At 43.0% G+C, this 71131-nt stretch overlaps 4 protein-coding genes and 1 pseudogene across 4 annotated transcripts in view; 3 read left to right on the top strand and 2 right to left on the bottom strand.

The window, feature by feature from the left end:
- Positions 1-4209, bottom strand: part of LOC132998955 (photoreceptor-specific nuclear receptor-like) — a 5746-nt gene extending 1537 nt beyond the window's left edge. Inside the window, exons 1-6 of the mRNA XM_061068708.1 lie at positions 4116-4209; positions 3318-3468; positions 2511-2614; positions 2125-2415; positions 1119-1297; positions 1-205 (exon numbers count right to left, since the gene is read on the bottom strand). The exon at positions 1-205 is cut by the window's left edge and continues 36 nt beyond it. Of these exons, the coding sequence (XP_060924691.1) occupies positions 1-205; positions 1119-1297; positions 2125-2415; positions 2511-2614; positions 3318-3468; positions 4116-4209 (1024 nt within the window). The remainder of the gene's footprint in view (positions 206-1118; positions 1298-2124; positions 2416-2510; positions 2615-3317; positions 3469-4115) is intronic.
- A 30230-nt stretch (positions 4210-34439) lies between these two features.
- On the bottom strand, positions 34440-45242 carry slc22a18 (solute carrier family 22 member 18). Its single transcript, XM_061068347.1, has 10 exons — positions 44981-45242; positions 44108-44205; positions 43824-43969; positions 42475-42607; positions 42116-42228; positions 36516-36626; positions 36144-36244; positions 35970-36071; positions 35709-35829; positions 34440-34987 (listed from the first exon to the last, which is right to left on the bottom strand). The coding sequence occupies exons 1-10, from the start codon at positions 45113-45115 to the stop codon at positions 34800-34802; spliced, it is 1248 nt and encodes a 415-aa protein (XP_060924330.1). The 5' UTR covers positions 45116-45242; the 3' UTR covers positions 34440-34799.
- Positions 45243-49062: 3820 nt separating this feature from the next.
- On the top strand, positions 49063-59409 carry LOC132998619 (NLR family CARD domain-containing protein 3-like). Its single transcript, XM_061068346.1, has 7 exons — positions 49063-49257; positions 49477-51274; positions 54147-54320; positions 54858-55028; positions 56052-56225; positions 56594-56767; positions 58232-59409. The coding sequence occupies exons 2-7, from the start codon at positions 49674-49676 to the stop codon at positions 58263-58265; spliced, it is 2328 nt and encodes a 775-aa protein (XP_060924329.1). The 5' UTR covers positions 49063-49257; positions 49477-49673; the 3' UTR covers positions 58266-59409.
- A 2701-nt stretch (positions 59410-62110) lies between these two features.
- Positions 62111-69497, top strand: LOC132998383 (very-long-chain (3R)-3-hydroxyacyl-CoA dehydratase-like). The gene is made up of 11 exons (XM_061067994.1): positions 62111-62368; positions 63652-63697; positions 63789-63862; positions 64516-64680; positions 65135-65186; positions 65308-65418; positions 66854-66981; positions 67068-67180; positions 67279-67385; positions 67495-67626; positions 68399-69497. Exons 1-11 carry the CDS (start codon positions 62288-62290, stop codon positions 68473-68475), a joined length of 1086 nt encoding a protein of 361 aa, XP_060923977.1. The 5' UTR covers positions 62111-62287; the 3' UTR covers positions 68476-69497.
- Positions 69498-71100: 1603 nt separating this feature from the next.
- Positions 71101-71131, top strand: part of LOC132998382 (sodium/potassium/calcium exchanger 1-like) — a 13392-nt pseudogene continuing 13361 nt past the window's right edge.

Here is a 71131-nt window from a genome sequence, read left to right as displayed (position 1 = left end):
ACTCCGTGGGGTCCACGGCCAGGGCCTTGAAGCGGCTGAACACCTCCTGCAGGAGGCGCAGGTCCAGGCTGGTGTAGCTGGTCTTCCCCTGCATGCCGGGGCAAAGGTCGGGCAGGGAGAGGAGCGGGCAGCTGTCCAGAGGTAGAGACCACTGGATGGCACAGAGCAGGAAGAGCTCGCTCCACGCCTCCTCCAGCAGGATCACCTGGAGGAGGAGGAGGAGGAGGAGGAGGAGGAGGAGGAGGAGGAGGAGGAGGAGGAGGAGGAGGAGGAGGAGGAGGAGGAGGAGGAGGAGGAGGAGGAGGAGGAGGAGGAGGAGCAGGAGGAGGAAGAGGAGGAGGAGATGAAGAGATGAAGACTTGTTTTTAGAAAATGTGGAAGTTCAATCACACCAGAAAAACCTACATCTCTGACTTTGCAGATTGGAATAAGATCATTGTTTTTATTGTGAAAACTATAATGTATGTATGTTTTGAATCAAACTTTTTACAGACAGAATTGAGATCATAATCTTCTTTCTTAATTATGTCTTTATTTTTCTAAGAACTTTCCTTCACCTTTTTCTTTTCCTGCAACTTTGTGTGACTTATTCTGACATTTTTAATTTTTTTAGTTTAATTTGTGAAAGACAAGAAGTGATTTCTTCATTTCCCAGAAAATAAATATTGAACAATCTTTTACCTTTAAACATATTTTACAGCTTCTCCAAACCAGCCCTATTCCGCCTATAGTGTATTCATATTTATATATATTTATATTTTGATCCTGCTCATAGTGTATTCATCGTTCTTATATCATACAATTCCTCTTAAAACTGTAATATTCCATATATTTTTCTAACTGTACAGATCTTATTTATTTACATTTTCACTTTAATATGCACAATACTCTGCACTTTTACTGCCTTTTTTGCACTTCTGGTTAGATCTTAAACTGCATTTCGTTGTATAAGTACTTGTTCTGTGCAATGACAATAAAGTTGAATCTAATCCAATCTAATCTATTGAGGATCTAATTCTTTTGTGACAACCCTGACCCGCAAGAGAAGGGATCCACTAAAACAGTTGGTGCATCGACTCTGAGCAGAGAACACCACGAGCAGAAACCTCTCTCTCTACCTGGTCTCTGAACGGCAGGTTGGAAAACACCGGCAGGTTTTTGGCCCATTTCACGGACATGAAGAGAAGCCGGGCCGAGGTCTCGTACACGTTCTCCGAGCTGGACGGGTACAGAGCCATGTGATACTCGGAGGACGCTCTCTCCGGCTCGTTGCTCGTCACGTCGATGTTCTCGTCAACTGAAACGGAAAAAGACGAGTTTAGAAACAAAGCTGAAGGGGAAATAAATGAGTTAATAGGCCCAACGCAGCTGGTTCGATGAAGTTCAGATTGGATTAACAGTTTTAATAAATGATTAGAAACCCTAAGAAATTAGAAATGTCTTTTTTTATGCCACATTTCTCCGTCTATACACAACAAAAAAATATTTTCAATGAGAAAAACGGAAAGAAAGAGAACTTTAACAGTTAATTAGCATCCAGGCTTGTGATGGATGACATAAAGGAAAAGTATAAATCAAATAATGAAGAATGGAAAAATTAAACATATATAGTAAAGTTGACTTTGAAGTGCACCTCATCGCACACAGTTGAAATCCTAACAGAGATATTTGTTTCCTAATCATTTCCAGTCATCTTTCTGCTAATAACTGTAAAAAAAAAGGCGTTAAAATACTTTACAAAATACTAAAACCAACAGATTCTGGTCTCCAAAAAAAAAACCCAGAGTTCAGTCAGATGTAAAGAACTCATGGTCCAGAGGATCTGGTCCTGGTTCTGGGTTTGATCAGAGAAACAGATTCTTCTGGAGCCACCTGCAGTTTCGTGGCCTCCTCCCGTTAGATACAGTTTTTCTTTTAACTTTCAAATTTGTACAAAACAGCCAATTTTAAATGAGGTTGATTAAATTTCCTCTAAGTGCTGCGACCTCGAAAGTGTCAACATCAAATCCAGGTTTGATGAAGTGGCACATTGAATCTACAGCATTTGTTTTTGAGTTTAATCTGGACTGAGTGGATCCTCCAGCCCCGGTGTCGGGTAACAACCCCCCCCCCGCCCCCCCTCACCGTCCTCGGGCTCCAGCTTGGCGCAGGTCTCGGCCGTCATGAGGCTGGCCATGAAGCGGTGGTTGTTCTGGGGACTGATGCAGCGCTGGGGGGCCACGGAGGAGGTGATGGACATGGAGGAGGTGATGTGGGGCCACGTGATGACACTGGAGGAGGAGGAAGAGGTGGAGGAGGAGGAGGAGGAGGAGGTGGGCTCCCGGGTTGTGGTCAGGTGATCCTTGTCCGGGTCTACGTCGATGGAGTCCAGTCGGACCTGAGCGGTGCTGCGCGGCTGACGCTCGTTCTGAACGGCTGCAGAGAGAGAGAAGAGATGTTCAGACCTCACACACTTTCATATCTCTGGTTCCAGCTGCAGATCTTCATGGAGAACATCTCCACACACTCACCGTCTTTGTTCATGCCGGCCTGCAGGCACTTCTTCAGCCGACAGGCCTGGCACTGGTTCCGATGAGCTTTGTCCACGGCACACATGCCGGTGCCGGCCTGGCACCTGTTCACACACAGAGAGAGATGTTAAAGGCTGAGGACAAGGTGGATCTATTCATATTTAATATTGGAAACTGACATTTAGGCTAAAAACGATGTAATTTACACCTATTTATTGTCTATGAGAAAGTTACATGGAAAATCCAGGTGTAGGAAGGTAAACGTCAATGAATATTTATGAATATTGGACAAATCGAATACTTGCAAACGTACAGGCGTATTGACAAATTATTAAAAATGTAAAAGTGACCTATGCTTTGATTTAAATCATACAAAATGTGATGTTGAAGAATCAATTTGTGATTTTTGACCATAAAGATTTCACACATATGTTAATATATATCATTATATTTACTATAATATAAACAATAAACATGATTTAAACTTAAATAAAATCTGTTTTTTATGACACCTGTCAATTAATTTGATGAATTGACAGGTTTCATTTGAGTTTTTCTTTGCTTAAATTTGAATTTTGTTCACATGTGGAGCATGAATTGTTTCTTTAAATGAAAGTTTGTTCATAAAGGGTTCATGGTTCTAATTTCCTGCACAATATTACACTAAGTTGTGGATTTTGTAACTGAAGTCAATGGCCGAGACTATTTCTTAGATAATAAAACCTGTATTTTGTCTCTTTTCTTCCAACAATTTCCCACAATGCACCAGTAAACATGGTCGTCCCGGCAGCACAGTTCCTCTCTTGCCTGTAGATGAGCCTCCTCCTCACGCTGCGTTTGAAGAAGCCGCTGCAGCCGTTGCAGGCGTAGATGCCGTAGTGTTTCCCGCTGCTGGTGTCGCCGCACACTCTGCAGACCAGCGCCGGGCTGAGAGCTTTCCCCGGGGCCGGGCTCTTGGCTGCGAGTCAAACACACGGACACAGGGGCCACAGGGCGGTTAGGGCCTGGTATTGTTTCATACGTGTGCCTACCATCTGCACCGCGGCTCAGTGTGCAGGAGGCGCAGCAGCCTGGCAGCAGCACACGGGTCCATGTTGCAGCAGCAGCTCATAATCCCTCAATTGTTGCGTGATTATGAATTTACAAAAAAAACAATGGCTGGAGGCAGATTAACAACTTAACACAAACGATGCAACGATCCTGAAATTAATCCAAATAAACCCATTAATTAAAGATTAAATTGTTCACAGTTACTGGACAAATGTTCATTTTGAAATTTTTTGGCTTTAATTAAGCATATTTATATTTATGGAATGTAGTTGTGTGTGGTTGAGGCTATGCTTAGATTTAACTTGATAAAAAACTGGATTCAAGTGCATATTTATCATTATTTTAATATTTGAGTTAAATATTAAAGCCTTAAACCATTTTGTGATCTAATATCAAAATAGCAAAATTAAGACATTGGACATAAAAAGCTTCATAAGTCATTTTCTCTTGCATCGTTTTCCCGAAGTCCTGTGAGGCGTCACCTGTGGCTGTGTGTAGACGTGTGTAGACGTGTGTAGATGTGTGTAGATGTGTGTAGATGTGTGCAGCTCTTACCTCCTCGGCTGTCGTCGCTCCCGCCGCTGGCACACGACTCGGAGGGAGAACAGGACGGCATCATGGGGATCTTCACCAGGTGATCCTCCATCATCTCTCAGGGAAAAGGTCTCCTCAAAAAACCGACCACGAGCGAAGATGAGAAAACTCCTCTTGTTCAGAACAAACGAGCAGGACCCAAAGTTCAAGTTCCCCTTTTTGACAGACGCACAAAAAGTTGTGTGTCTGCAGGTTTGTGTCCCCAGTGGCCAGATGGCAGGTTGTGAGGCTCTACTGTGTGTCGGGCTGGGCTGTGGGGGTGCAGATGGGCCGGGGTCCTGCCATGAGCTCAGGGCTGGACTCACTTGTTGCACGTCAACAGGTTGCGTGTCGTCCCTCTGGCCCCGGGGTCGCTCGCTGTCTGTGTGCGCCTCCTCGGTGGCAGCTCCTCAAAAGGGAGTCCGGGGTGTGGGGGGGGTGTGGGGGGTGCAGGATTAGCCCCGAGCGCTGTGTAAGCAGCACGCTTATTTGTCATCCTCTTTAATCTTTACTGTTCATCTACTGGATCAATCAGTCACATTTGCCAGAACCTCGGTGCAGCTCGGAACCGGTAAAACAAAGAGTGGGTGGAAAAAGAGAACAAGAGAAAAAGAGTGGCAGCGGGCGATGACTCCTGAGGTTCTGTAACTTTAGACCCGTCCCCGTCCGGCGTGTCCTCTGTCCACCGGGCGTCCGTCCCTCAGCACGCCTCTTCGGTGTCTGCGTTTAAAGGAACGATTACACCAGGAGCATATTATCATATTTACCCTCCTCTTCAATTTGTCTTTCCCCTCCTCTTGCTCTCTTTTGCCTCCGTCCCCCCCCCCCCCAGTCTGTATATTTGATCTGTATGATTGCCTCCCATTCATAATGACTCCCAGTGTTTGCTGAGGAGCTGCCCATTAACTCCTCTTTAGCTCTTTTTTTCTCTTGGACAAACTAGAAATCATCTGCTTCCTTCTTCTCACGGAGGGAAGAGCAGAGTTCCGAGCGGCTGATGTTCTGTCGGCCGTCAATTTCGAGCGTTCACGACATGTTTAACGTTTATTATAAAGAAGCTGGAGTCACACACATGTGATATTTACTGTAGAGACGGAGCAGGTTCAGCAAACAGGAGCTGCACAAACCTGTCGGGGGAACATGCAGGTAATCACATTTAAATGACATTTTACTTTTTCACTCAGACCTCAGACGATTTGGGGCCAAATGAAAAACATCATCAGAACATCATTGCTGCGATTAAAACAAACAAGCCACTAAAGATAATCTCTCCTGTCAGAGAGGGGAAAAGAGTGAAACCAGGAAAAAGCTCTCGTTCTGTTTCTGATCGTCTCCGATGGTCCGATGTCCTCGTGCTGCTTCTCATCGTCTGTCTCTCGTCTCTCGGGACAGTCGAGTGGTTTTTTTGAGTGAATGAAGAGTTGTTGTGGGACAATCTGTGCGCCGGCATCTGCACCGACTCTTTGTGTGTTTCACAGTTTGTTGTGTGTTTGTCAGTAACTGCACTGATCACTGATCTAAGACACAGATGAACACTGAGAGATGAAACCACAACATGTGACGTGTTACGGCCTCACAAAGGAGACAGACCCAGCTGTGGAGCAGGAAACAAAGAGCCAACAGACAGAAGAGGTCAGTAGATCTGCACAGTTGGTGATTACAGGAACACGGCCGAGGACCCGTCCTTTGTTTCAACAGTATTTGGTATTTGTGTTTTTTTTAACGACCAGACGACAACTGTTCATACAGTTTCAGGCTCGTTTAAAAGTATTTAGACTCTGATTTCGCATTCAATATAGACAAGTTTAATGCATTTTTATATTGACTACAGCTCTTTTGGTTTAGGGGGGGGCTGTAGGGGATATTGAGCAACATCAGTATTTCTTAAATCAACAATAAGTTTGTGTCATTTGTGGACAATGAAACAAATTGTGATATTGCTTTTATTTGATTTTAAACGATATGATACAATGTGAAACAATATGATGTGATGAGAGAAACTTTATTTATGCCTCAAGAGGAAAAGCTGATTGTCACCTTCAGTATGAGATGGACGACAAGCAAGAGAAAAGCAAAATGTCTCCAGAGGTGGAAGTTGTCTTCTTTCCAGCGCCATCTTGGTTCAACCATATTTGGCAGAGCCTGGGGGGGGCGGGGCTCTAGGTAACTGCACGATCATCTTCACCTGCGAGCTGCACCCATTGGACGGTTCCAGCTGTCAATCACATTGGATCATAACTCACTAAATGAACTTCAGCTGCAGTGAAGAAGACTTGAAACTAAAGACTGAGACATGAAGTCCTCAAGAAGATGTTTACTGACGTTATGAAGTGAGGAAGTAGAAACATCTTCTTATAGAAACAACCAGTGGAGTTGCCCCCTGCTGGTCATTCAAGAGTAAACGGTTTATAGGAGCTTCTCACTTCCTTGACTCGGAGTCTACATCAGTTTTTTAGTTACAGTTCGAGGTGATGACAGCAGCTTTAAATCCTGGCTTCAACTTCAATGACAGTTAAACACGTTGTCGTTGGATCCAATGGAAAATATCACACCTTTAAATAAACACATGTTTTCATCCAGAGTGTAACTCAGGGTTAACTTGACTCTTCAAAGTGAAACGATTATTTTGTATTAATCTACATCTGTACAATCGAGAAGAAATGAAAACATCTGTCCTGAGTGTTCATCTGGCTCCAGCTGTTTCATCTGCGTGAAGCTCGGAGTAGAAAATGCTAAATTAACGTCGACGTCAGCGAGTTTCAGATCCTCAATAACAAGACCCGACCATATTCGGAAAAAACAAAGTGTAAAGCGGTTAAGTAGATTAGAGTTTGAGCACATTTTGTGGCGAACGGGAGGCTGATGGGGGGGGGGGGTACGACACAATTAGCTCAAAAGATTAAAAGAGCAGTGAAGACACACTTCTTGGGGCATCTTCAGACATATGGTGGCTCCTCTCTTCATCCTCTGCCCTCACACTGTTGACCTCTATGAGATTTACCCGTTAATTAGTCGTCTCCAGTCGGAGTTTCTGCTCGACTTCACCCAATCACACGCTGATTAGAGTCACACAGGGTTTCTGCCTCTGTTACGTGTGTGGTTGTTTTCCTGTGTCTCCCCTCTCATTCTCTGCAGGTCTCACACCATTGGCTGTTCCTCCACCATCGTCCAACCCCCTGTCCAATCTGGGAGCTGTCTGTTGGCCAATTAGTGTCGTCAGGCCTTGATAACTTGCACCTGTTTTGTCTCCATGGAGAGAGGCCATTGTCTGCCTGTGTGTGGGCTGTGTGGAGCTGTTGCTTTTTGTTTGTGAGATGCCACCGGGGTTTAGGTGAATAGGTAAGACACCCTTGGGTTTACACTGCCCTCACGTAGACCATACTCTGTTATCACATCAGGTTAGGAGCGGGGCCACCCTCTGTATGTATTAGCTAGGTTGTATGTGTGCACTAGTTAGTTGTCACTTTATCTTGTTTTCTTTGCTTTGGCTCCGCTTATAGTTCCCTATTCCCCTTGGCGGATCGCTGGCTAAATAAAACACACTTACTGATCCAGTTTGCTGTTGTGCCCTGTTTTGTTGTTCTCCGAGTCAGCCTAACAGTAACATGTGTTATGGTTCCCCTACTTCCCCCCTAGACGTAGCAAGCTAACATCCTGGAGCCGTAACATATTTGGGGGCTCGTCCGGGATCCTCATTGTAGGACTCCACGTCGGGCTGGCTTAGAGGTGTTCGATGCAGGTGTGCACATAGTGTAGCTGGTTTGTGTGTATAAGATAGGCAGTAGTTGTTTTTGTAGGGCTCGTTATGGAGGCTTTTGATTTGGGTGTCTTTTTGGCTGATCCGTCTATGGATCGAATTGACAGATGCCGGAAGGCTGATTTATATGCCATAGCGGCTCATTTTGAGTTTCCAGTTCAGGGGACCCTGCTCAAAGCGAGACTTAAGGAGTGTGTCGTGGATATGCTGGTGGGCAAGGAGGTGCTTGGTGTGAATGCGGCTTCTCCTTGTAGTGATGATAGGGAGGACATGCAGGCTGGGGCAGAGGCTAAGCCACCCGCTACCTTACCACGCTTTAATCCGTTGTCACCTACTTTATTAATGTCGTCTCAGGACGCCCGTCTGAAAGTAAGGTTGGCCCGCTTGCAAATGGAGGCTGAGCGTGGAGAGAGGCAAGCTGAGCGTGAGCACCATCTGGAGATCCGACGGATTGAGGCAGAGAAGGAGGTGAAACTACGGAGGTTGGAATTGGAGGCTGCAAGTGCAGCACGTTCACCCCAAACCACCCTCTCTTCTCCACTAGCTAGCTCATTTTGCACATTGGATGTGACTAAACAAATGGCGTTGGTTCCGCAGTTCCGGGAATCGGAAATCGATTCTTATTTTGGTGTGTTTGAACGCATCGCAGTTTCTATGCAGTGGCCTAAAGAGGTGTGGCCCCTCTTGCTTCAGTGTAAACTAACTGGTAAAGCTCAGGAGGTGTTGGCGTCCATTTCGTTGGCGGACAGTCTAGATTACGAAATTGTTAAAACCACTGTTCTTCGTGCATATGAGTTAGTACCTGAGGCATATAGACAAAAATTTAGGAGTTGCAAAAAGTCTCCTGATCGTACTTTCATGGAGTTTGCTCGAGAGAAGGCCACCTTGTTTGATCGGTGGTGCACCGCCACTAAAACTACAGATTTTTCCTCTCTTCGAGAATTAGTCCTGCTGGAGGAATTCAAGAATAGTGTATCAGAACGTATAGTAACATACTTGAATGAGCAAAAAGTGGTGTCAATGTCCCAGGCAGCTGTATTAGCGGACGAGTTTGTACTCACCCACAAGCCCGCTCATTCGTTCTCTACCTCTCCAACCACTCAGTTTCGCAGGTCAGTTTCGCTACCTTTACGTTCTAGGGAGGAACGGGAGTGTTATTATTGTCATGAATTTGGCCATTTAATTGCTGACTGTCAGCTTCGTATGAGAAATCATCCACCGCCCGTTCAACAACAAAAGGGGGTTGGGTTGATAAGTACAGTTTCTCGCTCTGTGGCAGTTATGCCGAATGTGTGCATTTCTGACCTTCCTGACCCCAGCTACAAACCATTCATTTTGAGTGGTCTTGTGTCACTGACCGGTGATCCAAAGGAACAGCAAAAGGTTCAGATTCTCCGTGACACTGGGGCGGCCCAGTCGTTTATCCTCTCTGATGCAGTGCCATTGTCAGGTGATTCATTCTGTGGTTCCAGTGTTTTGGTTCAGGGCATAGAGATGGGATTTGTGCCAGTCCCCTTGCACCTGATACATTTAAAATGTGATTTAGTCAGTGGAATTTTCAAAGTCGGGGTATGTCATAACCTGCCGGTAAAAGGCGTTCAGTTTATCATGGGCAATGATATTGCTGGAGGCAGAGTGCTGCCTATGTTGGAGGTATTGGACTGTCCCGAAGCTAACGCTGAGGATGAGTTAGCCGAGAGATTCCCTGGGATTTTTCCGGTGGGGGCTGTTACACGGGCGCAGTCCCGACCATTGAGTAATGTGGTTGACCTGTCTGACTCCTTTCTTGTCCCAGTGGGGGACGTAAATGAGGTTACTGGTTCTACCTCTGTGCCCCCTCCACAGCCTGATAAGAACAGTGCCGTTGAGAGTGCTGGCCTTAGTCTCGACCCATTGCCTCTACCGATAACTCGTGATAAGCTGGTTGCTATGCAAAAGATAGATTCTACACTGGAGCAGTGTTATGGGAAGGCTGTTACTCCGGGTGGGGATATCGACGGTAAGGTGGGTTACTTCCTAGATAATGCTCTTCTCATGCGTAAGTGGACTTCATCTCTTGATTCAGAACGTGACTGGAGTGTGATCTATCAGATTGTAGTGCCTGTTGCATATCGACAGGATATTCTATCACTTGCTCATAGTCACGTATGGTCTGGTCATTTAGGTATCACGAAAACCTATGACAGGATTCTAAGGCACTTCTTTTGGCCTGGACTGAAACGTGATGTAGCTGCATTCTGTCGTACTTGTCATACCTGTCAGGTCACAGGAAAACCAAACCAGGTTATTCCACCCGCTCCTCTCTGTCCGATACCCGCGTTAGGTGAACCTTTTGAGCACGTGTTAGTTGATTGTGTTGGCCCATTGCCTAAGTCTAAGACTGGTAACCAGTTTTTATTGACGATTATGTGTGTTGCTACACGGTATCCTGAGGCTATTCCCCTTCGGAAAATCACTGCTCAGGCAGTGGTCAAGGCTTTGGTTAAGTTTTTCTCGACGTTTGGGCTCCCGAAAGTGGTGCAAACTGATCAAGGAAGTAATTTCCTTTCTAACCTTTTTGAGCAGGTGCTGACATCTTTGTCTATTACACACAGAGTTTCCAGTGCCTACCACCCTGAGTCTCAGGGTGCTCTCGAACGTTGGCACCAAACGCTTAAATCCATACTGCGAAAGTACTGTCTCGAGACCGGGAGAGACTGGGATGAGGGTGTTCCTTTTGCCTTGTTTGCGGTTCGTGAGATCGTTCAGGAGTCCTTAGGGTTTAGTCCGGCTGACCTTGTTTTTGGACATACGGTACGCGGCCCTCTCAGAGTTCTGAAAGACCAGCTTATCTCGGGTAGTGCTTCTTCTCAAAATGTGTTAACTTATGTGAGCCGGTTCCGTGAACGGTTGCACAGTGCCTGTGCCCTCGCTAGGGAAGCTCTGTCCGCCTCACAGAAGCGGATGAAGCGTCACTTTGATGAGAAGGCTGTCCCACGTTCACTGCAGACGGGTGACCAGGTTCTAGTTCTGCTTCCCATTCCCGGATCCTCCCTCTCTGCCCGTTTCTCCGGTCCTTATTGTGTGGGACGGAAGTTGAGTGACACAGATTATGTGATACAGACCCCAGATCGGAGGCGCAAGACAAGAGTTTGCCATGTTAACATGCTTAAGTTGTATCATGCAAAAGTTACTCCTCCTGAGGACTCCGTAGAAGGGTCTACGGGTCCCACAGTCAAGTCTGCCGTTCCAGCTGTATTGGTTCCAGGCTCCTACCAGGTTCCTGAGGGTGACGAGGATGGATTGGAGTTGCGGAGTGCTCCTCAGCAGACCCCTCGGTTGTTGAACTCTCGGATGCTGTCATCTCTGGACTCGCATCTGGCCTATCTGGATGAGGAACGTAGGGCTGACATGGTAGCCCTAATACGTGGGTTCCCTTGTCTGTTCGGTGATGTTCCTTCCCTGACCAACGTTTTGAAGCATGATATAGATGTGGGAGGTGCAGCACCTATCAAGCAGCATCCATACCGCATTAACGCTACGAAAAGGTTGATCATGTCGCAGGAGGTGTCTTATTTAGTAGAGAATAGTCTGGCGTCTTCGAGCTCTAGTCTTTGGAGTTCACCATGCCTCTTGGTACCCAAGCCTGATGGCACGTTCCGTTTCTGTACGGATTATAGGAAGGTGAACGCAGTCACGGTTCCTGACTCGTACCCGTTGCCGCGTATTGATGATTGTGTGGACACCATTGGGTCTGCCCGGTATGTGACAAAGCTGGATCTGTTAAAGGGATATTGGCAAGTCCCACTTACTGCTCGTGCTTCGGAGATCTCCGCATTTGTCACTCCAGACAAGTTTCAGCAGTACTCAGTGATGGCGTTTGGGATGCGGAATGCACCTGCCACTTTCCAGCGCTTAGTGAATATTGTTTTAGCTGACGTCCCACACTGTGCTGCTTACCTCGATGATGTAGTTGTGTATTCGTCTGATTGGGCTGCTCATGTAGATACCTTGACAACAGTGTTCCAGCGTTTGGCGAGGGCTTCCTTGACGCTGAATTTGGCAAAATGTGAGTTTGGTAGGGCTACCGTTACTTACCTTGGTAAACAGGTTGGGGGTGGTGAGGTGCGCCCCGTGGAGGCTAAGGTGACTGCTATCACTGCCTTCCCAGTGCCCATCACCCGGCGTGAGCTGCGCCGCTTCTTGGGTATGGCTGGGTATTATCGTGGGTTCTGTAGGAATTTTTCCTCTGTTGTCGCCCCTCTGACTAGTCTGCTGAGCCCCTTGGTCCCGTTTGCGTGGTCTCCAGATTGCCAACACGCTTTTGTTTCTGTTAAGACTCTGCTATGTAGTACCCCTGTTCTGGTGGCTCCTGACTTTGAGAAGCCATTCAAGATGGAGGTAGACGCATGCAATGTAGGTGCCGGTGCCGTTCTTATCCAGGAGGATTCCAACGGGCTGGACCATCCGGTCTGCTACTTCTCACGGAAGTTCAATGAGTGCCAGACACGGTACTCTACTATTGAGCAGGAAGCTCTGGCTTTGCTGATGGCACTCCAGTTTTTTTGAAGTTTATTTGGGATCGAGTTCTAGGCCAATTGTGGTCTACACGGATCACAATCCGCTGGTTTTTCTCCACCGGATGTATAATCAGAACCAGCGCCTCATGCGGTGGGCGCTGATTGTGCAGGGGTACAACCTGGTGATTCGTCACAAGAAGGGCTCCGAGAATATGTGTGCGGATGCCCTTTCTCGTGTGTGATGTTTGCTCTTATGGGTGGGGGTGTTACGTGTGTGGTTGTTTTCCTGTGTCTCCCCTCTCATTCTCTGCAGGTCTCACACCATTGGCTGTTCCTCCACCATCGTCCAACCCCCTGTCCAATCTGGGAGCTGTCTGTTGGCCAATTAGTGTCGTCAGGCCTTGATAACTTGCACCTGTTTTGTCTCCATGGAGAGAGGCCATTGTCTGCCTGTGTGTGGGCTGTGTGGAGCTGTTGCTTTTTGTTTGTGAGATGCCACCGGGGTTTAGGTGAATAGGTAAGACACCCTTGGGTTTACACTGCCCTCACGTAGACCATACTCTGTTATCACATCAGGTTAGGAGCGGGGCCACCCTCTGTATGTATTAGCTAGGTTGTATGTGTGCACTAGTTAGTTGTCACTTTATCTTGTTTTCTTTGCTTTGGCTCCGCTTATAGTTCCCTATTCCCCTTGGCGGATCGCTGGCTAAATAAAACACACTTACTGATCCAGTTTGCTGTTGTGCCCTGTTTTGTTGTTCTCCGAGTCAGCCTAACAGTAACATGTGTTATGGTTCCCCTACTTCCCCCCTAGACGTAGCAAGCTAACATCCTGGAGCCGTAACAGCCTCCTACTGGGAGAGGACGAAAACCATTCTCACCGGTTTCCACTGGAGACCAAGAACGAATATCCTGCTTCTGCTCAGTGTTAAAATAAAACTACAACATAAATAATAAAAAGTTATGGACCTTTTCCACTCAGGTCACATGGGAAAAGTTATCATTTTATTGACGTGTCAGGAAGTAGAGCGGGTCGTCCACTTTGCTTCCACTAATTGGACGGTAGACGGTTCGATCCCAGCCCCCCCCCCCCCCCCCGTTCCCTGTGCCCCAAATTGGGGGCGCGGTATGAGTGATGTGTAAAAGTGTGGCACTGTGTGAATGTGTGTTAAAGTAATTTAAAGTGCTTTGAGTGTCAAGACTAGAAAATAAACCATGTACTGATTTCAGCTGGGATTGGTTCCTCGTCAGTTTCTCACATCGTGGCTCTGCAGTTCCAAGTAGCATATTTTAATCATAGGTATAAAAATAGACACAAGTTTAAAATAATGTGTTCTATACTTATGACGGTGATTCTGTACATTAAAGGGTTTATACCTAGAACTGAAATAAATGGCAGTGCAGTTTATAACTGCCAGTGACTGATGCTGATAAAAGCAGCGTTTACACCAGTTTATGATTTGGACTAAACCCAGTATCTGCTTCACCTTCTCTTCATGTTTTATTCAGGTTTAATTAACTTATGCTGCTGCTTCCTTTTAATATCTCATGAGCTAAAAAAGGACCGGATGAGTGACAGGATTATTGCTTTATTATTTATTGAAATCACATCAGTTTAATCCACTCAAACAATAAGTGAACGCTCTTAGACGCCGACAATAAATGTTGAGTCGGACAGGATCTTTATTTCTTTATTATTCCTTCTCTCTGTGTCTGAATGTGATTTATTTATTATTATTATTTGAAACGTTACACAAGAGAATATGGACCAGATATAAAATTATTTTCATTTCAAGAATGGAGTTGAAATGTTGATTCCTCTGGTCTTTTAAATCCAGATCCAGGAGTGATTGAAAGCTGAGTGAGCTGCAGAGTTTGGTGAAACCATAGATTTATTTTCATTTGTCCATTATGACTATTTTAGTCATGATTGTTTGCTTAATTCTTAATAACAAAACAATCTATCTTTTCCATGGTATTTTTACCTAATTATTAATATACAAATTATGATTTAAAACCATATTCAAATATATATATAATATATTATATATTCATTTAAATATTGAAGATCAAATATTACTTATTTCTTACACTGCACTTTTAATCTTTTCTTTGTTTTTTCTTTTCTTTTCATTCCTTTTCTATTTCTATGTTAAATGTTGCTTAAATAAATCGAATTAATATTTTTATTTATATCAATCTAATAAATGTATTAAGTTTACTGATAAATCTTCGTATGTAAATTCTAAATGGAGTTTTTTAGCATTGATTTGTGTTGCTTTTACAAATTGCACCGACTTTTATGTGACGCACTTTGAATTGTGATGGTGTTGAGATGTTCAGACAAATAAATTTGACGTTTCCTTTATTCTTGAAATCCTCATTTAAAGAAAGACGTTTGTTATACGTGACCTCAGATCCTGTTGACACCTCCTGCAGCAGGAGTGTGAAGGTGCTGAGCCTCAGATCTGCTCCCTATGTTTAGAACATGACTCTGCAGCTTTATCACACCGTACAGAACAATAAGAAGCTGAAGCACACAGGGTCACCATCACGCCTCAGGCCAGGACTTGCTTACATGAGCAGACCATAGATTAGGCCAAAGACAGAGAGCTTATCTGGGGAGGAGCCTTAATATGAGGATTCAAAGAACGATCAGAGGAGTTATGTAACAGCATTAATGAACAAGTGCACGGAGACACATCATTTCACTTTGTCTTTATCAATCGGGGAAGTTTTAAAGTGCAAGTTTCAGAATCCTGTCCAGATGGAATCCAACAAACTGACTCTGAATCTGATCGGATGTTTTCAACAGTGTCGGCAGGATGAAACCAAAACTTACTGAATCAACTTCCTCAGAACTCAGTGGAGGAACGAGATCTGAGAAGAAACACAGATCTGCTGTCTTCAGAATCAGAATCAGAATCAGAAGTATATTTATATTGTTAGGGTTAGTATATTTATATATTAGCAATTTCCTGTTTATTTACACATACAGGAAATTGCCTTGGTGTGGTTGGTGCATTTGACATAAAACAACAATATATACAGTAACTGGGTTTCATGACCAATCAGTGAAGTTCTCAGACTCTCTTGTGTTTCTACGATAAGAATCATGTGTACGATTGTGAGAGTATGAGGTCTTACCTAATGATAAATTTGTATTTGCCAAACATCACAGTTTAAAACACTAATATCAGCTTTCTGTATAATAGTTATGGGTTTATTACATGTTTTATAGAAATGTTATTAGTTTTTTTTGTAAATTTCAAGTGTTTTGTAATTTTTTCTCAGGCTTTTGAGTTTGATTTAATTTTATTCTTGTTCTTTTCTACATGTTTTTATTGCACAGAATGTTGTTCAACTCTGTTTGTTTTTAAATGTGGTTCAGGAATAAGCTTGACTGCAATTCAAAATCGAAAAGTTTTATAATAATTCATAATTGATTTGAGGGGTTCATGATTATAAGCATTGCGGTTTTTAAGAGAGTTAAAGTTGATACGGTAAAATAAAACAAAGTGATCCTATAACCCTAACCCTGATGACATCACCGCCACCCAACAGCATCTTCAACCTCACCTGCCTGAGCACACATGAGAGAAGATAAACACACACACACACACACACACACACACACATGGGATCATGGAGAGAACTCAAGGAGTGTGGATATGAGGGGGGGGCGGGGGGGGCTGTTAAATCTGATCTGACCAGTGCTGACACCAGCAGAGCGGCTGCGTCCTCACATCAGCCGTGCATCAGTGTGTTTGTGTGTGTGTGTGTGTGTGTGTGTGTGTGTGTGTGTGTGTGTGTGTGTGTGTGTGTGTGTGTGTGTGTGTGTGTGTGTGTGTGTGTGTGTGTGTGTGTGTGTGTGTGTTAGATAAAGCTGCCTTTGGGATCTGACGCTCTGGCGCCTGAGCCTCTTACCTGCGTCAGGTGGAAAACTTCGGCAGCAGATCTTCATCTTCCACGTCTCTCATCTCAGGGAACATCGAGTTGAAGAAGCACAGGAGTCCGTCGACATTTTAAAAAATGAATTAAGAGTTTGTTTTGCTGCTTTTATACGTCTTGTTGTGTTTTCTGGTCTAATAAATAAACCAAAGTGTCAGTGACTCTGTCAAAGTGTTAAAAACTTTGTATAGTTATTGTTTATTCTCATGGTTCCCAAAGGATGAATTGTTTTGTTTTACACTTCTATCACACACCTCTGCAGCACAACAACAATAAAATATAAATACATTCAATATATTACAGTTTAGGCCCAGGGTGAAAAACAACCAATCAGCTGGTTATATACTGTTATCGATTCACACCTTCAGCCTGAACCATCACATGAAATCCTCTCACCTTATACTACAAGTATGAGGTTTCTGTAGTAAAGAAAAAACCCTTTCACCTGGTGATGTCCCCTATGACATCACCAATATAAGGAAATGCAAGCGGTGACTTCTCACCTATTGCATATTAAAAGGTTATTAAATCTTTAATACGTGCAGGTAATTTAAAGTGAACTGTAACTTGTCATTTTCATTTATTTTAAGTACATTTAGAAGAGACTTCATCACGACTGCAGCACATTTCTTATTGACTTCATGAGGAAACATTCAAATCAACTCTGCAAGTTGTTAAAATTATTCATTTTCAATTTAGAAAAGTATCAGGATAACTTTCAAATTAGTTTGTTTTTTCTATTTGGGATAAAGCAGACCTGCTGATGAAGATCATGTGGTTTGACAAAGTACCAGATTTTTTTGGTCTGGTACTTTCTTTAGTTTATTTCTTGTTTTCAGTTACTAATTCCTCCTCACCTTTGAAGCAGGTAGATTTAAGGGGACATTTAAAACAATACAGAGACAAAACTAAAAGAAAAAACATTTTTAAATCAGGACACACAGTTTAAAAAAATCTTTTAGGAAAAATAAAAGAGATTAAAATGAGTAAAATAGATGAAGTGAAGAGATTAAAACAGGTGAAAGAAATAAAAAAGGATTATGTGGAACTTTTAAATCAGTTAAAAGTGAAAAATACCAAAAAAGTAGATAACAATATAATATATTATAAATAATAGAATAAATATATAATAAACTACAATGATGCACTTGTGAATAAAAACAGATGATAAAGTTTTTATTTCTAAGTGTGTGCTGCTGGTGGGTCCTCTGTCCAGCTCTGGGCCCCTTGACTCATTCAGGGGCCCCTGCAGATGTACTGGAGCCCGGTGTGTGTGTGTGTGTGTGTGTGTGTGTGTGTATGTGTGTGTGTGTGTGTGTGTGTGTGTGTGTGTGTGTTCCTGCTGGCAGGAGTGTGTCTGGCCGCGTGCAGCTCCTCTCTCCCCGTCCTGACCTAGATCTCTGACAGTAAACAGCTGCTTCCTAAAGCGACGTGGCGCTGCCATCAGCAGAACAGCCCGAGAGATAAATGTCAGATTGCAGCTCGGCTGAGCCTCTTGATGCAGCTCAGGGCCGCGAGGTTTGTTTAGCAGATTCACACTTAGCACCAACTGCTGCTGCTGCTGGGGTGTCGTCCCTTTGTGTGTTGTTTTAATTAACACTGTTTGCAATCGTGACGCACAAAAGAGGAACAAAACAAAACCTGAGGCCTCGTGTCGGATTCGGCGAGAACGTGTTGAGCTGATGGACAACGAAATAGAACGAGGCAGAACATTGCTTCAAATACGTAAAAACTGAAAGTGAGACGTGGACTTTTTAGTTGCAGATGTTTATTTGGTTGAGTTTCTAACTTTGAGCAGAATCAAACATTATGATTCTAGTATTGATAGAAACTTCCAGAGTAGTTTTTCATTGCAGTTCATCCTTTATTACAAATCCTCTGCAGTTAATGACAAAATGCAGTTTCTTGCCCCTTTGATTGGTTTTAACCCCTGAAACTATTTGTTTTTGATTTTTTATGATATCGATTAAACCTTGTGGATCAATTATCTTCTCGGCAGGATGATGTCATGAGTCAGTTCCTTCCAAAAAGTGTTCAAAACAAATCTCTGCTCGAGGTAAAGTCAGTGTTAGGATGTGAGAACTCTGTGGTGAAGGTCGAGGGAAAGATGGGGTTAAATTTGGGTTTTAATAAATACTTGAGGTGTTAGAACCTGGTCTCAATAATAAGGGAACTCTAATACTTATAGTTGCCTCCTGAGTTCAAGTCCAATGTCGCGTTGACCCGTCTGTCCACTAAACCTCCCGGAGGCCCATGACCCTCAAGGGCCCGAAAGCCTGCAGCACCATCTCATTAGGCTCCTACATTAATCCATGAATCGTGAATATCTACACCAGCAAATACAATATCATCTCTTAAGGCTTCTCCATCGACAACCTTGTTGTCCTTTCCTTGTATCAGACCTGTAGGAGACTATGTTGTTTGCAAAGAAATATAACTCACATCTCAAACAGATGATATTCACGGTTTTAAAAAAATTGTCTCTAGATTTTAAATTTTGCATTATTTGGGTAAAACAACCTAATTAGACCCACGTCCTGCAGATGGTTCGGTCACAGACGTATTTTACCTTCGACCGCCGCCGCCGCTGAGGATTAGTTCAGATGACTTTAGATTAGAGCTCCTGTGGAAATGCAGAGGAAGCAAGATTACAGCAAATGAGGCTGAACTGAACCAAGCATTGTTTCACGCAAGCAACATTATATTTATTTTAACCGATGAAGGATGAACTGGAAAGAGAAATATGTTCTTTCACAGTGTCATCCTCAAACATCCGATATTTCAGAAGCGTCTGAAAGTTTCTCCTGAGTTTCATGGTCTCGTAGATCATCAGGGATTTTATCAGGAGGTTTGGGATTAAAGACAGATTTGTATCTGATTGATTGATTGATTGATTGGTTGATTGGTTGTTTTGTTGATTGGTTGGAGACAGCTCTCGCTCCGTCTGTTGTTTCCTTCCTGTCAGGTTTTATTTTATGCTTTTGACAAAATAACCAATATTTCAGTTGTAAGGACTTTGATGATTTATGAAATTAATGTTTAACAAATAAAAACATTTATACAAAACATCCCAAAATCCTACAACCTTTGAGATATAAAAAAATATATTCTACTTAAATACCTAATCAAATATTGATAAATACATTTAAAAGCTTGTGTCTGTGATGATTGTACAGTAGCACCTCAGTGTTTACAGTTCGATCTCCATTAACCATACAGTCCACTGAGCTTTAATGGGTCTCTAATACCCCCACTCAGCCCCCCCCCGACCCCACCCCGCTCACCCCCTCAAACCTTCACCCCCCCCTCACCCGCCCTCCTCCTCCCCCCCCCCCTCTGGCTCATCGCTGACTGCTGACACAGCCTTTACTCACCGGTCTGAAGCAGCTCTTTGGCCGCGCGGCTCAGCGGGTTCGTTAAGGTTTTCTGAGGGGTGGGGTGGGGTGTGTGTGTGTGTGTGTGTGGGGGGGGGGGTGTTGGTTTGGGAAGAGGTGGTGGGTGGAGTGCAAAGGGTCAAGCCAATGGGCAGCTGGGATTATCACCGGCCCGCCATCTGCCGTCCAAATAATATAATCAGTGTGAGGAAATCAATGGCCTGAGTAAATATCACACGTCTGCTCATTTCACCCAGGGGGGGGGTGCTCCTCGCTTGAGTTCTAGTCCCAAAACATCCTCAGTACCACCTGTAGATGGGTTTTATTCAAGAACATGAACAGCACCAAGTTCTGTTAGAACCACTTTTGGACAAGAGTCCCAATGAGGATCGATAAAGCTCCTTTACCAGTGATCAGAAAACCACTAACACTCACTGACTGGTGCAGTGGGAACGGATACAGGACAGAATTCACTCCCGGGTCACAGGATTCTCCAGCAGACAGGTTTCAGGTTCACTGGGGGATAAGAGGGAAAGTTAAACTCCTCGTCTGGCAATGGTAAAGTTCCTTGGATCTAAAACACGTCTTCCTGCAAACTCTGGTGTGAAAGAGGTCAAGTGCAGCAGCTCCCAGGTTCAGGTTCACTGCCATTTCAATACATTTGCTTTATTTACTAAACAGGCCGTCCCAGCCAATCAGCTGAGGACATGTTCCTCCTGTACACTCGCTCAGACTTTTAGATTAAATAAACATTTTAAACTTGAGGAGATAGAAAAAGAAAAATCACGTTTCTCTTTAAAAAAAATGACCTGACAGAATGCGTCTCCTCATGGATCTCGGTGCAACAGAGAATCATGGGCCGCTGTGGATCAGGAGGTAGAGCGGGTTGTCGAGTAACCAGAAGGTCGGTGATTCGATCCCGGTCTTTTCTCCCCTGGGTGAGCTGCTGAATCCACATTGACCCTGAGAGTCTGAGAGACGTGTGATGGGAGACTGGGCTGCACATGGATCAGAACTCTACTGTGATCATCTCAGTTACATATTCATGGAGGTTTTTATACACTTCAGGAAATTTAAGAAATATCTCCACTTCCCCAAATGGAGGTTTTGATATCCCGACGTCTCAGACTCCGCCTCCGGCTCAGACCGGTTCACGAAGTCCTGGTTGTGTCACACGTGATGAACTAATCTGAACAATATCACCAACAATGCTCCGATTTATCCTCGCAGAACACAGATGCTGCTCCATATGAGTCATGCTAACAACACGCGGAGCTTACAGTCGCTAATTCAAACAGATGCCCCCCCCCTCTCGCCCGCCGGCGCACTTTTTCCCGCCCTTTGAATGCATCGTATTGTTATCTAATCGGCTCAGTCCTAATTAAACTGATATCCACATCCTCTCTTTTCATGTTAGCTCCGAATATTCAAATCTCCAACTGTCCTAATCCTGAGGAAAACAGTTCGAGCACAGCATCGTTCGCTGGAGGATTAGTGAGCGGCGGCACATGTCAGGGAGTGAGAGTGTGGACCGGAGCGTTCTGGATACAGTTACTGAGGAAGAGGAGGGTCTGTCTTTGAAGAGGCTCAGTGAAGCCACAGATACAGAACAGACAGGAAGTGTTAAGGTCTCTGAACACGTTTTTAGACCCGATTTGACCCGATTGCAGGAGGTCAGTCGGTGCCGAACAATCCTGAAGTGTGAGGAGCAGCTTGTTAAATCATCACTGATTGACTCCGAGCTCCTCGATCTCCAACCATAAATATAATTGAAGTTGATCCAATAAAGCCCTGGTACAAGTACATCAAAGTAAAAATGTGGAATATGGCCAAAATGGCCACTAAATGCAAAATAGCAGGCTTCCTGTTGTGTTTTTCCAATTGCACCTAAGACCTTTTTGTTTGTCTGGTCATGATACACCTGTGTATCGATTTTTGTAAAGACCAGTCAATGTGAACACGTTCCAGGGGTCTCGGGGGGGCACCGTTGAGCCATTTTGCGACGCCCATTGAAAATTCCTTCAGAATATGTAAATTTTTACCACTTTCTAACTTTCTGCAAATTTTGGTAAGAATTTGAGCATGGTAAAGCCTTCAAAAAGCCAATTAATTTGCCTGAATAATAATAATAATAATAATAATGAAACTCATCTCAATTTGAAGTTGATCCGATGAAAGCCCTGGTACAAGTGCATCAAACAAAAAATGTGGAATATGGCCAAAATAGCCACTAAATGCAAAATAGCAGGCTTCCTGTTGTGTTTTTCCAATTGCACCTGAGACTTTTTTGTTTGTCTGGTCATGATACACCTGTGTATCGATTTTTGTGAAGATCGGTCAATGTGAACACGTTCCGGGGGTCTCGGGCTGTCTCGGGGGGCACCGTCGACCCATTTTGCGACGCCCATTGAAAATTCCTTCAGAATACGTAAATTTTCACCACTTTCCAACTTTCTGCAAATTTTGGTAAGAAGTTGAGCATGTTAAAGCCCTCAAAAAGCCAATTAATTTGCCTGAACAATAATAATAATAATAATAATAATCCTTACAATTTCAATAGGGCCTCACCTGACCTTTGATGTCAGTGCTCGGGCCCTAAAAAGATAATTGGCTCCGACAGAAACGGGCAAAAGCCAATGAGAGCAAAGTGGAAGCACCAACAACCAGATGTTGACGAAGTCGTGAAGATGTGACTGTAAACAACACAACATGCAACCGACTTTCAGCTCGAACTGTGAAATGCACCAGACACCTTCTCAGCCGTGATTCCATCTGAGCAGAACTCACCACGACCGGTTCAGAGGAATCAGGAACATCTAAAGAAGAGACATCTTGTGAGTGTGGCGTCACGGCTCCTTCATTTTGTTTGTGGTTCCTTTGTGGTCTTTGCCACCGTAATAAACACAGAATACTAAAAAAGCGTAAAGTTCTATATCAACGGCTCACTCCATCGGGAGCAAACCCACGCAGAGCGGAGAAGCTTCATCTCACGCTCACTTCCGTGGGATCGACAAGGAGAATAACACATTTGCTTTGTCCCTTGAGATTTGCCTGAATTCACGAGTGTGTGACCGTGTCCTAACATCACTGCTTGGTTGTTTCTAATGGACGACTCAACAGTTCCACTCCTGGACAGTAGATCTCAGTGTGAGTCATGTTGGGCAAGGCCCAGTGATCCGACTTAGAACAAAGGGTCGTAAAACCTTAGGCCAGGCTCGGGTAACCCCTTACATTTAAAAACCCAGCATTGACCCTTATCTCCATGTGGCAAAAGATCACGTCCTGGTCCCCCACGGTAAGCCCGCCCCTGGGGGCCAAATCCTGACAACTCAATTGGCTGGAGGGCCACACTGACCCCTGACCCCTCCTCCCAGGGGGGAGTCACCTGAGACATGACTTAAAAGGGCTGAACTCACAGACTTCTCCCTCTCTTCACTCAGATGCCCAAGCAACAACAGAACCCCTCCGGGGTTCTACTAGTTAACTCGGTATTTTTAAGAGACTTTCTTTGTACTCCTCTTTTCCACGCTGCTCAAGTTGTTTTCTGACCTCAAGAGGTCTAACCACACGACTCAGTAACTAAGGAAGGGATTAGACATCGAAACAGGAAATTGCTCGCTGGACGATCTCAGACTGTTTCCTTATCCACACGGACTTTACTTTATTCTTTCTCCACACGATCTACAACGGCTACAAGCAGCCGAACGTCCCTGTGAGGCAGCACGATCTCCGCTGCTGCAGAAGAAGACCAAGCTTCATCCCGTCACGGAGCATGACTGATCCGCTCCGGTCCGGCCCAGCTGCGGTGCTCACGGGAGCTCGCCTGAGAGGCCAAGACATTGTTCACTGGACTTCCGGGAGATTCGCGCCGAGGCGCAGGAAACCCACGAAATCACGGTCACAGTAAGAGGCTTATGTTGTCTGGGCAGATGTTAGTTTTAATATGTAGCGTGTTGATTTAATACTTGAGTGTATTTTGTTGATGGAACTTCCGTGTTCCATTGTTTTAGCCGGCCACTACTCCGAGCCGCTACTTCCGGTTTCCGGTTGGATCGCAATGTTTTGTGTTGCAGTAAATAGGGCCGCGAGAAGCGCCTCCGCCCGCACTGTTAACGTCTGTGTGAGTCTGCAGTGATTTCACCGATCAGAACCTCGGCCCACAACGCTCGCTTGAGGGCTGAGGGGTGAATCACTGTTAACTCATCTCAGACGTATTTTTAAGAGCTTCTTTGGACTCTCCTTACATGTTTTCTCATGTTCTCTCTCTCTCTCTCTCTCTCTCTCTCTCTCTCTCCTTCTAAACCGACCTATACACACTTCTGACCTGTATTTATAATACAGGTCATGTCACATAGTTAAATCTATGCTTAGAGAGGCTGAACACATCTGGAAACCATTCGGCCCCCAAAGCCAAGCAGAGATAAGAATTCTCTTTGTCTAAAATTTCCTTTGTGTAATTCATGTGACGACCACCAGTGTGCGCTCCGGCCACATGGTGTCATTAACATAGACTCCATCTTGAATAACGCAAGTTAACCCACCATTTTGAGTCTATTATTGCCACGCCTCCGCTCTCTCTCTCCTCCCATCCTGGCTCTAAATTCATAACGGCTCCGCCATCTTGTTTTGTAGTCAATCCGCCATTTTGAGAGTTTTTAGGCCTTGATTCCACGAATCATGATCGGCCTCCATCTTAGATGTGATGTCACTACGCGTCATCGCCACCCCCCTTCTTTTTCTCTCTCACACACACACACACACACACACACACACACACACACACACATTGATAGACACAGACAGACACACACACACACAGAGACACATAGATGGACCAGAGGTTACATGCGTGTTCTAAATTGTGATAAGCTGCTGTTGTTATCTTTGAAATATGGGAGTTTGTTAAGATGATGAATCATTAAATAACACTAACTTTATTTCACACACACACACATAGACACACACACACAGAGAGACACTTTGACACAGACACACACACACATAGAGACAGACATACATAGGTAGACCGCAGGTTGTCCATGTATTTTCTGAATTGTGATAAGTGCTGCTGCTGTGTTTACCTTTGAAATATTGGAGCTTGTTAAAATGATAAATCATTGAATAACATTATAACTTTATTTCCCCTTTTTAATAAATACTTTTGTAATTAAAGTATCTGTAGTCTGTGATTATTTGTGCATATGTATGTGATTGCAGCTGGATTATGATCGCCTGTGCTCGAACTTAGAAGCCTTCACTGTTTATTAAGTAATCGTTAATATTAAAATATTGACATTATTAATTTGACATTTATCATTATGAGACTGATAATTATAGCTTGACATCGTTGGTCCCTGGGAAACCAGGGTGGTGCCCCCCTTTCTCAATTATTAATATAGATAGTATTATTCTTAAATTGATAATTTTATTGTTTTGACTAATTATTTTCATTATTCTTGGTTGATAACCTTATCATTGTTAATTGACAGCTTGTACTTTCTAATTGATAATTCCTATTTTCTCATTAGTGGTTTTATTGTTATTTGATTACTGATCATCTTCAATTAATAATTTAATTATTTTTGATAGATAATTTTTATTTTAATAATCATATTTCATGATTATTAATAATTAGCCAACGTCAAGTCTACTCCTATTGCACAACATAAATGGTGCCCCCTGTGAGGCGATCTAACTCCAGCTGTATCATAATACTGTGTACAATAATCCAGATTCTTTCTTTTTTTTCCAGAAATTTAATTTTTTTGAAAAATTTAAATTTTTTTTGAAAATTTGATTTTTTTCAAAACTTTTGCTTTCTCTCATTTGGTATTGATCATGATTCGTTGTTGAAGAAGAAAATAATTTTGGAAATTTATTCTTCTTTGCAAAGTTTTATTTTTAATTCATTTGAACTTTTACCAAACCGGTTTACCAGTGCCTGGTGTATCCGTAATTGGCTGCAGATTGCAATCGGTGGTTGTGTTCTCGAGGCACAAGAATCATAAATAATTTAAGAAAGGAGAAAAATAATTCTAGGAATTTATTTCTCTTTGAAAATTTTTATTGTAATCCCTTTGCACCTGTCCCAAGCAGGTATACTAGTGCCTTGTGTATCCGTGGTTGGTTGCTTCTAGCATATAAGTGGTTGTGTCATCTCAATGCACAATAATTATGATTAAATTTTTGAAGAGAGACATAGGTTCGAAACTAATTTCTCTTTGAAGTTTCTTTATTCTTAAATTCCCTTTGCTAAACAGACTTTTGTGTAACTATGGTTGGTTGCTGACTGCGTTTCAGTAGTTAGTAATTTTTATAGGAGATTTTCTGCATGTTTTTTTGATCTTAAGGAGACAAACTAGATTTGAGAGACTAGTTTTGAGAAGACTAGTTGTTGACCAACTAGGTCTTAAGGATTGAGCCACCGAGCTATCCTTCATTGCTACTTTATAGACACAGGGTGAAGCTCACCTGTGTATCTTGTTGTGTAGTTTTTAATTAAGTGTTTTACCCACTTTATCCAAGCAAGCTTGAGCAGTCCACCAGGTGCCTTTTCGCACTCAGAAGATGAGTAGCATGTAACACCGTGGGGCAAGTGCTCCCTCAGGACCAGAGGTCCTATTAGAGACTGTAGCCAGTCTGATTAATTTTTTTTCTAATGATGCGGTGAGTGAATTGAGTGAGTATGATTAAAGTACCTGCGATCGAAAGATCAAGAACTGTCCATGCACTCATCAACCCCACTGGCCCGCATCTGAAAATACCCCATGCTCTGGGTCAACTGACACTCCTCTACCAGCAGAGAGCCGAGCTGCAGACCCAAGAACATGCGAAGGCGCGCAGAGCCATGCAAAGCAGCATGTCGAGCGGAGCAGGAGAAAAACTCCCACCTGCGGCATATCATCGAGACCCGCAAAGAACAGGACCAGGCGGTGCAGGAGCATGCGCAGGTCAAAGGTCAGCAGAAAGGGGGGCACAGTCAAACAGAGCTGTCCCCCCCTCCAGCTGAGATCCCTGATGACAGGGCCAGGAGCTGACGTCATTCCCGGTGGAGCCAGCAGAGCAGAGACACTGGGAGAACAGCTGCGAGCACAGCTCCACAACCCTCATGCAGAGGGAGCTTTGCTCTGGAGAGCCAGACACACCCAGCAGTCCACCGCTCCGACCCACTCAACACCAAAGGGGGAGCAGGACTCAACCCCTAGACGTGCAGTGACCTGCGACCGCTATGAGGCAACATCAAATGCCTGTCCAGCGGACACACAGCATCCACTCCAGCCAGAAGGAACACATCCTGCACGGAGCCATGCTGATCCACATCACAACGACGGAAGGACTCCGTCCTGGAGGGCTGAAGGAGATTCCCAGTCTGCCACTCAGGCAGAGGCGCACCATGACTCACGGTCGCGTCCTGGATGGTCCGCCAACCCCGGTGCAAGAGATGGTGGCCACGAAGATGAGTACCGTGGCACATTCGAGTCAAAAGACACTGATGACTCAGCACCCCCTCAAAGAGAGGAAATCCGCAACCGGCGGCAAGAGCCCCTTGAAAAAGACATTTATCGCTTCGACCCAGACAACCGAGGGTGTAACGAAGACGACACCGTGGTTCTGGCAGTTCAAGTCCAACTCAATGTGGACCCGGCGCTGGAAGATGACAACTTTCCCCACGCCAGGATGAACCCCAGCAAAGAGAACCAGAAACAACGACCCTTCCAACAGGGTGCCCCTCAAAACCAAGGGGGTGAGGATTTCAACCAGCCCCACAAACAGTTTCGACCTCAGCACCTGAATCCCTCTCCACAGAGAAGTAGGGGCTGTAACCAAAGGAAACCTCATCAATACCAGGAGTATAGTGATGGTGACCGAAATCCAACACATGGGATGCATCCGGGCACAGAGGAATTAATACGGAGATGTGTGGATGAAGCAATGAGAGACATTGTGCCACGTGTTCCTCCAGGCTCCCCTAAGAGACCAGACACTGAACCCCGTTGGCGAAACTAGAAGCAGTTGCCCTCCTTCTCCACTCCTAAAGATGACTTCAATGACTGGGAAGGACCGAGGCGCTGCCAGAAACCCCCTCTCACCTCCACACCTGAAAGGGGGAGGGGAAGAAATCCCAATTTTAAAACAAAGACCGCTCAAACCACTCACTCCATCAATAGCTGCATGCTTTAGACCCTCTGTCAGTAAATTGTATAACGTATGTTCAGGTAGTGAACTCCTTAGACCTCGTTGAGGATTTTGAAGTCGTTACCACTACGGTTGTGCAGCCCTCACGGGTACAGTTGGCAATTCAGTCTTGGCAGAAAAATTTCAATATCTGTAGATTTGCAAACCTAGAAATAGGATTTACCATATATTCACAGATTAGCGAACAACAGAACGTGACTCGCCGTTCTAAATGTTTTGGTTTGACAGAATAACACACATGTTTACCTCAAAACACCAGCACCTACTCAAACATTTTCTTCTGTTCCTTTTTCCACTTTTCTTTCATTTCACTCTTCACCGAAATTCATCAGTATGTTAACAATAACTGCCGATAAGCATTATGTGAAATTGAAATGTGCGCCGTGTTTTAGAATATATGTTGTTTAGCCTCTGTCTGCCCAGACAATTACCTCTCTCTGTTTAGACTCATGCCTCAAAGACATTTATGCCTCATGATGAACTAACTTTCAATGCTTCAACTCCACTCAAGGATTACCTCTCATGGATTATCACTGGACTCTCGACCCTAGCGTGCCCTGGAAACTGGGTAACGACCCACTTCCCAGGTCAAAGGGGGACTGTTGGGCAAGGCCCAGTGATCCGACTTAGAACAAAGGGTCGTAAAACCTTAGGCCAGGCTCGGGTAACCCCTTACATTTAAAAACCCAGCATTGACCCTTATCTCCATGTGGCAAAAGATCACGTCCTGGTCCCCCACGGTAAGCCCGCCCCTGGGGGCCAAATCCTGACAACTCAATTGGCTGGAGGGCCACACTGACCCCTGACCCCTCCTCCCAGGGGGGAGTCACCTGAGACATGACTTAAAAGGGCTGAACTCACAGACTTCTCCCTCTCTTCACTCAGATGCCCAAGCAACAACAGAACCCCTCCGGGGTTCTACTAGTTAACTCGGTATTTTTAAGAGACTTTCTTTGTACTCCTCTTTTCCACGCTGCTCAAGTTGTTTTCTGACCTCAAGAGGTCTAACCACACGACTCAGTAACTAAGGAAGGGATTAGACATCGAAACAGGAAATTGCTCGCTGGACGATCTCAGACTGTTTCCTTATCCACACGGACTTTACTTTATTCTTTCTCCACACGATCTACAACGGCTACAAGCAGCCGAACGTCCCTGTGAGGCAGCACGATCTCCGCTGCTGCAGAAGAAGACCAAGCTTCATCCCGTCACGGAGCATGACTGATCCGCTCCGGTCCGGCCCAGCTGCGGTGCTCACGGGAGCTCGCCTGAGAGGCCAAGACATTGTTCACTGGACTTCCGGGAGATTCGCGCCGAGGCGCAGGAAACCCACGAAATCACGGTCACAGTAAGAGGCTTATGTTGTCTGGGCAGATGTTAGTTTTAATATGTAGCGTGTTGATTTAATACTTGAGTGTATTTTGTTGATGGAACTTCCGTGTTCCATTGTTTTAGCCGGCCACTACTCCGAGCCGCTACTTCCGGTTTCCGGTTGGATCGCAATGTTTTGTGTTGCAGTAAATAGGGCCGCGAGAAGCGCCTCCGCCCGCACTGTTAACGTCTGTGTGAGTCTGCAGTGATTTCACCGATCAGAACCTCGGCCCACAACGCTCGCTTGAGGGCTGAGGGGTGAATCACTGTTAACTCATCTCAGACGTATTTTTAAGAGCTTCTTTGGACTCTCCTTACATGTTTTCTCATGTTCTCTCTCTCTCTCTCTCTCTCTCTCTCTCTCTCTCTCTCTCTCCTTCTAAACCGACCTATACACACTTCTGACCTGTATTTATAATACAGGTCATGTCACATAGTTAAATCTATGCTTAGAGAGGCTGAACACATCTGGAAACCATTCGGCCCCCAAAGCCAAGCAGAGATAAGAATTCTCTTTGTCTAAAATTTCCTTTGTGTAATTCATGTGACGACCACCAGTGTGCGCTCCGGCCACATGGTGTCATTAACATAGACTCCATCTTGAATAACGCAAGTTAACCCACCATTTTGAGTCTATTATTGCCACGCCTCCGCTCTCTCTCTCCTCCCATCCTGGCTCTAAATTCATAACGGCTCCGCCATCTTGTTTTGTAGTCAATCCGCCATTTTGAGAGTTTTTAGGCCTTGATTCCACGAATCATGATCGGCCTCCATCTTAGATGTGATGTCACTACGCGTCATCGCCACCCCCTTCTTTTTCTCTCTCACACACACACACACACACACACACACACACACACACACACACACATTGATAGACACAGACAGACACACACACACACAGAGACACATAGATGGACCAGAGGTTACATGCGTGTTCTAAATTGTGATAAGCTGCTGTTGTTATCTTTGAAATATGGGAGTTTGTTAAGATGATGAATCATTAAATAACACTAACTTTATTTCACACACACACACATAGACACACACACACAGAGAGACACTTTGACACAGACACACACACACATAGAGACAGACATACATAGGTAGACCGCAGGTTGTCCATGTATTTTCTGAATTGTGATAAGTGCTGCTGCTGTGTTTACCTTTGAAATATTGGAGCTTGTTAAAATGATAAATCATTGAATAACATTATAACTTTATTTCCCCTTTTTAATAAATACTTTTGTAATTAAAGTATCTGTAGTCTGTGATTATTTGTGCATATGTATGTGATTGCAGCTGGATTATGATCGCCTGTGCTCGAACTTAGAAGCCTTCACTGTTTATTAAGTAATCGTTAATATTAAAATATTGACATTATTAATTTGACATTTATCATTATGAGACTGATAATTATAGCTTGACATCGTTGGTCCCTGGGAAACCAGGGTGGTGCCCCCCTTTCTCAATTATTAATATAGATAGTATTATTCTTAAATTGATAATTTTATTGTTTTGACTAATTATTTTCATTATTCTTGGTTGATAACCTTATCATTGTTAATTGACAGCTTGTACTTTCTAATTGATAATTCCTATTTTCTCATTAGTGGTTTTATTGTTATTTGATTACTGATCATCTTCAATTAATAATTTAATTATTTTTGATAGATAATTTTTATTTTAATAATCATATTTCATGATTATTAATAATTAGCCAACGTCAAGTCTACTCCTATTGCACAACAGTTAATTGACAAAGACCATCTTGATGCTGGATCGTGATCTGGCTGCTGACCAGAGACTATAATGCAGCAGGACTACTTGACAGTATTGAAGTTATCCTTCAAAATGTTTACCCTCATCGATGCTGCTAAAACCTTTATCCTGATGATGTTCTCCTCTACACATCTGTGTCACTTGTGTCCGTCCTGGGACACGGATCCTCACATGTGTCTCTCTGAGGATTCTACGTGTGTTTACCTGTTAAAAGGGTTTTCAGTAGTTTGTCCTGACTCTTGTTGAGGGTTAAGGACAGAGGATGTCTCACCATGTTAAAGCCCTATGAGACGAATTGTGATTTGTGAATATGGGCTACACAAATAAAATGTGATTGATTGACCTTAAATTTGATGAAACTACAGGTATAACTTCGTGCAGTTCTTTTTTTCGGACGCTTCTACTCGACTCACACTCTTCTCGTTGGCCTTGGATTCGTGCGTCCACCCCACCCCCCCAGCGGTCGGGTCATGTGATCAGGACGGGAACTCGAGCCGTCCCTCAGCAGCTCGCTGTGGCTCCGCTCATTATCTTATCTCCCATTGTCGCCCGCTGTAATTCCCCCCCCTCATGATTGATGATGTCGCTGTCTGATTACACCAAGACAAAACCCACCGAAGATCAGCTTTCATTCCTGAGGCCAACTGCACCAGCTCCACGAGGCCCCCAGGAGGACCACGGGGGGGGGGAGCTGTGCGGCCGCATGTACACTGTATTTCTGAGCAAGAATCAGCTGAGTTACAATCTGTGGTTTAACATGAATCCTGTTTCTACACAAGGAATAATGCAGTTCCTGTACTTATACCTTTGTGAGGACCATGTCAAGGTGAGCACATCCTGGTCCTCACTTTGTCATTGGTCTGTTTCAGGGATAAGAGTTGGTTTTAGGGTTAGAATGAGGTTTAGGTTAGAGTTAGGCATTCAGTTAAGGTTAAGGTAAGGGGTTAGGGAATGGATTATGCCAAAGAATGTCCTCACTCAGATTGAAGTCCTTCACCTTTCAACATGACTGCTGGGGTTCAAACACAAAACCAACACGTTACATTTCTATCAAACTTGTAACTGAGGTGTGTGTGTGTGTGTGTGTATGTGTGTCTGTGTGTGTGTGTTAGTGTGTGTGTGTCACAAAGGAAGTAAGGAAGCTGTGTGTTATAAAACATTCAGCCTGAAGTCTCCTCTGGTCAAATCAGAAAGCTGACCTGTGAGACAGCCTGGTCTCTCCGTGCGGCAGGTGGAGACAGACGCCTCATTACCGCTGCCACAGGAGACAAAACCAGGCCAGGAGTCGATGCCCCCCCCCCCACCCCCCCCTCGACGCTGGCGTTGAGTTTCCACACGGCAGCGTTGGGCCGGCGCTCATCTCTGACCTCAGGTCGCTGGCAGAGTCACATTAAAGTTTCAGAGGACCCAAAGGTCCCCGTCAGGAGTGTTAACAAACAGCATTGTCCCGGCTCCCCACCACTCAAAGGCCCAAGTGTAACAGGGCACCCCCCCCCCCCTCAGTGGCCGGGGCCGCCCCCCCGGGGCCACAGATACAGTGACACCCCCCCCCCCCTCAGGTCCATCTGCAACTCTCTTCAAGTCACACGGCCGAACGGAGAGAGTTCCTCTGTTCTGTTTCCTGTGAGCTCAGAGTGAAGCGTCTCCTCCGACCTGAATTAAACATGAGTTCTGGAGAAAGAATCGGTCGGAGCTGCAGGTAACGAGCGAGCGGTGGGATCAGGCTCGGATGATAGGATTGCTGTGAGACTGAGGCTGATCACATTAAAGGTGCAGTCCGAGTAAACAGGCCGTCACAGCCAATCAGCTGAGGACATGTTCCTCCTGTACGCTCGCTCGGACGTCTCAGACTTTTAGATAAGATAAACATTTTAAACTTGAGGAGATAGAAAAAAAAAAAATCTAATTTCTCTTTATAAAAATGACCTGACAGATATTTCTCAATCTTCAAATTATCAATTTCTGGAATACATATGTTTAGTCCGAGGGAAAAACAACTTTTACTGACAGTAAAATTATCAGAATTTTGTGATATTTTATAAGACAGCAGCAAAAAGCTCTGAATACTTTGCCTCAAAATGTTTACGTAAAAAACAAACTTTCTCTATTTTTGACTGAGCGACAAACTCACACAGATTTTTGAAAACTACATAATAGACATTTATACCACAATAAAACCTTATAAATCTATATCTCTCAGTCCTGTTGATCAGTTGCATCTCATAGGAAGTCACGTCACGTCTGCTCTGTTATTGCCCCTGAACGCCTCTGACCCCCCGCTGCTGGGATAAGATCATATTTATCTGGGATTGCTGGATGTTCATATTGTTCATATTGAAGTAAAACAATGAAAGCACCTGCTCCAGATTGGATGACATCACTCCGACATGCGGCGGCTTAGCGATCGAGGTAGAAACGAGCTGAACATGAACAACAACTAACTCTAAAGGATTTGTTTATCCTCACAACACAACTGTTGTGTGCATATTGTGGTTTAATTATTTTTTCCAACGTATTGGGGTTGTGGAGTTTGTGTACTAACCAGTGGCTCCACGTGGATTTGGATTCTTTCCTCGAGTATAACTGCAAATAAATCAGAAAAAGTACTGAATTTTGAGTCATGCATTTCAAATTTCAGACAGTAAAAGTACAAAATGTTCTTTCTGTATTAAAATTGAAAGTACTCGAACAATCAACCTCGTTATGTATCTCTAAAAAAACATATTAAACGTGTACTCTGACAGTGAAGATCTTTTATGATCAATACTGCAGCCAGCTCCCAGGGGGCGATAGAGCAATTTAGCTTCACTTTTGGGGGTCTGTCATTTATTTTCCATTACTACACATAGTTTAGTCCAGTGGTTTCCAGCTTGGCGGTCAGGATCCCTCCAAAAGTCACGAGATAAACGTGAGGAAACATCAAATGTTTTCCCTTTGAACAATGTCATGAAACCACCTTTAAGTTAAATCTCCTGAAAACTCTTCACATCTAAAAACACGTCAATCGAATGTTTTACAACGTCTGAGGTTCATGAAGAAAACTATTTCAATCATGAGTGTTTTATTTTGTAAGTTGGTAAAACTGAAAAGTATCTGGCAGCTGAGTCAAGTCATCAGATAAATGTAGGAGCAGCAGAAACTGCTTCACTTCTTGAAATGGGATAGAGCAGAATTACAAAGCAGCAGAAAATGTAAATACTCAAGTTCACTGAAGTGTTTGAAGTAACTTTGTAAGTCTCAGTAACTTCCCTGTAGTTTTTAAATCAAAATAAAGTTCTCAATCAGCGCAGAAATCTTTTTATTAAATGTCATTATCTTTATATTTTGATGATTTGAAGAAGTGAATCCAAAAGGAAGTTGAATGAATGAGGAAAACTTTGAATTAAAATGTTTATTGAGAAACAACGACAACAGAAAATAAAGATCGTTACAAATGTCGCGATTATATAATCGTATATTTTCTGATGTATAATAAAATCTCCACATCAGCAGACTGATTTATAAAAGGTCTCTGTGAACATGAGGAAAACCACCGTCAGGTCAAATGAGGTGTTTGCTGCCATCTAGTGGTTCGGTCCTGAGCATCAACCACCGGAGGAAACATGTGAATCTCATCATGGAACAACTGCAGCAGAGTGTGTGAGAGTAAATGTACAAAAACAACTGATCCTAAAAATCAAACACTTATTCCATCCTTTCTCTTTGGAGAAACTGTAGAAGAGCTCTATTTTGTGTTTCAGTCCTTTAGCTCCGTTTTCTTCGGGATCCCACGATGGATCAGAAAAACTAAAACCCCAGAATTCACCACAAACTGGATGAGGCCCATCGCTGAGATCCCGTAGTTCACGTACAGGAAGCCGCCGGCGGTCGGGCCGACCGTGCGCAGCAGGTTCTGCACCGACGCACACAACCCGAGCATCGTGCCTGTGAAGAAGCAGGTCAGGGGGGTGAGGATAATAAATACATCTGTAAAACTTGTTTAGTTTAATCATGTTGAACGAGCTGAGAGTCGATCGTGAGGTTCTTTTGTAGTTATACATATTTATGTGGGTTTAACTTACAACAACACTGTGCAACTGTTGTATCTTTCAACAGCAGATTGAGTGTGAACATGGAGAATGTTTCCTCTTAAATTTTACACTCAATATTCAGCAGGAAATGTTTCAAATATGAAGAATTCTGATCAGAGTTTGGTGGATTTGTTTACAGCCGCAGCTCAGGATCCTGGGTACTGCGCTGCAGGGGGCGCTGTTGCTCAGTAAAAGTGACACAGTGGTATTTTATTTAACTTATATATATATATTTAATTTTTTGTTTTAATTTAGTTAAAACTAAATTAGTATTTTCATTGTAATTTTTTGTCCTTGAATTTATATTGTAATCATATCTTAGCAATTTGTGTGATATTTGTATTATTTATTGTATTTATTTTATTTTATGCTGCCATATGTTCAGGTTGGGGAAGGTTCTTGTATGTATGTTAATTGATGTAAATGTATAAAACTGTATAAAACCAATAAATATATGTTTAAAAAAAAGTGACACAGTGTTGCTGTTTCCACGCCCGTCAGTGATATGAATGTGTCATACATAATGGGATGGAATGTGTGTGTTGGTTGTGTGCGCTGCGGGGGGGGGGCGTCACCTGTGTCGGACGCTGGGACGCTGTTGGTCAACATCGTGCTCGTGATGACACCAAATACACTGAGAGAAAACATCATGGGGACGACGTTGAGGCAGAACTGGAACACAGTCTCGATGTAAATCTGCAGAGGAACAGAAATATCTGGATTATTACAGTCAAAGATGAACAGGGAACATTTTCCTTCCCCTTCTGGACCAGGACTTCCTGGATCAGGTCCCAGTGCAGGAACTGGTGATGTCCCGGTGTGTGTCTGTGTCTCACCTGAGCCAGCCCGACCAGAGCCGAGACCCCGATGGACAGGAGCAGCAGCGAGCGCTCGGAGTATCTCATGGTGAGAGGGCCGAGCACCGCGCCCTGGATCACCTGGAACAAGCATCTGTCATCAGCATACAATCACACAAAGTCTCAGGTTTCAGTTTGAGTCTGGACACCAACCATCGACACGATGCCGAAGTACGCCATCATGTAGCCGTTCTGCTCCGGCAGCAACTTGAAGAAGTCCAGCGCAATCACCGAAAACATGACTTGAAAAATCCCTGCGGAGAGAAAGAGGAACCGATTTCTATGAACTTGTTATTTCTATTAAACCGTAAATCAAAGACGGCTGCATCTTAAATATTTATTGAGAAAGTTCATTTTAGTGTTTGCGAGACGCAGCTACACAGACCCAACTGAGCACTGATGATATTCACTTTTTTCAGGTCAGATGGAAACATTTGATCTCATATAATTAATACGATAATGTCTGAAAACAAATTAAAACTGGGATGAAATGTGAGACTTTAATAAAAAATCTGTGACTCGCACCTGATGGTAAACCTGCGACTATCTTCACAGCAAACGTCAGAGCGACTCCTGGGAACTTCATCAGTCTCGTGATTTCTCCCAGGTTGAACAATGACTTGTTTTTGTCATCACCTGCAAAGAGAAGCAAGAGAACTGATGTAAAACACACAAACCAACACCCGCCAGGTGATGAGGTCTCCAACAGACAAATGACCACAAGTGAATTATGTGAAGATACGACAACAGAGTTAGAGAAGCAGAAGTAGAGTTCTCTGAAGAAAAGATCTTAAACTGCAAAATCCTCCTCATCACCTTTTTTACTACACAAAATATAATATCCATTAAGTGACGTGAGGGGCGTTCAGCTGCAACACGACACTTCACCACTAGATGTCACTAGATTCTGTGTTTTCTGTCATCTTGTGTAAAAGTGAGAGAAAAGTATATAAACATAAAACCTGTTTCTATAAATCTTACCCCAAACCCAAGCAACATATTTCCTCTTAAAAACTTAAAACAATGACAAAAGCTGTATTTGCTTCTAGTTCAGGATCATATAAGTCCCATTCATTTACACTTTAAACAAAGCTTGGATTGACATTAAAACTCTAATTTACAGTAGTTATTTTCATTCATGATTAATCAGCTGATCACTTTTTTAAAGTAACCTAATTAACCAATTAGTAAAAGACAGATATTAAAAAGCTAACAGTGTGAAGCGCCCTGCCTCTAAATCAGGGGTCACCAACACGGTGCCCGCGGGCCCCTGGTCGCCCGCAGGGACCCCGCGAGTCGCCCGCAAGGCATGCTCTAAATTAAAAAACGAAAAAATAATTAAATTTGAAATTTAAAAAATAGTCTAACCGCCATCTCACTCTATGCCAATGATTCTCAAACAGCTAGGGCGCGTGACCGGGAGGGGGACGTGTGTGTGTGTGTGTGTCCAGACAGCACACACACACACAGGCCCCGGGGCTCCGCCCCCAATCATTCGCTCAGAGCAGCGATTCTCAAACTGTGTGGGGGGCGCGACCGTTAGGAGGAAATGTGAGGCGCAACTAATATTATAGCCGAACTAATGTTTTGACGTCTGCATCTCTTTAACGGCGGAGCAGTAAACAAATCGCTCTTTCCCTGTAGCCAGTGGTCTGCAGCCCGCGGCCCACGCGGCCCGCACACACTCAAGCCCGATTTATACTCGGCTTTTTACGCACGCACGCGAGAGACGCAACACGCCCCTCGCCTACTTGCGGGGGGCGTGTTGCGGCTTGCGTGCTGCAACACGCAGACCTCACGCAGCCCGCAAGGCTTGTGATTGGTCTGCTTACTACATCCCGTCCGGAGTCTAGTTTCCGGCTTCAATCCCGGAAACTGCGGAAACCACGGAAGATTTAGAAGAACGAATATAGACCGAAATAGAAGAGCACTTGGCAGAAAAGATCCAAAACCATGTCCACTAGTATAACCCGTCACTAACCGGCGGATTTGTCCGCCAGAAAAAGGCTCTGAGGAGCCGCCGTGGCGATGTAAATTAACGTGTGCCACACACGAAGAAGAGCCGACTTCAACAAAAAACATTACTCCGCCTAGTGGTCTGGCGGTGAATTGCGTTGCAACACCCGCAATTGTGAGGGAACTATAAACCAAAACGAGTCCGTAGAAGCTAAGTGCGTGCGTGCGTAAAAACCGACTATAATTCGGTCTTCAAGCCCCGGGGCTCCGCCCCGCCCCCACCCACTCACTCAGAGACACACACAGTGGAGAGCATCGTTCACGTGAAGCAGCCGGTCAGGGACAAACAAGAGACAGTGTTCAAAAACCAAGTTGAAAAGATAGTACAATGAAACCTGTCTTGCTCTTGGGTTCACAGTCAATGTGGTAGGACATGAGGAGAGACTAGTGTGTATTTTATGTCTGAAAACAAACAAATTAAGAAGACACTAAGAAACATTACACCCTGTTACATGCATGTGTTCTTTTTGGTTGAGCTTTATCATCTTTGTGACAAAGTGATTTTAATTGAATTATTTTTTTCTCTATTTTTTAAAAAGTATAGACTGATGGAGGAATGTAGTGATAAATGTCACCAAGTTGAAAAGAAAGTAAGATGAAGCCTGTCTTGCTCTTGGGTTCACAGTGAATGAAGGAGAACATGAGGAGAGACTTGTGTCTATTTCAGGTCTGAAAACTCTGGCAGCTGACAGTATGAGACCCAAAAAATGAAGAAGACACTTAGAAACATTACACCGCAGTCATATGCATGTGTTATTTTTGGTTGAGCTTTATCATCTTGTAACAAAGTGCTTATAAGTGGTTATTTGGTTATTTTTTATCTACTTTTGAAAAAGAACAGACTGATGGAGGCATGTAGTGATAAATGTCAGCAAAAGTACTTCAATTAAGTTGAATTTAAGCAAAGTTAAAACAGTTTAACAGAAATAAATGTTGCATGTATTAATATATCTGTTTCCTACAATCATTGTTGTGGAAATCATTGTTAATAATTATTTCGAGGAATAATTAACATTAACTTGATCAGACAGTCTCTTCACATATATTATTAATAATATTAAAAGGTGATCTGTGCAACTCTGTTATTCAGGACGTTTGTATCAAACAAGCAGTGGTGTATAAAGTACTTGAAAGCCATACTTGAGTAAAAGTACAGATATCTTACTTGAAAGTGACTTCGGTAAAAGTAAAAGTCACCTGTCAGAAAATGACTTGAGTAAAAGTCTTAGAGTTGCTCATATTAAATGTACTTAAGTATCAAAAGTATCTGGTGTTGAAATGTACTTAAGTATCAAAAGTACAAGTACCAAAATTAAAAATGCTAAGTGCTTTTTATAGTAGGCCTATACAGACACAAAACAACCCAAAATTGTTCAGTTCAGGATTTATTTCAACTGACTGAAAAATTATAACAACAATATATATATATTAGAGCTGTCAAACGATTAAAATATTTAATCGCGATTAATCGCATTTTGTCATAGTTAACTCGCGATTAATCGCAATTAATCGCAAATTTGTATCTATTCTGAATGTTCCTTCATTTATTATTTTTCCATAATTTTACTTTCGTTTTAATGCTCTTATCAACATGGAAAAGTGGATTGGCTTGCTTTATGCAAATGTTTTATATTATTGAAAACAGGGCGGTACAAAATAAAATTATAAAGTGCACATTTCAGGTAAACAAGGACTCAGCCTATAGTGCAGTTAAACCATGGCTTAATATTTTATTTTTTTCAAGTTGTGAACTGCTGTGACCCGGCTGTGAACATAGCAGTCAGGCCTCTTATTTCAGAAACGATGAACCATAACAGTCAGGTTACCAATAAAAGGTTAGCCTACTACTTCTTTGCTTTAAGCTAGCTACTCAAACAGACAAGCAACAAAATAACAAACAAACAAAATACACAGGCAGGTGTCGGCCTACTTTGAAATAAATGAAACACAGAACTTTGTAGGGCTATTTGAGTCCTCCCCTTATTTGTGGAAAATGTATGAAATAAGAAGTACCCTATTTTTAAATAAATAAAAACATATAGCTGCAGCCTAATAGTGTAACGGACTGGGTTTATGTTTATGTTTGGTTTTGACGTATGCTCAGTAAAACACTGTTGAAGGAGCGCTCTGATGTCTGACGGTCACTGAAGGGGTCTGGGTGGGACATGTGACTGTTTGGACCAATAGGATGGGGGGATCGGGGATCAATGAGGAAGTGAAGTGTTGATGTCTGCGAGTGACGGAGTAACAGCGAGAGGTGCACATGTTCGTGTAGAGGAAAATACCAGTTACTAAACCACGAAGAAGTTGCGTGTCCTGTGGGACGCTACAATAGCTTTAAAATATATAGTTTAGGTGGCGAAATATTAAAACAAAAAGCGAGAGCAGGTCAGACTGGAGGCGAACACAGATACTGAAGCTGCAGCTGCAGCTCTGCTTTAACTCGAGTTAAAAAAATTGACGGCGTTAAAATGGGTTTGCGTTAACGCCGTTAATAACGCGTAAAACTGACAGCCCTAATATATATTGTATAATTTTACAAATTTTGAACCCGAGATGCTGAGGTTAAAAAAGTATTGGACAAGTGCATCTGAACTTCTAGAGACAACAAAGAATCAACACAACAGAATAAATAAGTGCCTCTTGATTCTACCTAAGAACACTAATAGACCAAATTAACCTTTTGTGTCTATTAGCTGTATTGTGTAACTGCCTGGATGTTTACCTGCCTGTATACCTGCCGCCAGCTTGTCCACACATCTACATGTAAGCCTGTTTATTTATCATTAGACTATCTTCACTGAATGGGCCTGTGTTTGTGTTTGCATTTGTTTGAAGCAGGGTGACAATACACCTGTAGGGACGACAAAGTGAAGACACAACCCTGCTTGAAGTTGTACACATTAGCCAGTTTGTACAATACATATTTAAAGACTCAACAGCTTCTAAGTTGTGTTGAGTCAGCACAAAGGGCGACTCAGGATTGGAATTGGCAATATATAGATATATAATATCTTTGCAAAAATTATATTTGCATTATAGTGAGTGGAAAACTGGGCCTGATTACCCAGGGTTCCATTTGGCGAGGTCCATTAAAAAACCTGAATTGTGTGCGTGAATATGCAGTCGTCCACGACACAGTGTTTGTTTTTGGTTGTGTTGGCTGAAAGTTGTTTTTGCGTTTGTTTATATAATTGGTTGTGTTGTTTGTTTTTCCATCTCGACTTGTTTTAAATCTGTTTGTTTTGTTTACTTGGACGTGTAAGACTAAGTGATAGTCTATTTACCAACAGTTTTTGTTTAAACCAAATACTTCCAATATTTTCTTTAAGAAAAGTTAACCACTTGCTGCTTCGAGCTATGTATTTATGTGCAGATGTTGACACGAAGCAGGAAAGGGTAAACGAATGTGAAGCGAAAAAGGAATACCTTCAAAAAATTATGTAAAGTCACCTAATAAAGGCCCTCAAAAACCAAATTCATTTGCCTGAATAATAATCCTTCCAATTTCAATAGGGCCTTACGTCTGTCAGTGCCTGTCAGTGCTCTGGCCCTAATAATAAAGACTGAACCGAGCTCCTGCAGGAGCAAGAGAACGAGAGAGAGAGAGAGAGAGAGGTGCGCCGTGCGTAAAGCTGCACGTTCCACCAACCTCTGCTGCTCAAGTAACGAGCCAGTTTTGAGAATGTAAGAAGTAGAAAGTACAGATATTTGTGCTCAAATGTAGCGAGTTAAAAGTCGTCAGGAAAATAAATACTCAAGTAAAGTACAGATATGTGAAAAATCTACTTAAGTACAGTAACAAAGTATTTCTACTTTGTTACTTCCCACCACTGGAAACAAGTAGCCCTTCGTACTACTCAGTACCTTCGAAGTAGCTCTCAGTCTAAAAAAGGTTGGTGACCCCTGCTCTAAATGAATATGTTCTTGGGGAAAAAGTCAGAAATCAAAAGAGAAAAGCATTATTCATATTGACCAAATGTGGTTTCAGTTGAACTATAACAGGGAAACTCAACGATCCAGAACACCGGCCTGTGTGTCAGCAGCAGTTTATACATGCTACAGACTGGGAGAGATGAAGAGAAGCTGCAGGAGGAGACGTGTCTCACCTTCTGAGCTGCTGCTTGAATCTTGATCTTTGGTTGTTTTGGGGATAAACTTTAAAACCAGCAGCAGAGTGAAGAAACTCCCCACTGCACCAAAACATGCAGTGAACGTCTCCCTGGGAAACAGAGAGTCGCATCAGAGTCAGGAGGAAGCGTGGGGAAATCATGTCAACGTCTGTATCTGGTTGAAGGTGAACACGTTAGGAAACAGTTCCACGAGGGAAGGAGAGTTCCACAGCGAGAAGCTTTACTGTGAAATCAGATTCCAGACGTGGTTCTCATCCAGAGCCTCTTCTGGAAACGCTCAGGAAAGTGTCCAGACTCTAGAGCTCGTCTGAAAGCTGCTGCCCAGCCTCACTCACCCGTAGCGCGTGTTGAGTTGTCCGCCCAACGTGGAGCCGACGATCATGCCGATGCCAAAACTCAGACCCAGTTTGGATAAACCATCCGCCCGCTTCTCCGGGTGGGAAAGATCTGTGATGACCATCTGAGACGCTGCAGACCAGGAGGAGGGAGGAGAGAAACAGAAGTGAAATTAACCCAAGTTAGATTATGATGAGATGATGCTTTCTGATGACTCTGCTCATGGAGAGCGTTCACGTTTCTGTGTCATCGGCCCACATGTTGTTGTTTGTTTTTTTTATATATTCTTTATTTTTTTTGACAGTTGTTTACAAAAACTTACATCAGCCCGGCAAGGGCAATTTTCTTTCTTCTGCTGTCAACCTTTTTCAAAATTGGGTAACTTTGTACATTTTGGGAGAGGTACAGTGCGTACATGTAGACAATAATCACAGATCAGTAGGGAAAAACAAATTAATTAATAAAAACAAGCCGAATAAAAAACAACAACATGTGAGAGGGTGATTTGAGCGAGAATGGGACAGAGGTCGGTGAGGCTTGTTAAATCAAGGCAACATTACAGGGTCATTCATTCAATACTTCCTCAAAGTCTGGCCTGAGGGGTTTTACATATCTCACCCATTTGCTCCATAATTGGATGAACACAGTTTTACGAAGACAAAAGGAGAAAGTAATCCTTTCCATAACATTAATGTCATTTACTATATCTATCCACTCCTCTATCGTGGGCTCAGGAAGCAGCCAGCGCCTTGTGAGCGCTTTTTTACATGCGGTTATTAGTTTGCCAATCATATATTTATCTGGGCGCCTTGTTTGAAAATCAACATTTCCCAAAAATAATGCTATAAATTGCAGGGGCAGGTCAGTATTAAGAATGCTTTTTCCCACATGTTGTTTTTAAAGCAAAGTCAGTAGTGGTAGTAAAATGAACACACAGGGCAAACACACACAACCGTTCACTCTCACTACGAGTCTCCAATCAACCTCACCACAATCTGATTGTCGTTTCACTGTGGGAGGAAGACAGGAGACGCAGGGAGAACATGCAAACTCCTCACAGGAAGAACCAGGATTCAAACCACAAACCTCTTTGCTGTGAGGCTTCAGCTGCTTCACCCTGACGGTTGAGACGCTTCGTGCCCCGAGCCGACACAAAGTTTGCTTTAGGAACATTTACTCTTAGTTTACCTTTTAAAAACAAACTAATTCAGAAAATGTTCCTACAGGCTCCTTAAGGGCGTCACACCCACAGCAAACACTGACCCAGGGCCCGGAAGAGCTTTATCTATGTTTGAAATGTGATTGAGAGAGGAGGGCTGTAGCTGGGGGGGGGGGGGGGGGTGCTCACCAGGCAGGACGTGCATGAAGACCGTTGGGATTTTGTGCAGGAACAGCATCAGAGGATTGCTTGCTACGGCCATAAGCAGAAAGAAAACCACAGTTGCACCAAAGGCCAGAGACAAAGCTGCTCGTGCTCCGTGGAGATCTGCAAACCTGCCGACAGGAACGGACACACAACGTTTACAGCCGCACAAAAAACACAACAACGCTGACGACGATGACCCCGGGAAACACATCAAGAAAAGGCTCCATGCATTTTGTTTGTGTCGTCATCGTTGATTTTGCACTCACCTTCCAAACACCGGACCCCCGAACAGCTGAATGACGCCCACCGTGGTTTGTAAATAACCAAACCACAAAGTGTCGAAGCCCAGTTTCTTTGCCAAATACTAAAAGAGACGTGAAGAAAGTACAGATGTTAAAATACACACAATCTTATTCACAGCGTGTTGATATACAACAGTCTCCTTATTAAACCACCTCCAACTACACACACTCCAAGATATCAGTTCCCAAAAATGTTTACAGTTTCATTCATCATCAATACCCATGAATTATCTATTTTATACATATACTATATCTTCAAATGTCAAAGAGTGCAAATAAATTCATAGATCTGCGTCATCTTGTTTACAAACACACAAACACACAAACTAACAACAAAACAGGGGGGGGGGAAACACAAACCTCCGATTAAAAGCAGACTGAAGATCACGCTGCTTGACGGAAGAAATATAAGAATACAAAATGTAAAATAACTGTAGTGGAGTAAACAAAGATATTTCTGACAGGAATTGTAAACATGTTAAGTGGCATAGAAGTACAAATACCTCCGATGTGTACTTTAGTAAATTCACTGTTGACTCTCTTGACTTTAAGTGTATTTTAAACCTGTTTCCTGTAATGTAAATACTGTGGTGTATTAGTTATACAGTATTATTAGTAAATGTGGTGTTAAAGTGTCTGAATGCATCATTATTGCCTCTGTAGTACATGTAAACAACAGCAAGAACAACATAAACAACAGACATTGAACGCATCTCAGTTTCTTATGTTTTCCTGCAGCTTCTCCAGCCTCACGTTCACGGCCGCCTCGGAAATCTCAGCTCTATGCGCTGACATAACACCGGGTTATCATGATTATGATCATTTTTCAAAACTCACCGGAGTGACAGAAAACTGCAGGAACATGAGCGTCGTGTCCACCGCGGTGATGAGATAAACCACGTTGATGATCCTGCTCCTCCTCCGCCTCTCCTCCTCGGCCCCGGCCGGGGAAACTTCACCTTTTCCGCTCATGTCGCCGACCGGAGGAGCTGCAGCTGCTGGGTCACGTTCCCCGGGAGACTGTGAGGTAACCACCGGGTCCAGAGGGAGTCACCGCCCGCTGAACTCTCCCCTGCAGCCCGTGGACTTTGAGGCGGAGGAGGCGGAGGAGGCGGAGCCGGGAGGTGGACGCTCCCTTCGGCCTGATGCACCGGGAGGAAGGACGGGAGCGAGCCCGGAAGTTCAAATCGTGAAAAGTCCCACCGTACGTGAACGCCCCAAGTTCACTGACTTGAGGCGTTCGAGTGCTCCTGCTGCGCGTCGTAACTTTGGAGATGTATTGAGTTTTTGAGTTAAATTTGAGGCTTATACTTATTTTAATCACCGCATCAATAAATTATTTTTTGTTTTAATTGGCATTACAATTTCTTATAGTAGAATGGGATTTGATTTAAAATATCAAGTTATTCCCACAGCCGTCAGAATGTAGAACTTTTTTCATATCACGACACTACACCTTCTTTCCCTCGTCACTTCACTTCCTCATTAACCCCTGACCCCCCACAAAACCAGCCAATGAGAGCTATGACACTGCATAAATTATTAAATTGTTTAGAAAAATAACATAATTATTCATAAGTATCTTAGTCAGGACAAAGGGCACTGAAAATATGATTGTGGTCTTGTGTCTCACTTTACCCCAGCTAGGGGGTAAAGTGATCCACTTACTTTTTCCACTTTAAAACAACCATAACAACACATGTTGTAATAGTTAAAATCCTGACAGCTAGATTGACAACCACACATTCCAAAACTAATATCGGACTAGTAACAGAATCATGGGGATTGGTCAATTAAGCACATTTATGATTATTATGATTCATGTGATCTCTTGCACACCCTAGCTTACCTGCACATTGTTTCTCTGTCCAATTGGCAGGGACAGGGATATTGTTTTTCTCTGCGTATTCAAATGCCAGTTCACGGCACTTAACTTGAGCAAGGCCATGGAACTGGTCAGCTTGTTGTTTCAAGTGTTTGGCAAGCTCCTCCTCCATCTCATCTGTGAATGTTTTCTTTCCCTCAGCTACTGCACCCCAGGCTACTGATTTTTTTTATGAATCTTTTGAGGGTTGTCTTGTCAATATTTCTATCCCTTTCAGCTTTTCTTAAGGACTTCTTTCCTTGCATGACCTCAGCGGCTGCACTCTCCATCTCTGCGAGGGGTGTGTGGCCCCAGGTTGTCTTCCTGCTGTAGTTTCTTGGCATGGTGGCTTTTCTACAATGTTTATGACATTAAAAATAAAACATATGTAATGTAATATTACACTAAAATACGATTAAGCCTAAACTTAACTTGTGCTTCATGTCTCACTTTACCCCACAGCATTTGTCTCACTTTACCCCGCAGCCAACATTTTAGAAAAAACAACATCTCTTAGCAATTCAGGCTTATCTTCAGCTAGCATCAATCACATGGTTTTATATGTTGGAAGTTCACCAACATGTATGATATAAGTTTTTCTACCTGAATCAATTTGTTTTGACACAACAGTTGATTAAGTTCAAAGCAAAAAAAATTACTTTTACATGCAAAAAACACATTTTTGTGAAAAAACATAATTTCCACAGCACCAAAATCAACTTCTCCTTCATGGCAAGGGGGGAATGGGAGGGGCTTGAAAACATAATGGTCTTATGACTACAAATGTGTTCCATTGCCTAGATACAGGGGGTGTCTCACATTACCCGATGTCTCACATTACCCTGCTCTCCCCTACAGGTTTCAATGAGGGGTATCTGAGCCTGGAACCAATGATCGTAAACCCTCCACCCCCATACAGAGAAAAACTCTTTGATTGGGTTTAGAAACGGAGAGTATGGTGGAAGGTATAGTACAGTGAACTGTGGATGGTGTTGAAACAAGTTCTGGACCAGAGCAGAGCGGTGGAATGACACATTGTCCCAGATGCCAGTGTATTGCATCTGGAGCCTGTGGTTTACTGCTGTGACGATGTTGTGCAATCGGTCCAGAAATGTGAGAATGTGAGGTGTGTTGTAAGGGCCCCTACTGGCGTGACGGAGGAGGACCCCATTCTGTGTAATGGCAGCGCAAAGGGTGATGTTTCCCCCACGTTGCCCTGGGACATTGATGATAGCCCCGTGGTCAATGATATTTCTGCGTCTCTTTCTTGCTTATGTCAGGTTAAACCCTGCCTCATGTGTATATGAATTCATGCAGGATTTCCTCAGCATCCATCTGTAAAACTCTCCGAAATACAGTGAAAGACAAGATTGTGTAGTTCAGCATAGGTCTGGTATACAGTACATTTACATGATAAAGGTTACGTGTGCAGTATGCAACATCACAGTGATAAAGAGAACAATACAAACCTCCACATACTCATGCTGCAGCCTTCTCCTCCTCCGTGGATTCCCCCTCTCACCCTCACTCTTCTTCTTTTTTGAGCACGAGCTCCATTTTGGTTGAAAACAGGTGAACTCTTATTCACACTCTTATCTACAACATTTGTATAGTGCTTAAACCAGATTGGTGTGTCTACAATTAAGCAGTCATGTGTTTGCACACCCAATGGCTGTGTTTAACCAATTGGCTCATAGGGGGGGGGGGTCATTTGACAGTCAGTGCTTAGGAATTGCAAGGAAGTGACATCTTCATATACTTCTGTGTCTAATGTGTACAAGTGTGTTTAGTGTTTTGCAAATCACTGTGTGTATTGTTTTGCAAAAAGTGTGATGCTGACATTGTGTTTATAGTGGTGCAGATCTGGGCTCATGTTATGCTCCTTGAGTGTAAGGTTTTGATAATTGTGTAATACTTTTGATTTTAGTGTTTAAGCAATTGAAAAAAAACTGTAAACTGCGACACAACACGTGACGTCACGCACACACCCACAGTCACGTGATTTCCAGTACATGCAGAGAGGAGGAGCAGCCAGTGAAAGTGTTCAGACTTTGTTCGAACTTCAAGGAGCAGAGCAGGAGACTAGAAGTCTGAGTCTGGTGAGTGTTCAGCAACTTTAATATTATTCATTGTGTAGAAGGGTTGACTCAGTTATATTTGAGGAAACACTGAGTTTTTGTACCTGGCTTAATTGTGTGTGTTTGAGCTCACAGTGTTTTCCCCCTCAGACTGAAGATGAGTGGTTATGAGGAAGAGGACAGAGTAGAGTCTCCAGGGTTCAGATGTGTGTCTCTAAAGAGTGACTGGTCCATGAATCATCCTAACAACTTCAGTAAAGAACCTGGACCCTCACACATAACGTAAGAGACCTGCTACAAACCACAAATGTGAACCTCCAAACTGAATCCTCAGAGAATGAACCAGTGAATGATGTGTTCTGAATAAAAACATGTTTGTGTTTGCAGAGGTCAGGACCACAGACTGAGAGCAGAGTCTCCAGGTTCCAGCTGTCTGTCTCTGAAGAGTGACCAGTCCAAAGGACTTCCTCCAGAGTTCAGTAATGAACCTGGACCCTCACACACAAAGTAAGAGACTGTTTCTACTGTGACCTGCTCTGAAGAGGATCTAGTTTCCTCTAGTGTGGCCCCTGCATTATGACACAGCTTCATTGAAGTTGGTGACTAATCTCTCAGAATAACTCAAAGAGCTCAGACCAAGAACCAACACGCTCCTTATGAAACCACTTTGAAATCCCCTAGTGACTCATTTTGATTTGGATCTGCACCAAATTCAACACAATGGTAAACATCAGTCCTCTGAACATGTCTGTGAAAGAGGAAACCCCCCTCCGATCTGGTTCACAAACCACATCCTTCCACCAAGTTTACTGGTAATCTGTTCAGTGTTTTTTATAATCCCACTAACTAACAAACCAACCCACACACAAACATACTTGGTGAAAACAAAACCTCCTTGACAGAAGTAATGACAAACTGTGACTGTGACATGTGAGTTATCAGGAAATGTCTTCACAGGGAGAGGAAGAGGAGTCATGTTTCTGAGGAGCAGCAGTCGTCCTGCTGTGCTTCGTGTCAGGACGTCCTGAAGGATCCAATCTCCACCAGCTGTGGACACTGGTTCTGCAGACAGTGCATCACCTCATACTGGGACCAGTCTGGCTCTTCAGGAGACTCCTCCTGTCCCCAGTGTGGACAAAGATCCAGAACAGGAGCTGGAGCTCAGACAGCCGGTCAGAGCAGCACTGTACATGTGTCTGCTGATGTCTTCACTTCTGACAACAGCACATGTGGTTTTATTTTGTTCCTTCATACAGCTTCAACATTTAACATCGTTAGAAAAGCACAAAGTTAAAAAGCTTTTATTTTCTGTAGTTTTTCTGTATCTGATGAAAACAATCAGCAGATTCTCAGATTCTCTGTCTCTGACATTGTTTCTTGTCTTTCAGCAGATCGTGGTCTGCAGGAGGTTTTAGATGAACATAAGCTCAGTCTGAGCAGGAGATGTGAACATGTGACTGAAGGAAGTGATGAAACAGGAAATAGAACCCTCCTCAACAGGATCTACACTGAGCTCTACATCACAGAGGGACAGAGTGAAGAGGTTAATACTCAACATGAGGTGAGGCAGCTTGAGACGGCTTCCAAGATGAAGATCCTCCACGACACTCCCATCAGGTGCCACGACATCTTTAAAGCCTCCACTGACCAGCAGAGCAGCATCAGAGTCGTCCTGACCAACGGCGTCGCTGGCGTTGGAAAAACCTTCTCGGTGCAGAAGTTCACTCTGGACTGGGCAGAGGGTTTAGAGAACCAGGATGTGGGTCTGCTGACTGTGCTTTCGTTCAGGGAGCTGAACCTGGTGAAGGACCAGCAGCACAGTCTCCTCACGCTGCTCCGTGTTTTCCATCCAGCGTTACAGAAGCTCACGGCAGAGACGCTCGCTGTCTGTAAACCTTTGTTCATCTTTGACGGCCTGGATGAAAGCAGACTTTCTCTGGACTTCTACCACAGGGAGCTTGTGTCTGAGGTCACACAGAGGTCATCAGTCAACGTGCTGCTGACAAACCTCATCCGGGGGAATCTGCTTCCCTCGGCTCTCGTCTGGATAACCTCCAGACCTGCGGCGGCCAATCAGATCCCTCCTGCATGTGTTGACAGGGTCACAGAAGTACGAGGCTTCACTGACGCCCAGAAGGAGGAGTACTTCAGGAGGAGATTTAGTGATGAAGAGCTGTGCAGCAGAATCATCTCACACATCAAGACGTCCAGGAGCCTCCACATCATGTGTCAAATCCCAGTCTTCTGCTGGATCAGTGCTACAGTTCTGGAGCACATGTTGACCACAGACCAGAGAGGAGAGCTGCCCAAGACCCTGACTGAACTGTACTCACACTTCCTGATGGTTCAGACAAAGAGGAAGAACAACAAGTATGCTGAGGGACATGAGACGACTCCACAGCAGCTGACGGAGGCTGACAGGGACGTTCTCCTGAAGCTGGGGAGGCTGGCACTTAAACATCTGGAGGAAGGAAACATCATGTTCTATCAAGAAGACCTGGAGCGGTGTGGTCTTAATGTCACAGAGGCCTCGGTGTACTCAGGAGTTTGTACTGAGATCTTCAGAAGAGAGTGTGTGATCTTCCAGAAATCAGTCTACTGCTTTGTTCATCTGAGCGTTCAGGAGTTTCTGGCTGCAGTCTACATGTTCCACTGTTACACCAAGAGGAACACAGAAGAACTCAACAACTTCTTGGGAACATATAGAAACACAGACAGTACCTTCTCCCTGGATGACCTCCTGAAGAGAACCATGGAGAAATCGCTCACCAGTACAAATGGTCATTTGGACCTGTTTGTTCGCTTCCTTCACGGCCTCAGTCTGGAGTCCAACCAGAGGGTCTTAGGAGGCCTGCTGGGTCGGAGAGGGAACAATCCAAATATCATCCAGAGAGTAATCAACAACCTGAAGGAGATGCAGAGTGATGACATTTCTCCCGACAGAAGCGTCAACATCTTCCACTGTCTGACTGAGATGAACGACCACTCAGTTCATCAGCAGATGCAACAGTTCCTGACGTCAAAAAACAGATCGAAGGAGGAACTCTCTGAGATCCACTGCTCAGCTCTGGCCTACATGCTGCAGATGTCAGAGGAGGTTCTGGATGAGTTGGACATGGAGAAGTTCAACACATCATTCTGGGGTCGACAGAGACTGATCCCAGCTGTGAGGAACTGCAGGAAGGCTCGGTGAGTCCAGACATGATCAATAACATGTTCAATCAGTGGAGATGAGTCGTTCTTCAAATACACTCAGTGTTAAATGATTCTCATTGTTTTGGGCAGCATGGTGTTGCAGTGGTCAACACTGTTAGTGCAGCCTTTCTGTGAGGAGGAGGTTCTCTTGGTGTCTGCAGGGTTTTCTCTCTGAGTTCTCCAGCTTCCTCCACAAACTCATTTATGTAGCATATACATTGGTATTAATACATATATACATTCTCATTGTTCTCATGTCCATATGAGAACAACTTATCAGATGTGGGGAGTGAAATCCAGTGTGATCACTGTTCAGGAGTTTGATCATTCCTCAAGCTCAATGACCAATATATATATTTACATACATTTATATATATAAATGTATATAAATATGTATATATATATATATACACATGTGGAAAGTTTTTATCCGAGCGAACAGCTAGCTCAGCATGAGGAGACAATCACTCAATCCAAGTGAATTACCACCCTGTGCGTGTGTGTGTGTGTGTACATATACAGTGGCGTCATTGTGGGGGGCAAATGGAACTGACTTCCCAGGGCCCCAAACGGGAGGGGGGCCCTTGAAAAGCCTTTATGATTTAAAATTAGGGCTGGGCAACGATTCAAAGTTTTAATCGCGATTAATCGCATGATTTCCCTGATTAATTACGATTAATCGCATTTGTATACGCAAAATCCAATAATGAATTAAAAAGTAGTGTATAGCGCAATTTTATTTTCAATGTTCTGCCATATGAACGAAAGTGCCATAACATTTGTTGTGCAAACACTTTTAACATCAGCATTTAATACAGTAGCAGTTAAATAAAATATTCAGTGTAAATCTCAACTTAACAATGTTATCAAAGCAAATACAAAGTTAAAGCTCAATGCCACTGCCAGGGCATTAATGTTATCCTCTTCGTTATGAAAAATGTATACTCCTCCCTGCGTCTAACGTAGTCTGACGAAGCCTCGCTCCACTCGTTGTTTCGTTGAGTGATTTGCTGATATCAACTGTGTGTTTTGCATTTAGGTGATATTTTAGACTGGAAGTGCTCCGGTGATAAGAAAATTCACCTTGACAGTGGCTACAAATAACTTTGGTTCTGTCGACTCCGCCGTCTGGAAGGACTTTAAAATGAAAATGGCCATGTAAAAGCTCCGTACCCTTATCCATGGTTGTTTATCCGCCAATTATTTTTTTTTCCGCAGCAGTCAGCAACAGACTTTCACAAAATAAAAGCCTGACTTTCACAATAAAACAATAAATAATCAAACCTGAGTTAATGCGAGATAAAATAATTAATCGAGTTAACTCATCACTTGAGTTAACTCGATTAAAACGAGTTAACTTGCCCAGCCCTATTTAAAATATATAAATAATAATTAATTATATTAATTTCTAAGTGCTTAATGAAACTGGTTGAATAAATCCATTGATTGGCTGAAGGCCTGTTGTCACCTGTCTCACCAGAGGCGGATGGTGAAAAATGTTCAACCGCTGTGCTGTACCATACTCAGGTATCAGTAACCATCCCACTACGATTCAACACAAACTGCAGGATACCAGGCATTTGTACGCCACCACCAACCAGTGCAGTGTCCGTCCCTCCAGGTTCCTGACATGTTGCATTCACAATAATATATGGTCACTGAAACCTTTGACCTTTGACCAATGAAATCTAATCAGTTTGTTTGAGTCCAACTCGTCAAAATGTGTAGAAATCACCTAAAGACAGACTTGAGACATCATGTTCAAGGGGCCAAAAACGTGTTGTGTGGCCTTGACCTTTGACTTTTGACCGCCTGAATCTAATGAGTTCCTCTGTCAGTCTAAATGAACTATTGAACCAAATCTGAAAGGATTCTCTTGAGGAGTTTTTAACATGTTCATGAGGCGAAAGGGGGATTTACCAGGGTGAGGGTCACAAGATCACGTTTTGTATGAATGTTGTGTTTTCTGATTTTCAGGGTTCGTACGGTCATGGAAAACCTGGAAAAGTCAGGGAATTTTAAAATGTGTTTTTCCAGGCCTGGAAAAGTCATGGAAAAAAATAATCTCCCAAAAGTTTTGGAAAAGTCATGGAAATTTGATATGTTCATATTTTGCTTGCTTTCGCTATGTGGCAGGAGGTCGGAATATCGGAGTTGCCCTGAACGCAGCACAGTGAAGATGTTAGCCGCTGCTCTGCTTCATGTCCGCACACGGACCCTCAGTCCACGGGGAAGGGAACCCGGACAGTACCGGGTCTGGGTGAGGGCTTCCGGGAGTGAGGGCGTTACAACGACCGGACTAAGAGGTCGGGAACTGACAGATCGAGCTAGCTCTCAGCGGCTAGCTGATCTCTCATCGAGGCTTAAGAGTACAGCAGCGCTTATTTTCAAGTGTAACCATTGAATTATCCCGTTTAACTGCCACAAGAGTTGTTCATCTTGTAATAAAGACCTCAATGAGGAAACACACGGTGTTTTTTCTATTTTTACTGCATTTTAATATAGCCTATAAATAGTGAATTTTAATATAAAAATATTAATGATTAATCGAAAATCAATCGTTAATTCTCCCGACGATCGATTAAGACAATTTAATCGAATGCCCATCCCTAGTTAATTTAAGCTGAGTTTTAAATCATTCATATGCTTCTAAAGAAATACGCTCAAAATATAAGCTTGCATACTTGGGTTTGTGTCATTTAAGGTATACTGTATGCCTTGGAATTCTCATTGTAAGTTTGAATACTACATTTTGTCACTTTTTCGCGCATACACCGAGATTTCACAAAATGTTCGGTGTAATCCATTGGTCAAAATGTGTATGAACCGTGGATTTTATTCTAACAGATATTTTCTTTAATTACAGACTTGATGGTTGTCGTCTATCAGAGACTCACTGTGAAGTCTTGGCCTCAGCTCTGAAGTCAGACCCCTCACACCTGAGAGAACTGGATCTGAGTAAGAACACACTGCAGGATTCAGGAGTGAAGCTGCTGTGTTCTGGACTGGAGAGTCCAAACTGTCGACTGGAGGCTCTGAGGTCCTTAAATCCTTCTTCACTTTTCAGACTCTCTTTCTTATTCGTTCATTATTTATTTAAATTGTCTCAGTTCTGCTCTGCTCACTTTCTCTCAGTCATCTGTCCCTCACCCAGCCTGTCAGTCACATTCACCTCATCAACTCCATTCACCTGAACTCACCTGCTCCTGATCACTGAGAAAGTGTCAGAAAATAACATGTGGACTGAGGCCGAGCGCTCGTCCTCCTCAGGTTTTCAAAATAAGACACATTCTTATTGAAATGCATTGGACAGTTGATAAGTATAGAAACAGACAGGAAGTGACTGTCAGGAGCCGTCCCTACTTTAAACAATGTTTAATTACACAAACCTGCTCAGTGACCAAACACACAGAGAAGAAACTGATGAATGAAACAATGGTCCAACATGTCTGATCTGATATTTATCTTCAGGTCACAGACTGGACTGAGGTCATCTGCATGTTGAGAGTCTGTGTTGACATGATGACGATCCACAACAACAGGAGGACACGTTCTATTATCATATTTCTGTATCCAGGTTGAGGGGCTGCAGACTGTCAGAGATCAGCTGTTCTTCTCTGGCTTCAGCTCTGAGGTCAAACCCCTCTCATCTGAGAGAACTGGATCTGAGTGGCAGGCTGCAGGACTCAGGAGTGAAGGAGCTGTGTGGTTTTCTACAGAGTCCAACCTGTCGACTGGAGACTCTGAGGTCAGACATCATGTTTTAATGTTAAAGGTTCAGTGTGTAGAGATTTAGTGCCATCTAGTGGTGAAGTGTCATGCTGCAGCTGAACACCCCTCACCCCCCCAGTTTGAGCTACTGTAAAAAACATGTCGGCCTCCGTAGAGAGGACCCGCCGCTGATGTAAATATAATGTATTTAAACATTACATTACATTTCATTTAGCTGACGATTTTATCCAAAGCGACTTACAATAAGTGCATTCAACCCCGAGGGTACAAACCAAGAACAACCATAATCAAGAAAGTACAATTTCTTCAAAAATAAAGCAAAACTACAAAATGCTATAAGTAGCCATTTAAGTGCTACTAAATTGTTAATTTTTTTTTTTATTCAAGGTATAGTCGGAAGAGGTATGTTTTTAGTTTGCGGCGGAAGATGTGTAAACTGTCTGATGACCGAATGTCGATGGGGAGCTCATTCCACAATTTAGGAGCCAGGACAAAAAACAGTCGTGATTTTGATGAGTGTTTAGCTCGCAGTGAAGGAGCAATGAGCCGATTGGCCGAAGCAGAGCGGAGTGAACGGGCTGGGGTGTAACGTTTGACCATGTTCTTGATGTAGACAGGACCGGATCTGTTCACAGCACGGTACGCAAGTACCAATGTTTTGAACCGGATGCGGGCAGCCACTGGTAACCAGTGAAAGGGAGCGGAGGAGCGGAGTAGTGTGAGAGAATTTAGGTTGGTTAAAAAACAGTCGAGCTGCTGCATTCTGAATGAGCTGCAAAGGTCGGATGGCACTAGCAGGTAGACCTGCCAGGAGGGAGTTACAGTAAAATGAGACATAAATGTCTCATTCTAAAGTAAAGAAAACAACAATTTGTACAGTTTAGATGATACAAGTGAAACCATCTGTAGGATGCTTTTCTATTCCGTTTTTAACAATGGATCCTTTCACCTTAATCTTCCAAACTGGAGCTTTAAGGTCAATGTTATTTTTACACATGAACTCAGTTTAATTTAAAATTAAGTTTTATTCTTTATCCAGGTTGAGGTACTGCAGGCTGTCAGAGATCAGCTGTTCTTCTCTGGCCTCAGCTCTGAGGTCAAACCCCTCTCATCTGAGAGAACTGGATCTGAGTAACAACATCCTGCAGGACTCAGGAGTGAAGAGGCTGTGTGGTTTTCTACAGAGTCCAACCTGTCGACTGGAGACTCTGAGGTCAGTTCACTGACTGACTTTTGTAGATCTCATATCTATAAAACAGCATTTATACTAAAGTTATCTCATTTAATTATAATTTATAATAATTCCTCTTTATACATAACTTGAATCCATTCATTAATTAATCTGTGACATTTTAAATATTAAGCTACTTGTTAAAACACTGAGTTTAGTTCTGGATTTCCTAAACTGATCTGCATGACAGAGACCGGGTCCAAATAATCTATTTGTACTGAATCAGGACTCGTTTTTAGTCCAACATGTCTGATTTCATATTTATCTTCCATGTTATAAGTCTGTGCTCACATGAATATTTGTTTGTTATTTTCACACATGAACTCAGTTAAGTTGTATTCTTTATTCAGGTTGAGAGACTGCAGTCTGTCAGAGATCAGCTGTTCTTCTCTGGCTTCAGCTCTGAGGTCAAACCCCTCTCATCTGAGAGAACTGGATCTGAGTAACAACAACCTGCAGGCCTCAGGAGTGAAGGAGCTGCTTGATCTAAAGCAGAGTTCAGACTGTCGTCTGGAGACTCTGAGGTCAGTAGATGGTTGGAGTCAGTCCATTCTGCTTTCATCAGTATTTTATAGGGCTGGGCAAGTTAACTCATTTCAATGGAGTTAACTCGAGTTAACTCAAGTGATGAGTTAACTCGATTAATTATTTTATCTCGCATTCACTCAGGTTTGATTATTTATTGTTTTATTGTGAAAGTCAGGCTTTTATTTTGTGAAAGTCTGTTGCTGACTGCTGCAGAACAGGAAAAAAGAAAATAATGCTGCAGAACAGGAAAAAAGAAAATAATTGGCGGATAAACAATCGAGTTAACTCGATTAAAACGAGTTAACTTGCCCAGCCCTAGTATTTTACTAAACACAGTCAGTATCACAGATCCAGGGTCTATGCTACCAAGCAGGATTTGTGGTTATCAGGTTAACTTTAGGTTTAGTTTTTTCAGTCCTACGAAGCTCGTCCACTTCTTAACGAGGTCAATCACCATGGTAACTTATGATGAACAGCTAACCTGCTCCAGGTTAAGTTGGAGATCAACCCGTATAGAAGCTCCGCCCACTGACCACAGTGACTCTATAAAGTTGTGTGGTGCACACTCTCCTTAAAGGGACGGATAAGGGAAGTTTAAATCAACGTCTGGTTGGTTCAGTTGATCTCTAACTCACCCAGAACATCTCAATCTCTCCAGACTTATCCTGTCACCAAAACACCAGATGCACTCAGTCAGCTTCCTGAATACAGGTCCATGGGTTTTTATTGAGTAGGGATGTCAGAGGTTTCCACCACAGTGTGTGTCCTTAGAGTCAGTGTGTGTCCTCAGAGTCAGTGTGTGTCCTCAGAGTCAGTGAGACAGTGTGTGCCACATCCTGGTATCAAACGTTTCTCATCTAGAATCTTCTTCTCTTCCACTCGTCTTGTTAGTAAACAACAGATTGAGATCTCCTGGCCCAGAGTTATTTATCTTGTTCACACACGTTATTATATCGTGGTAACGTAATATATTTTAACCAAATGCCGCCAGGGGGCGCTGTAACTTACACATTGACACAATCCCAGATGTTTTACCAGCTGTTCTTCCTGCATTTAGCAGCTGTAACTGAGTTTATTTTATTCTGGATCATGTGTTTGTTCTACTTGTTGTGAAATATGAGGCTCTGCTGTCAGTCAAACTGCCCATGTCTGTGATTGGTCATACACAGTAAACCCCGCCCCTTTTATGAGCACGTCTTCACACAGTGAAACATGTCTTCACCTGTAACAGCAGTAAATCCACCTCTCAGGTGTCCACTCTGCACTTTGACATGCAGAGGACACACACTGAGCTCTTAGCGTGTTCATTCCAACACGTGAACATGAAGCAGAGAGGAAGCTGCTCCACCTCTGAACAGGACTGAAGTCGCTGCTGCTCTTTCTACTGGATGTGCTGCATCACTGACTCACAGCTGATGAAGTGAGTCTCTGGAAACACTGATGTCTTCTTCTCTCAACAGGTGGAGGGGGGGATCTTTGTTGAGGTTAGTGTGACCAGGACAGTGTGTGTGGACGGAGGCTGAAACAGTGAAAGACGTTTAGAAACACAGATAATTGGTTTGGAGCCGGGAGCCTGCGGCTCTGCTTCACTGAGAAGATGAGAACGTCTGGACTCATCAGATCTAATCAGTTCAATGACTTCATGAAAAACATTTGAACTCACATTTTGATGATTTTCATTCTCTCTGGATTCTTCATACGTGTGTTCATAACTGATCTGCATGTTCCTGCTCATTTACAAAGAGATAGAACGTTTTGTACAGGTGGACTTTCTTTCATGTTCAGCTTTTATACAACATCGGACAATAAGATCACACTCGACATTTATTCACAAATGTACATGAAATTTTTCAATCCACAACGTGATCAACTGCAGAAGAATCATTTATATACAGTCTCTGATCGTACTTCACGCACAGATCTCACTACGTCCAGGACGTGATGTCATCACTTGTAACTGTCGGATGTCAAGATGTTGTGTAAACTCCGACAGGACATTATAATGTTTTATCAATGATTGTTGATTATTCTGAGTATGATCTCATTCAGGTTAAGTTCATCAGAACATACTGTTTATACGTCAGTGTCTTATTGAGATTATTGTCTTAATCTGGTTGATACCAGAATATTGTATCCATGGAAACTTCAAGCAGTGATTGGTTGGTGAGCGACATGTCGTCCGTCACGTCTCACAGCGACAACACAGAGAGAATTTGTGATTCAATAATCAGCTGATCACACTCATGGAGGACGCGGGTTCATGACCTGTACTTCAGCCAGCCAACAGGGGGCGATGCAGATAATTTGGCCTCATCTTTATTTACTGTCTAAATGTTAACAATTTTATTTCACTGTGTTTTGTTGAATGACGTCAGATGAGATCTTCACTGTAAAGTCGCAGGTGACGGATCTGACCTGAGTTTGAGTTTCTCACTTTCCGTGTTTCACTGTTTGAATAAACTGTTTCCACTTCATTGAAGTAAAAATTCTGTTACATCACATGACTCACTGAGGAGGCTGTGGCGGCGTCTTGTAATGCGGGCGAAGGGGCCAACACGATGGATCAGACACATGGCACCGTTTGGTAAATGAGTGTCACTGTGTCGTGTCACCACTGTTTACAACGATGTCTTTTTAATGTTGAAATGAGTATTTCCATTCTGTCATGAATAAAGAATCCCATTAATTCATTAATCAAAGCTTATCATACATTCTCTGTGTTTTACTTATGGATGAAGTTCTGCCCGCCTCAGCAGCAGCAGCGCCGGTGGTGCTGATCGAGATGTCGTTAGGGTCGACACTGAAGGTCGCATCTTTCAGGATAGATGGAAGGAAAAGTATTTATTTGGGGAAGTAGGAGCCAAACCCGTGTGTCTTATTTGTTCTCAACAAGTGGCTGTAGCAAAGGAGTACAACATCAAACGACAGTACGAGACCCACGCCGAGAAATACGGCGAGTACACAGGGCAACTTCGGACTCAAAAGCTAAACGAGCTAGTATCATGGCTACAGAAACAGCAAGCCGTATTCTCCAAATGTCGAGATACACACAAAGGTTTGTTTTATGTTTATAGATAAAACGACGACACGGAACTCCTCTGTTTAGTTACTTTATTATAGTTAACATGTCACACTTGTGGTTCCTACTCCGTCACTCCACACATCAACAACCCCTCGTCACTTCACTTCCTCATTAACCCCTGACCCCCCACAAAACCAGCCAATGAGAGCCTGGCATCAGAATGGAACTGATAGAACTGCAGTGTTGCGCACCGTTGAGGGATAACTACGCATCTGTTGCAGTTCTATCAATCCTTGCCACCACAGGACCCAATGCTCACGGCCTTTGTAGGTAAAATACTAATAATATATCGTTTTGGGACAACATATTTATGTGAGCAGGCCTGTTCCGTGATGAATATTAATAAATCGAAAGTGCGCAATCGCCCGACGCACGGACATCTGAATGATGAGGTGATGCACTGTCTGCAGAACCAGTGTCCACAGCTGGTGGACCACTGACTAGAAACTGTCCCGCGATATGGACAAGCTGGTGAAAGTTAAAAGGTGTCTGGCTTCGACAAGTAGCTGAAGTAGGCTGGTCTCCCCATGTATCATAAATCCAGTTTGATATGGGTGGGAGGGAATAAAAGGGGTTGGGGTGTCCTGATAGCCAGGCTAGTGCCTTATAGGCATGTGGGTGTGTGGAAATATGGGTTGGGGTTGACTGGTGATGACTGGCAAAGTTAATGTGCCTCATCTGTTGTTGAGCCAATTCAATGTTTTTAGCTCACATTTGGCTATTTTTTTAAGAACCTTTTTGTTTTACTAATTCCTACTGGATATTCAATCACATGGTCTATTGTTGGACTACTTTATTCTGGAGCTTACTTTCTGTGTCTCGTTTAGGCCTACTTGGCCTGGCCTTCTTTTAATTGGCCTAATTATGCATTCACGTGTTTTCGTGTGCAAGCCTTCAATAAATATAATAAAAGTAATTAACAGTTTACACTTGTGTTATTTATAGGAAATGTGTTTTGTTGGCACCTAGTCTATTTTGTTGCATTTCTAATTTATAAATGTAGGCTACTTGCATGGATAGGAAAATGTTACGTCTTTAGAGGGTAAGTGTCTCCTGCTTTAGGCTATGTACTTGTAGGCCTCATTGTGAGGCTATTTTGGTTCTAATGCAATTTCTTATTGATGTGTAGGCCTTCATGAATAATTTCAAATAGCCTACCTATCCATGTGTTGAGTCAGTGTTTGGCCTTTTCAGTCAGAAAGTGTTATCCGGCCCCCTGAGATCTCGCTTGAAAAAAATCTGGCCCCCTGTCCAATTTCACCCTGGCATCCCTGCATAACAAGGTTGCATCCCCCTTAGTTATACTTTTACTATTATTACTCTTACATATGATTACTCACTGTTATGGACAAAATTGAACTGATAAGCATTACATGGTTACACAACACCATTGCCTTCAGATATTGACAATTGCTGCTCAGTGCAGGATTGAATCATTAGAAACTTGAATTTTAGAATCTTAGAAGATACAAGGCATGGTTACATTTGTTCAGCATTATCTTATCTTACATGCAGTGGTGTATAAAGTACTTGAAAGCCATACTTGAGTAAAAGTACAGATATATTACCTGAAGGTGACTTCGGTAAAAGTAGAAGTCACCCGTCAGAAAATGACTTGAGTAAAAGTCTTAAAGTAGCTCATATTAAAAGTACTTAAGTATCAAAAGTATCTGGTGTTGAAATGTACTTAAGTATCAAAAGTAAAAGTACAAGTACCAAAATTAAAAATGCAAAGTGCTTTTTATAGTAGGCCTATACAGACACAAAACAAACCAAAATGTTTCTCCTCAAGATTTATCTCAACTGACTGAAAAAATTTAACAACAATATGAATATAATGTATATAATGTAAAAATGTTGAACCCTAGATGAGAGAGAGAGAGAGAGAGAGAGAGAGAGAGAGAGAGAGAGAGAGAGAGAACCAACCTCCGCTGCTCAAGTAACGAGCCAGTTTGAGAATGTAAGAAGTAGAAAGTACACATATTTTTGTTCAAATGTAACGAGTAAAAGTAAAAAGTCGTCAGGAAAATAAATACTCAAGTAAAGTACAGATATGTGAAAAATCTACTTAAGTACAGAAACAAAGTATTTCTACCTCGTTACTTCCCACCACTGCTTACATGTTTAAAGTACATGAACCGACATGAATAAAACACAGGGATTTAAAAAAAAAAAAAAATCTTTGGGGATCTTATTTTGAAATCCGTGATCAACATCCACCCGGAAATCCGCTCCATCATCCGTGTTGTGTAGCGGTTGGTTGTTCTCTGCGAGCCCGTCTGATGAGCTCCTCTCCCGGGCACTTTCACCAGACTTCCCCGGTGCTGTGGAGCGGCTTGTGGTTCTCCGTGTGACCGACGGATGAGCTCCTCTCCCGGGCACTTTCACCACACTCCCCCCGGTGCTGTGTCATGATTGTACCGGAGCCGTGACGATGCAGATCCTGACCCCCCATGTGTACTGGGCTCAGCGGCACGGAGACATCTTCCTCCGGGTGGAGCTCAGCGACGCGAAGGTAGGACCCCTCCCCCGCAGACAGCTCACTTCCGGCCGGCTTCCTCCAGCCTCTCACCGCTGGTTGTTCACTGGGAATGAGAACGAGTCTAAACCAGGTTTTAATTATATATTTAATCAAATTAACGCTGAGTAACCTTTGCTAATGTTTGCTAACCCTCTGTGATGTTAGCTTAAATGTTAGCTTAGCTGTTAGCTGAGTGGATGTTGTAAGCTAAATTAACCGTTAATACTTATTAGAGAATAATATATTAATGTTTGTCATATCAATCAGAAATCTACATTTATTGTTTTTACTGTTTTACTGGTTTTCTGTGTTATTCTAACTCTCCTGAATTCATTTAGTCCTGAAATGTCCTCACCATTGTTTATTTGTTTGAATAAAAATGTCAAAAATACTACTTATTTTTATTGATAACATTTATTGATGATTAAATAGAAAATTCTTTTAATCTCAAGTACAGGTTGAGACAGAGACAAAACCCTGAAATAAGAAATATAACGAAGAATATATATATATTTACTTTACTTTTTCATATTTGAGGATGGATTACTGTTTCCAGGTTGTGGAAAATGTTCTGCAGGATTTAAAATTAATAATTTGAACCCAGTACCTTTTTAAAAGTCATTAACAAAGGCAACATGTGTTTCTTTCTTCAGTAAATCATGAATGTGGTCATAAACGTCAGTTATTCATTTATAAAGGTGTAATAAGGTTTGTAATTTGAGATTCTTTGGGGGTTTTCTTTGTCTCCACCTCCACACTCACAGTCTGTCTCTTGGTCCTTTAGTGTAAATGTGTGAATGTCCCAGCTGAGTGTTTGCATCAGTAACATGAAACCACGGCGTCCTCTCGTCTTCAGCGTCCACAGGTTCCATCAGGTCTCATGAAACATGCATGGGTGTTAATGGTGGAGCTGGATCTCGTTCAGCCATCTTGTCGTATGAGTGTCTGTCCTCTGTCTCGTTCAGCAGCTCAGGAGACGGAGGACAGACGTCAAGAGACACATGTTGGGTCCATTTCTATCAAAGAATAAAATAATCTCATGAGCTGTCGAGCACATCCTGTAAAATATGAGAAGAAAAACACTGAAAACACATCACGAGTTTCTCTATCACATCCTGCATTAATACGCTGCTGAAAGTAGTCCCCAACAAATACACAAGTCTGCCTAAGTTTGTGTAGCATCTGTTAACACATCCTCTCGTGTGTCCTCTGGTGACAACAAGTCCATCGTGTGCATCAGGTTCTGATGATTATCTTTTTTATTTGGACATTTTCAGAACCTTGACATCAGCCTGCAGGAAAACAACACACTTCAGTTCAAAGGTTTGTGTTTGAGTTTACTTAGTTTCACACACACACACCTGATATTGTTATTATAATAACATATAACTGTTGTCTTCACATTGTTCCACAGCACAAGGACACGGAGCTAAAGGAGACAATGAGTACGAGTTCAGTTTGGAGTTCCTGGAACCGGTCAGAGCCGAGGTAATGATCTTTAGTTAGTGTTGTTGCCTGTGTTGCTTGTTTCTGTGTGTGTCTGTGTCTGTCTCTTTTTCTCGCTGTTCTGGCTTCCTCCTACAGTCCAGTCCACACACATCCAGGTAGTTTTTGGATTAATTTGAGACCTGATAATAGGTGTGAGTGTCGGCGTGTGCGGACCCCTGCTCTCAAGTCAGCTGGGATGGACACGGACCCTCAAAGGACCAGTGGAATAGATACTGGTTGTAATGGGATCTACTGGTTTATTCCCCACAGTGTCTGATAGTAACTATTTGACATATTTGTTGTTGAACAGTATTATGTCTCATTGTGTTATCTTTCAAAGGTAAATTCTAGTGGTGTCGGGACGAGTAAATGTGTTCCGTCCACAACCTCCATCTTTGCTTTAGGATGAACAAAAATACATATTTAAGATTAAAATAATGGCATTAAACTAAAAATGCAATATTTCCAGCCAGATTCTTAATTGTTTTATGTTAGATTCAAGCTTAGTTTCGTCATGCATGTTGTGTTAAGTGGAAAGTTTGAGTGAGTGCATGACGTTACTCTCAGTGGATCCAGGTAGAAGCAGTGTGTTACATCCAGGGCCTGGTAGAGGAATTTATAATCTAACAGTGTGTGTGTGTGTGTGTCTGCAGATCAACCACAGGTCCACCCAGCGTCTGGTGGACATCAAGATCAAGAAGCAGGAGGAGCGCTGGTGGGACCGGCTGACGCTGCAGGAGAAGAGGCCGGTGTTCCTGGCTCCGGACTTCGACCGCTGGCTGGACGAGTCCGACGCCGAGACCGAGCTTCAGGCCAAGGTGGGAAACAAAGAACACTGAAAAACAAGTCTGCTCCGAAGAGAGAGCACCCTCCTCCAACCACTGAACATTTGAACATTCGTACATTGCACTGACTGTTACTTTGTTTTTATACTGTATATCCCGCCTATAGTGTATTCATATTTATATATATTTATATTTTTATCCTGTTCATAGTGTATTCATCGTCCTTATATCTTACAATTCCTGTTAATACTGTTATATTCCATATATATTTCTACTGTATAGATCTTATTTATTACATTTTCACTTTAATATGCACAATACTCTGCACTTTACTGCCTTTTTTTGCACTTCTGGTTAGACGCTAAACTGCATTTCGTTGCATATGTACTTGTACTGTGCAATGACAATACAGTTGAATCTAATCTAATCTAATCTAAAGGATGGTGTTTACCAGAAAAGGTTTCTGATCGTGTGATCTCTTTTCCAGGAGGAGGAGAAGATAAACAAGATCAGTGTGGAGTCGAGAATTCGTAAAGATCGTGAGTCAATAAATAAATCAGCTAAAATAAAAGCCCTCATGGATGAATACGATTTTCTGACTGATCTTCTGCATGTGTATTAAAGTAGTTTTACTTATTTCCTTCTGCCTCTGTTCCACAGCGTACCTGGGTGTGAAGAGAGGTTACCTGTTCATGTACAACCTGGTGCAGTTCCTGGGATTCTCCTGGATCTTTGTCAACATGACCGTTCGCCTCTTCATCCTCGGTCAAGGTTTGTAAATCACGTCACTCCACCAGCTTCTAGAAGTGTTGTCTTCCTCACACACGTATCCCAAAGGTCCTGGGATGTGCAGTCAGACGATCCAGATGTGTGAGTAATGAACCAGATCATCGGAACCAAACCAGGGTTTCCTCCAGTGCTGTATAGGCATTTTCCACAAATATTTCCACAAATATGAGGAGGACTCAAATAGCCCTACAAAGTTCTGTGTTTAATTTATTTCAAATTAGGCCGACACTTGCCTGTGTATTTTGTTTGTTTGTTATTTTGTTGCTTGTCTGTTTGAGTAGCTGGCTGAAAGCAACGAAGTAGTACGCTTATCTTTTATTGGTAACCAAACTGTTACGGTTCATTGTTTCTGAAATAAGAGGCCTGACTGCTATGTTCACAGCAAACTTGAATTTTTTTTAATATTAAGTAGGGCTGAAACTAACGAATATTTTTCTATCGATTAATCTGACGACTATTTTATCGATTAGTCGATTAATCTAAACGATTAATTTTCCTCCCAAAAAAACCAAATTGACCATTTCAATTCAGTTAATTTTATTTTGATAACAACAAACTGTATGTCATCGTATAATGCAGCACAAAACAAAATGTAAACAAAGGCTCAAATATTAAAGTGCAAAAAACTGTAGGTTTAAACTAGCAACTCCAACGTGATACAAATAAATAAAAAACAGGGCTTATAAGTTAAGTCAGCAGCTCAACTCAAAAATATATCAAAGTTTCTATCAGCCCTACCACCAGGCTTAGCAAGTTTTCTTGGGGAAACCCTGCAAACATAACATCAGGGTTCGATATCTGAAACGTCCGTAGCTCATTGCTCAGGAAAACTCTGTGTGAACAGCAACGTGTAGAATAAAGAGGTTTTTCTTTATCTGGGACGTTAACAATAGTTTTTGTGGTGATTTCTCAGCTCAGATTAATTTGGCTGAACATTGGGTTTGTTTTAAAAACCCGTCTGATCTTCTGACTGCTGTCGTTTCTTTCATTCTCCCTCCTGGAGTTCGGGAATCCATCCCAGTTTATATTTAGTCACTCTATTTTAAATCCCTTTGATATTGTTCCTGTGCTTTATTCAAACACAAATCTTGGCGAAGAGGAAAAACAAGAGTAGAAGCAGAATTGTCGGAAATGAAAATGAAAATAAGGATTCAAACTATATAAATCGTATTTCTTAACAGCTTTTGAATTTGCAAATGATTATTAATTGAAAGTTTAATCAGCACTGTTCAGAAACAGGTCTGTTTGGTTTGTGAGGATCTTTTCACTGATGAGCTGATTTGAATAGAAACAGAAGCACGGCCGCAGGTTTTGTTTTGCAAATTCTGAGGATTCTGAATAGTGGTTCATGAAATGTCCTGTTTCATTCTGTCCTGATTCCTTCTGTCCGTCTCTTCTGTCTCTCGCTGCTCCACAGATTCCTTCTACGACACGTTCCACACCATGGCCGACATGATGTACTTCTGTCAGATGATGGCGGCGCTCGAGGTCATTAACCCCCTGCTGGGTTTGGTGAAGTCGCCGTTCTTTCCTGCTATGATCCAGGTGAAGACAGCGGGAAAAATACATTGACTGTAAATGGTTAGAGGTCAATCTGACTCCTCCCTCTATCCGGCTGTGTGATGTCACAGGTGGCCGGGAGGAACGTGATTCTGTTTGTGGTCTTCGGCGCCGTGGAGGAGATGCAGAACAAGCCCGTGGTGTTCTTCGTCTTCTACCTGTGGAGCAGCATCGAGATCTTCAGGTCAGATCAGCTTCCTCTGTCCTCTGTGGTTCCTTGTTGTCGTGGTTACCGGCTCTAACATCAGACCCCGCCCCCCCCCTCTCTCTCTCTGGCCCCAGGTACCCGTTCTACATGCTGGGATGCATCGGCACCGACTGGAAGTTGTTGACGTGGCTGAGGTACAGCCTCTGGATCCCTCTGTACCCGCTGGGCGTCCTGGCTGAAGGTCGGTGGCTCCTCGGTTAAAGAGGAGGTTTTCATGTGTACTGATATAAAATGGTGGCTGTTGTTGTTGTTTGTTGTTGTTGTTGTTGACGGCGGCGTGTTGTTCCCAGCGGTGGCGGTGATCCAGTCCCTTCCCGTCTTTGACGAGACTCGTATGTTCAGCGTCCCGCTCCCTGCCGTGCTGGGGGGGTCGTTGAGCTTCTCCTACACGCTGCAGCTCTACCTGGTCTTCATGTTCCTGGGTGAGACGTCCACTCACTTCCCACAATGCACTCTGATTCCTCCTCCTCCTATAAACTCTCCTGGAGGAATGTGGGTAGTGATAGGTCCGATGTTTAAAACAGATCAATCTATTCGTACGCACATTTAATTTAATACAAGTTCAGTTTGTTTCAAATCACCGATCATGGAGGAGGTGAGGTTCATCATAGATATATATAAGGCTAGCTGTCTCGGCCAACGGAGTCGAACGTCCGCACATGGCGGCCATCTTGCTACAGGCGGCTCGCCCACCGATATTGTATTGTAGTGGTACGTACTTTTTAAATAACCATAACTTGCTCAATTTTCAACAGATTTTTTAATGGTTTGGTTTGTTATAAACGTCAGAGATGTAGTTATGCATACTTTTGAATAATTATGTTATTTTCTAAAAAATTTAAAAATGTATGCAGTGTCATAACTACATCTCTGACGTTTATAACAAACCAGACCGTTTAAAAATCGGTTGAAAATTGAGCAAGTTATGGTTATTTAAAAAGTACGTACCACTACAACACAATGTTATGGGTGGGCGTGCCGCCTGTAGCAAGATGGCCGCCATGTGCGGACGTTCGACTCCGTTGGCCGGCAACACGGACGAGACATCTAGCCTTATGTATATATCTATGAGGTTTATGACCTGTACTGCAGTCAGCCACCAGGGGGTGATCAAGATGAGGATAAACAGTCCATGTCCATTTCATCTAACCTGTGGATTAAATAATGACCGAGGTTCCTTCTCTTCTTCTTCAGGACTCTTCATCAACTTCCGTCACCTGTACAAGCAGCGGAGGAGGAGATACCGCTCCAGGAAACGGAAACTCCACTGACCCGACGTCCACCTGAAGAAGAACCTGCTGTTCTCCTGTTTTCTGCCTTTTCTCATCTTTCTTTCTTTCTGATCTCGGGAGAGTTTACACTTATTGTCATATCCTTGTATCTTTTCTCCTTTCTCACATTTCACAAAAGTTGAAAATCCGCAATGAAGGAATATTTTAATCATGTTTTCATTAGAAATGCAACAGTCTCTGACCTAGAAAAAACATTTAGGAACATTCCAACGTACCAAATGGTTTCATCGGGAATCGTGTTCTTGATGGTTCAAATATATTTCTAAAAGATTTCAACGATGATTCATGTTCTTTTAACTACTTGTTACCAGTCACACATTAGTTACAGTCAAAATGAGATGTCCCTCGTATGTTTTACATTGTTGTTGCTTGTTAACGCTCTGTTGAAGGATGTTTCCTTATCAGGGGATTCAGAGCAGGATTCTAAAACAAGATGAATGCAAAGGACTTCATAGATCTAATGTTTTTTGTCAGAGGACGATAAATTCTCAAACATTGGAACCAGGGCATTTGAAAACGGTTCTTGTTTGCAGACCACGATGTGAAGATTCTCTCTTCCAGTTAATTTTAGATTTATAGATAGATTAATAGATTCCTGCTGGAACCAACAGCAAGTTTACGTTTTGCAATGAAGTGAATAAACATCTGTTCAGATTCTTTTACATGTGTTGGATGAAGGTGTTGGTCAGTTTGTACCAGGACATGAAAACCATTGTTCCCAGTGTCCGGAGCGATTTGTGGTGAAGTCAAAATCCAGTTCCCTTGATTCGTCAACACTAATTTAATGAGGATTGTTATTGAGCCGTTCACCCAAACGTTTCCATTGTTTAACCAACATCTGTTTGAAACCTGAGTGGCTTGATTTTCCTTTTTTATTTATTTTTATGTTTGTGGGTTGTGTAATTTTCCATTTGTTCACTGTATTTGTTTCTATTTATCTCTGTGAACCCATTTTATGTCTGAAAGGTTCCTGACCAAATGAATAAACTTCAGAATTCTTATATCAGACGTGGGTTGTTATTCTTCTTTTCAAGTCATATTGGCTTCTGGATATTGTTTTAAAGGGAAATACTTAAAAAATAATAGTGAAATAATACTTTTGTTTGTAGTTTATTGTTGGTATATGTTGTTTCTCTCTCATTGGAAGATTGCAGTATGATACATTTTTAATTATTTACTTTTTTTTTAACTTCACTCCCATGAAGAAGGATCAGAAATAACGAATCAATTTAACCAATTCTGAATTTGTTTTGATTTAATTTCCATTCTGGGGTTCAAGCTGCAGTGTGATATCCTGGTTCAGTCCAGTGCTATTTTCCAGGATGATTTATTGTCATTTGTCTCATTTGAATTGTTTTGTAAATGTGGTTATTTGGTCATTAAAGTTATCATAAAAGTTATTAGAAATGTAATTTTGATTTATCATTTCAGCTCTTATTCATACAGTTGACTTATCTTCACCCAGCTCCTCTGCTCAGGCAGAACACACAACATTTCCAAGGGACATGAAAAGTTGTTCCATGTGAATTGTTGTCCTGCTAAACCAAACGTGTATCTTTTATAATCGTAATAATAAAAACATTAATAACGAGGCTGCAGCTCGACCACTCCCCCAAACCCAGACCTGACTCCTCCAGTCCCTCCACGTTTCTCCGGCTCTGAACGTTGGCGTATTGATACCGGTCTGTGTGCGGAGGGTGAGAGGTGATAATCCTCTTATCATCATCATCATCTTCATCATCATCATCATCATCATCATTAGCAGCAGCAGCAGAACAATGCTGATCCGCGCTCCAGCCTCCCTGTAGCTCCACGAAGAGCCGAGTCAGCAGCTGGAGGGACGAGGTGCCGCAGGTGAGACCCCCAGCACACACACACACACACAGACACACACACACACAAACACACACACACACACACGCACACACACACACACACACGCACACACACGCACGCACACAACATCTGCCTGTCTGTATATTTCATAGATTGACAGTGAGCTTGAATCTTGTCCGATAATACGCGCATGTCTCCGTTAGGCTTTTTATTTTATATTTTTTTAAATCATCTCTGATGTTTTAATGTTTGCGTCTAATTATCGTTTCGTGCACGCGCATTTCATCACGTTCTTCCCCGTGCGCGCGCGTCCACGCTTGTAACACATGTTCTTTTCAATTAAGAAGCAATTCTGGATTTAATTGTGTTAATTTCAAAGTGTGACGCAGGTTGTGTTCCCTGTTTTATTATTACGTGTTTAACGAGTCTTCGATGTTTTTTGTGAGAATCCAAAGCCTGTGATTATGTAGCCATAGTAACAGGTGGCTGTCTGCATCACACACACACACACACACACACACACACACACACACACACACACACACACACACACACACTTCTCCCTGCCTCTGAGAGGGAACCACATGTGTTCAGGATGATGACACCAGTTGTGTGTTTGTTTTCTTCAGGCGGGAGCTGCCAGCAGTGAAAGGATGAAACGCACAATGTGCAGGTGTGTGTGTCTCCTCTCGCCTCACGGATCCATGGAGGACCATCAGGGATGCATCTGACGTAGCTTCCTGTCTGGAGTCGAGACCACCAGGGGCGATGAACGTGCGCCCCCCCCCGAGGAGGAGGA

Source organism: Limanda limanda, chromosome 3, assembly GCF_963576545.1.
Source record: "Limanda limanda chromosome 3, fLimLim1.1, whole genome shotgun sequence".
Classification (NCBI taxonomy): Eukaryota; Metazoa; Chordata; class Actinopteri; order Pleuronectiformes; family Pleuronectidae; genus Limanda; species Limanda limanda.
The sequence above is the reverse complement of the archived record's forward strand: the minus strand, read 5'-3'. Positions and strand labels throughout refer to the sequence as shown.

Bases quoted from the DNA above. Each gene is read 5' to 3' on its own strand.
- slc22a18 (XM_061068347.1), bottom strand. From the start codon at position 45,115: ATGAGCGGAAAAGGTGAAGTTTCCCCGGCCGGGGCCGAGGAGGAGAGG. The intron at 42,229-42,474 runs GTGAGTGAGGCT...TCTGTTTCCCAG, and splicing joins CAACTCAACACGCGCTACGG to GGAGACGTTCACTGCATGTT. The intron at 36,245-36,515 runs GTGCGAGTCACA...TTCTCTCCGCAG, and splicing joins AGTCGCAGGTTTACCATCAG to GGATTTTTCAAGTCATGTTT.
- LOC132998619 (XM_061068346.1), top strand. From the start codon at position 49,674: ATGAAGATCCTCCACGACACTCCCATCAGGTGCCACGACATCTTTAAA. The intron at 54,321-54,857 runs GTCCTTAAATCC...TTCTGTATCCAG, and splicing joins TGTCGACTGGAGGCTCTGAG to GTTGAGGGGCTGCAGACTGT. The intron at 55,029-56,051 runs GTCAGACATCAT...TTCTTTATCCAG, and splicing joins TGTCGACTGGAGACTCTGAG to GTTGAGGTACTGCAGGCTGT.
- LOC132998383 (XM_061067994.1), top strand. From the start codon at position 62,288: ATGCAGATCCTGACCCCCCATGTGTACTGGGCTCAGCGGCACGGAGAC. The intron at 63,863-64,515 runs GTAATGATCTTT...GTGTGTCTGCAG, and splicing joins TGGAACCGGTCAGAGCCGAG to ATCAACCACAGGTCCACCCA. The intron at 66,982-67,067 runs GTGAAGACAGCG...GTGATGTCACAG, and splicing joins TCTTTCCTGCTATGATCCAG to GTGGCCGGGAGGAACGTGAT.